Genomic DNA, 72,089 nt, shown 5'->3' on the forward strand with positions numbered 1-72,089 from the left:
CTTTTATCGATTCCTGGGAGACCAGTAGTAGTTTCCGAAACACATTTGGAGGCATTTTGTAATCTGTGGACGTTCCGAGTGTTGATGAAACACAGAAATTGCATCGGTATTGAATACAACACGCACCACGAGCACTTTTCTCCATGGGAGTAATGTCTCAAACTGTCTACGCTTTTATTGATTCCTGGGAGACCAGTAGTAGTTTCCGAAACACATTTGGAGGCATTTTGTAATCTGTGGACGTTCAGAGTGTTGATGAAACACAGAAATTGCATCAGGATTGAATATAACACGCACCATGCCCACTTTTCTCCATGGGAGTAATGTCTCTAACTGTCTACGCTTTTATCGATTCCTGGGAGACCAGTAGTAGTTTCCGAAACACATTTGGAGGCATTTTGTAATCTGTGGACGTTCCGAGTGTTGATGAAACACAGAAATTGCATCGGTATTGAATACAACACGCACCACGAGCACTTTTCTCCATGGGAGTAATGTCTCAAACTGTCTACGCTTTTATCGATTCCTAGGAGACCAGTAGTAGTTTCCGAAACACATTTGGAGGCATTTTGTAATCTGTGGACGTTCAGAGTGTTGATGAAACACAGAAATTGCATCGGTATTGAATACAACACGCACCACGAGCACTTTTCTCCATGGGAGTAATGTCTCAAACTGTCTACGCTTTTATCGATTCCTGGGAGACCAGTAGTAGTTTCCGAAACACATTTGGAGGCATTTTGTAATCTGTGGACGTTCAGAGTGTTGATGAAACACAGAAATTGCATCAGGATTGAATAAAACACGCACCATGCGCACTTTTCTCCATGGGAGTAATGTCTCAAACTGTCTACGCTTTTATCGATTCCTGGGAGACCAGTAGTAGTTTCCGAAACATATTTGGAGGCATTTTGTAATCTGTGGTCGTTCCGAGTGTTGATGAAACACAGAAATTGCATCGGTATTGAATACAACACGCACCACGAGCACTTTTCTCCATGGGAGTAATGTCTCAAACTGTCTACGCTTTTATCGATTCCTGGGAGACCAGTAGTAGTTTCCGAAACACATTTGGAGGCATTTTGTAATCTGTGAACGTTCAGAGTGTTGATGAAACACAGAAATTGCATCAGGATTGAATATAACACGCACCATGCGCACTTTTCTCCATGGGAGTAATGTCTCAAACTGTCTACGCTTTTATCGATTCCTGGGAGACCAGTAGTAGTTTCCGAAACACAATTGGAGGCATTTTGTAATCTGTGGACGTTCAGAGTGTTGATGAAACACAGAAATTGCATCGGTATTGAATACAACACGCACCACGAGCACTTTTCTCCATGGGAGTAATGTCTCAAACTGTCTACGCTTTTATCGATTCCTGGGAGACCAGTAGTAGTTTCCGAAACACATTTGGCGGCATTTTGTAATCTGTGGACGTTCAGAGTGTTGATGAAACACAGAAATTGCATCAGGATTGAATATAACACGCACCATGCGCACTTTTCTCCATGGGAGTAATGTCTCAAACTGTCTACGCTTTTATCGATTCCTGGGAGACCAGTAGTAGTTTCCGAAACACATTTGGAGGCATTTTGTAATCTGTGGACGTTCAGAGTGTTGATGAAACACAGAAATTGCATCGGTATTGAATACAACACGCACCACGAGCACTTTTCTCCATGGGAGTAATGTCTCAAACTGTCTACGCTTTTATCGATTCCTGGGAGACCAGTAGTAGTTTCCGAAACACATTTGGAGGCATTTTGTAATCTGTGGACGTTCCGAGTGTTGATGAAACACAGAAATTGCATCGGTATTGAATACAACACGCACCACGAGCACTTTTCTCCATAGGAGTAATGTCTCAAACTGTCTACGCTTTTATCGATTCCTGGGAGACCAGTAGTAGTTTCCGAAACACATTTGGAGGCATTTTGTAATCTGTGGACGTTCCGAGTGTTGATGAAACACAGAAATTGCATCGGTATTGAATACAACACGCACCACGAGCACTTTTCTCCATGGGAGTAATGTCTCAAACTGTCTACGCTTTTATCGATTCCTGGGAGACCAGTAGTAGTTTCCGAAACACATTTGGAGGCATTTTGTAATCTGTGGACGTTCCGAGTGTTGATGAAACACAGAAATTGCATCGGTATTGAATACAACACGCACCACGAGCACTTTTCTCCATGGGAGTAATGTCTCAAACTGTCTACGCTTTTATCGATTCCTGGGAGACCAGTAGTAGTTTCCGAAACACATTTGGAGGCATTTTGTAATCTGTGGACGTTCCGAGTGTTGATGAAACACAGAAATTGCATCGGTATTGAATACAACACGCACCACGAGCACTTTTCTCCATGGGAGTAATGTCTCAAACTGTCTACGCTTTTATCGATTCCTGGGAGACCAGTAGTAGTTTCCGAAACACATTTGGAGGCATTTTGTAATCTGTGGACGTTCCGAGTGTTGATGAAACACAGAAATTGCATCGGTATTGAATACAACACGCACCACGAGCACTTTTCTCCATGGGAGTAATGTCTCAAACTGTCTACGCTTTTATCGATTCCTGGGAGACCAGTAGTAGTTTCCGAAACACATTTGGAGGCATTTTGTTATCTGTGGACGTTCCGAGTGTTGATGAAACACAGAAATTGCATCGGTATTGAATACAACACGCACCACGAGCACTTTTCTCCATGGGAGTAATGTCTCAAACTGTCTACGCTTTTATCGATTCCTGGGAGACCAGTAGTAGTTTCCGAAACACATTTGGAGGCATTTTGTAATCTGTGAACGTTCAGAGTGTTGATGAAACACAGAAATTGCATCAGGATTGAATATAACACGCACCATGCGCACTTTTCTCCATGGGAGTAATGTCTCAAACTGTCTACGCTTTTATCGATTCCTGGGAGACCAGTAGTAGTTTCCGAAACACAATTGGAGGCATTTTGTAATCTGTGGACGTTCCGAGTATTGATGAAACACAGAAATTGCATCGGTATTGAATACAACACGCACCACGAGCACTTTTCTCCATGGGAGTAATGTCTCAAACTGTCTACGCTTTTATCGATTCCTGGGAGACCAGTAGTAGTTTCCGAAACACATTTGGAGGCATTTTGTAATCTGTGGACGTTCAGAGTGTTGATGAAACACAGAAATTGCATCAGGATTGAATATAACACGCACCATGCGCACTTTTCTCCATGGGAGTAATGTCTCAAACTGTCTACGCTTTTATCGATTCCTGGGAGACCAGTAGTAGTTTCCGAAACACATTTGGAGGCATTTTGTAATCTGTGGACGTTCCGAGTGTTGATGAAACACAGAAATTGCATCGGTATTGAATACAACACGCACCACGAGCACTTTTCTCCATGGGAGTAATGTCTCAAACTGTCTACGCTTTTATCGATTCCTGGGAGACCAGTAGTAGTTTCCGAAACACATTTGGAGGCATTGTGTAATCTGTGGACGTTCAGAGTGTTGATGAAACACTGAAATTGCATCAGGATTGAATATAACACGCACCATGCGCACTTTTCTCCATGGGAGTAATGTCTCAAACTGTCTACGCTTTTATCGATTCCTGGGAGACCAGTAGTAGTTTCCGAAACACATTTGGAGGCATTTTGTAATCTGTGGACGTTCAGAGTGTTGATGAAACACAGAAATTGCATCAGGATTGAATATAACACGCACCATGCGCACTTTTCTCCATGGGAGTAATGTCTCAAACTGTCTACGCTTTTATCGATTCCTGGGAGACCAGTAGTAGTTTCCGAAACACATTTGGAGGCATTTTGTAATCTGTGGACGTTCCGAGTGTTGATGAAACACAGAAATTGCATCGGTATTGAATACAACACGCACCACGAGCACTTTTCTCCATGGGAGTAATGTCTCAAACTGTCTACGCTTTTATCGATTCCTGGGAGACCAGTAGTAGTTTCCGAAACACATTTGGAGTCATTTTGTAATCTGTGGACGTTCCGAGTGTTGATGAAACACAGAAATTGCATCGGTATTGAATACAACACGCACCACGAGCACTTTTCTCCATGGGAGTAATGTCTCAAACTTTCTACGCTTTTATTGATTCCTGGGAGACCAGTAGTAGTTTCCGAAACACATTTGGAGGCATTTTGTAATCTGTGGACGTTCAGAGTGTTGATGAAACACAGAAATTGCATCGGTATTGAATACAACACGTACCACGAGCACTTTTCTCCATGGGAGTAATGTCTCAAACTGTCTACGCTTTTATCGATTCCTGGGAGACCAGTAGTAGTTTCCGAAACACATTTGGAGGCATTTTGTAATCTGTGGACGTTCAGAGTGTTGATGAAACACAGAAATTGCATCAGGATTGAATATAACACGCACCATGCGCACTTTTCTCTATGGGAGTAATGTCTCAAACTGTCTACGATTTTATCGATTCCTGGGAGACCAGTAGTAGTTTCCGAAACACATTTGGAGGCATTTTGTAATCTGTGGACGTTCAGAGTGTTGTTGAAACACAGAAATTGCATCGGTATTGAATACAACACGCACCACGAGCACTTTTCTCCATGGGAGTAATGTCTCAAACTGTCTACGCTTTTATCGATTCCTGGGAGACCAGTAGTAGTTTTCTAAACACATTTTGAGGCATTCTGTAATCTGTGGACGTTCAGAGTGTTGATGAAACACAGAAATTGCATCGGTATTGAATACAACACGCACCACGAGCACTTTTCTCCATGGGAGTGATGTCTCAAACTGTCTACGCTTTTATCGATTCCTGGGAGACCAGTAGTAGTTTCCGAAACACATTTGGAGGCATTTTGTAATCTGTGGACGTTCAGAGTGTTGATGAAACACAGACATTGCATCGGTATTGAATACAACACGCACCACGAGCACTTTTCTCCATGGGAGTAATGTCTCAAACTGTCTACGCTTTTATCGATTCCTGGGAGACCAGTAGTAGTTTCCGAAACACATTTGGAGGCATTTTGTAATCTGTGGACGTTCAGAGTGTTGATGAAACACAGAAATTGCATCAGGATTGAATATAACACGCACCATGCGCACTTTTCTCCATGGGAGTAATGTCTCAAACTGTCTACGCTTTTATCGATTCCTGGGAGACCAGTAGTAGTTTTCTAAACACATTTTGAGGCATTCTGTAATCTGTGGACGTTCAGAGTGTTGATGAAACACAGAAATTGCATCGGTATTGAATACAACACGCACCACGAGCACTTTTCTCCATGGGAGTAATGTCTCAAACTGTCTACGCTTTTATCGATTCCTGGGAGACCAGTAGTAGTTTCCGAAACACATTTGGAGGCATTTTGTAATCTGTGGACGTTCAGAGTGTTGATGAAACACAGAAATTGCATCAGGATTGAATATAACACGCACCATGCGCACTTTTCTCCATGGGAGTAATGTCTCAAACTGTCTACGATTTTATCGATTCCTGGGAGACCAGTAGTAGTTTTCTAAACACATTTTGAGGCATTCTGTAATCTGTGGACGTTCAGAGTGTTGATGAAACACAGAAATTGCATCGGTATTGAATACAACACGCACCACGAGCACTTTTCTCCATGGGAGTAATGTCTCAAACTGTCTACGCTTTTATCGATTCCTGGGAGACCAGTAGTAGTTTCCGAAACACATTTGGAGGCATTTTGTAATCTGTGGACGTTCAGAGTGTTGATGAAACACAGAAATTGCATCAGGATTGAATATAACACGCACCACGAGCACTTTTCTCCATGGGAGTAATGTCTCAAACTGTCTACGCTTTTATCGATTCCTGGGAGACCAGTAGTAGTTTTCTAAACACATTTTGAGGCATTCTGTAATCTGTGGACGTTCAGAGTGTTGATGAAACACAGAAATTGCATCGGTATTGAATACAACACGCACCACGAGCACTTTTCTCCATGGGAGTAATGTCTCAAACTGTGAACGCTTTTATCGATTCCTGGGAGACCAGTAGTAGTTTTCTAAACACATTTTGAGGCATTCTGTAATCTGTGGACGTTCAGAGTGTTGAAGAAACACAGAAATTGCATTGGGATTGAATACAACACGCACCACGAGCACTTTTCTCCATGGGAGTAATGTCTCAAACTGTCTACGCTTTTATCGATTCCTGGGAGACCAGTAGTAGTTTCCGAAACACATTTGGAGGCATTGTGTAATCTGTGGACGTTCAGAGTGTTGATGAAACACTGAAATTGCATCAGGATTGAATATAACACGCACCATGCGCACTTTTCTCCATGGGAGTAATGTCTCAAACTGTCTACGCTTTTATCGATTCCTGGGAGACCAGTAGTAGTTTCCGAAACACATTTGGAGGCATTTTGTAATCTGTGGACGTTCAGAGTGTTGATGAAACACAGAAATTGCATCAGGATTGAATATAACACGCACCATGCGCACTTTTCTCCATGGGAGTAATGTCTCAAACTGTCTACGCTTTTAACGATTCCTGGGAGACCAGTAGTAGTTTCCGAAACACATTTGGAGGCATTTTGTAATCTGTGGACGTTCCGAGTGTTGATGAAACACAGAAATTGCATCGGTATTGAATACAACACGCACCACGAGCACTTTTCTCCATGGGAGTAATGTCTCAAACTGTCTACGCTTTTATCGATTCCTGGGAGACCAGTAGTAGTTTCCGAAACACATTTGGAGTCATTTTGTAATCTGTGGACGTTCCGAGTGTTGATGAAACACAGAAATTGCATCGGTATTGAATACAACACGCACCACGAGCACTTTTCTCCATGGGAGTAATGTCTCAAACTGTCTACGCTTTTATCGATTCCTGGGAGACCAGTAGTAGTTTCCGAAACACATTTGGAGGCATTTTGTCATCTGTGGACGTTCAGAGTGTTGTTGAAACACAGAAATTGCATCGGTATTGAATACAACTCGCACCACGAGCACTTTTCTCCATGGGAGTAATGTCTCAAACTGTCTACGCTTTTATCGATTCCTGGGAGACCAGTAGTAGTTTTCTAAACACATTTTGAGGCATTCTGTAATCTGTGGACGTTCAGAGTGTTGATGAAACACAGAAATTGCATCGGTATTGAATACAACACGCACCACGAGCACTTTTCTCCATGGGAGTGATGTCTCAAACTGTCTACGCTTTTATCGATTCCTGGGAGACCAGTAGTAGTTTCCGAAACACATTTGTAGGCATTTTGTAATCTGTGGACGTTCAGAGTGTTGATGAAACACAGACATTGCATCGGTATTGAATACAACACGCACCACGAGCACTTTTCTCCATGGGAGTAATGTCTCAAACTGTCTACGCTTTTATCGATTCCTGGGAGACCAGTAGTAGTTTCCGAAACACATTTGGAGGCATTTTGTAATCTGTGGACGTTCAGAGTGTTGATGAAACACAGAAATTGCATCAGGATTGAATATAACACGCACCATGCGCACTTTTCTCCATGGGAGTAATGTCTCAAACTGTCTACGCTTTTATCGATTCCTGGGACACCAGTAGTAGTTTTCTAAACACATTTTGAGGCATTCTGTAATCTGTGGACGTTCAGAGTGTTGATGAAACACAGAAATTGCATCGGTATTGAATACAACACGCACCACGAGCACTTTTCTCCATGGGAGTAATGTCTCAAACTGTCTACGCTTTTATCGATTCCTGGGAGACCAGTAGTAGTTTCCGAAACACATTTGGAGGCATTTTGTAATCTGTGGACGTTCAGAGTGTTGATGAAACACAGAAATTGCATCAGGATTGAATATAACACGCACCATGCGCACTTTTCTCCATGGGAGTAATGTCTCAAACTGTGAACGCTTTTATCGATTCCTGGGAGACCAGTAGTAGTTTTCTAAACACATTTTGAGGCATTCTGTAATCTGTGGACGTTCAGAGTGTTGAAGAAACACAGAAATTGCATTGGGATTGAATACAACACGCACCACGAGCACTTTTCTCCATGGGAGTAATGTCTCAAACTGTCTACGCTTTTATCGATTCCTGGGAGACCAGTAGTAGTTTCCGAAACACATTTGGAGGCATTTTGTAATCTGTGGACGTTCAGAGTGTTGATGAAAGACAGAAATTGCATCGGTATTGAATACAACACGCACCACGAGCACTTTTCTCCATGGGAGTAATGTCTCAAACTGTCTACGCTATTATCGATTCCTGGGAGACCAGTAGTAGTTTCCGAAACACATTTGGAGGCATTTTGTAATCTGTGGACGTTCAGAGTGTTGATGAAACACAGAAATTGCATCGGTATGGAATACAACACGCACCACGAGCACTTTTCTCCATGGGAGTAATGTCTCAAACTGTCTACGCTTTTATCGATTCCTGGGAGACCAGTAGTAGTTTTCTAAACACATTTTGAGGCATTCTGTAATCTGTGGACGTTCAGAGTGTTGATGAAACACAGAAATGGCATCGGTATTGTATACAACACGCACCACGAGCACTTTTCACAATGGGAGTAATGTCTCAAACTGTCTACGATTTTTATCGATTCCTGGGAGACCAGTAGTAGTTTTCTAAACACATTTTGAGGCATTCTGTAATCTGTGGACGTTCAGAGTGTTGATGAAACACAGAAATTGCATTGGGATTGAATACAACACGCACCATGCGCACTTTTCTCCATGGGAGTAATGTCTCAAACTGTCTACGATTTTATCGATTCCTGGGAGACCAGTAGTAGATTCCGAAACACATTTGGAGGCATTTTGTAATCTGTGGACGTTCAGAGTGTTGATGAAACACAGAAATTGCATCGGTATTGAATACAACACGCACCACGAGCACTTTTCTCCATGGGAGTAATGTCTCAAACTGTCTACGCTTTTATCGATTCCTGGGAGACCAGTAGTAGTTTTCTAAACACATTTTGAGGCATTCTGTAATCTGTGGACGTTCAGAGTGTTGATGAAACACAGAAATTGCATCGGTATTGAATACAACACGCACCACGAGCACTTTTCTCCATGGGAGTAATGTCTCAAACTGTCTACGCTTTTATCGATTCCTGGGAGACCAGTAGTAGTTTCCGAAACACATTTGTAGGCATTTTGTAAACTGTGGACGTTCAGAGTGTTGATGAAACACAGAAATTGCATCGGTATTGAATACAACACGCACCACGAGCACTTTTCTCCATGGGAGTAATGTCTCAAACTGTCTACGCTTTTATCGATTCCTGGGAGACCAGTAGTAGTTTCCGAAACACATTTGTAGGCATTTTGTAATCTGTGGACGTTCAGAGTGTTGATGAAACACAGAAATTGCATCGGTATTGAATACAACACGCACCACGATCACTTTTCTCCATGGGAGTAATGTCTCAAACTGTCTACGCTTTTATCGATTCCTAGGAGACCAGTAGTAGTTTCCGAAACACATTTGGATGCATTTTGTAATCTGTGGACGTTCAGAGTGTTGATGAAACACAGAAATTGCATCAGGATTGAATATAACACGCACCATGCGCACTTTTCTCCATGGGAGTAATGTCTCAAACTGTCTACGCTTTTATCGATCCCTGGGAGACCAGTAGTAGTTTCCGAAACACATTTGGAGGCATTTTGTAATCTGTGGACGTTCCGAGTGTTGATGAAACACAGAAATTGCATCGGTATTGAATACAACATGCACCACGAGCACTTTTCTCCATGGGAGTAATGTCTCAAACTGTCTACGCTTTTATCGATTCCTGGGAGACCAGTAGTAGTTTCCGAAACACATTTGGAGGCATTTTGTAATCTGTGGACGTTCCGAGTGTTGATGAAACACAGAAATTGCATCGGTATTGAATACAACACGCACCACGAGCACTTTTCTCCATGGGAGTAATGTCTCAAACTGTCTACGCTTTTATCGATTCCTGGGAGACCAGTAGTAGTTTCCGAAACACATTTGGAGGCATTCTGTAATCTGTGGACGTTCAGAGTGTTGATGAAACACAGAAATTGCATCAGGATTGAATATAACACGCACCATGCGCACTTTTCTCCATGGGAGTAATGTCTCAAACTGTCTACGCTTTTATCGATTCCTGGGAGACCAGTAGTAGTTTCCGAAACACAATTGGGTGCATTTTGTAATCTGTGGACGTTCCGAGTGTTGATGAAACACAGAAATTGCATCGGTATTGAATACAACACGCACCACGAGCACTTTTCTCCATGGGAGTAATGTCTCAAACTGTCTACGCTTTTATCGATTCCTGGGAGACCAGTAGTAGTTTCCGAAACACATTTGGAGGCATTTTGTAATCTGTGGACGTTCGGAGTGTTGATGAAACACAGAAATTGCATCAGGATTGAATATAACACGCACCATGCGCACTTTTCTCCATGGGAGTAATGTCTCAAACTGTCTACGCTTTTATCGATTCCTGGGAGACCAGTCGTAGTTTCCGAAACACATTTGTAGGCATTTTGTAATCTGTGGACGTTCCGAGTGTTGATGAAACACAGAAATTGCATCGGTATTGAATACAACACGCACCACGAGCACTTTTCTCCATGGGAGTAATGTCTCAAACTGTCTACGCATTTATCGATTCCTGGGAGACCAGTAGTAGTTTCCGAAACACATTTGGAGGCATTGTGTAATCTGTGGACGTTCAGAGTGTTGATGAAACACTGAAATTGCATCAGGATTGAATATAACACGCACCATGCGCACTTTTCTCCATGGGAGTAATGTCTCAAACTGTCTACGCTTTTATCGATTCCTGGGAGACCAGTAGTAGTTTCCGAAACACATTTGGAGGCATTTTGTAATCTGTGGACGTTCCGAGTGTTGATGAAACACAGAAATTGCATCGGTATTGAATACAACACGCACCACGAGCACTTTTCTCCATGGGAGTAATGTCTCAAACTGTCTACGCTTTTATCGATTCCTGGGAGACCAGTAGTAGTTTCCGAAACACATTTGGAGGCATTTTGTAATCTGTGGACGTTCAGAGTGTTGATGAAACACAGAAATTGCATCGGTATTGAATACAACAGGAACCACGAGCACTTTTCTCCATGGGAGTAATGTCTCAAACTGTCTACGCTTTTATCGATTCCTGGGAGACCAGTAGTAGTTTCCGAAACACATTTGGAGTCATTTTGTAATCTGTGGACGTTCCGAGTGTTGATGAAACACAGAAATTGCATCGGTATTGAATACAACACGCACCACGAGCACTTTTCTCCATGGGAGTAATGTCTCAAACTGTCTACGCTTTTATTGATTCCTGGGAGACCAGTAGTAGTTTCCGAAACACATTTGGAGGCATTTTGTAATCTGTGGACGTTCAGAGTGTTGATGAAACACAGAAATTGCATCGGTATTGAATACAACACGCACCACGAGCACTTTTCTCCATGGGAGTAATGTCTCAAACTGTCTACGCTTTTATCGATTCCTGGGAGACCAGTAGTAGTTTCCGAAACACATTTGGAGGCATTTTGTAATCTGTGGACGTTCAGAGTGTTGATGAAACACAGAAATTGCATCAGGATTGAATATAACACGCACCATGCGCACTTTTCTCCATGGGAGTAATGTCTCAAACTGTCTACGCTTTTATCGATTCCTGGGAGACCAGTAGTAGTTTCCGAAACACATTTGGAGGCATTTTGTAATCTGTGGACGTTCCGAGTGTTGATGAAACACAGAAATTGCATCGGTATTGAATACAACACGCACCACGAGCACTTTTCTCCATGGGAGTAATGTCTCAAACTGTCTACGCTTTTATCGATTCCTGGGAGACCAGTAGTAGTTTCCGAAACACATTTGGAGGCATTTTGTAATCTGTGGACGTTCAGAGTGTTGATGAAACACAGAAATTGCATCGGTATTGAATACAACACGCACCACGAGCACTTTTCTCCATGGGAGTAATGTCTCAAACTGTCTACGCTTTTATCGATTCCTGGGAGACCAGTAGTAGTTTCCGAAACACATTTGGAGGCATTTTGTAATCTGTGGACGTTCAGAGTGTTGTTGAAACACAGAAATTGCATCGGTATTGAATACAACACGCACCACGAGCACTTTTCTCCATGGGAGTAACGTCTCAAACTGTCTACGCTTTTATCGATTCCTGGGAGACCAGTAGTAGTTTTCTAAACACATTTTGAGGCATTCTGTAATCTGTGGACGTTCAGAGTGTTGATGAAACACAGAAATTGCATCGGTATTGAATACAACACGCACCACGAGCACTTTTCTCCATGGGAGTGATGTCTCAAACTGTCTACGCTTTTATCGATTCCTGGGAGACCAGTAGTAGTTTCCGAAACACATTTGGAGGCATTTTGTAATCTGTGGACGTTCAGAGTGTTGATGAAACACAGACATTGCATCGGTATTGAATACAACACGCACCACGAGCACTTTTCTCCATGGGAGTAATGTCTCAAACTGTCTACGCTTTTATCGATTCCTGGGAGACCAGTAGTAGTTTCCGAAACACATTTGGAGGCATTTTGTAATCTGTGGACGTTCAGAGTGTTGATGAAACACAGAAATTGCATCAGGATTGAATATAACACGCACCATGCGCACTTTTCTCCATGGGAGTAATGTCTCAAACTGTCTACGCTTTTATCGATTCCTGGGAGACCAGTAGTAGTTTTCTAAACACATTTTGAGGCATTCTGTAATCTGTGGACGTTCAGAGTGTTGATGAAACACAGAAATTGCATCGGTATTGAATACAACACGCACCACGAGCACTTTTCTCCATGCGAGTAATGTCTCAAACTGTCTACGCTTTTATCGATTCCTGGGAGACCAGTAGTAGTTTCCGAAACACATTTGGAGGCATTTTGTAATCTGTGGACGTTCAGAGTGTTGATGAAACACAGAAATTGCATCAGGATTGAATATAACACGCACCATGCGCACTTTTCTCCATGGGAGTAATGTCTCAAACTGTGAACGCTTTTATCGATTCCTGGGAGACCAGTAGTAGTTTTCTAAACACATTTTGAGGCATTCTGTAATCTGTGGACGTTCAGAGTGTTGATGAAACACAGAAATTGCATTGGGATTGAATACAACACGCACCACGAGCACTTTTCTCCATGGGAGTAATGTCTCAAACTGTCTACGCTTTTATCGATTCCTGGGAGACCAGTAGTAGTTTCCGAAACACATTTGGAGGCATTTTGTAATCTGTGGACGTTCAGAGTGTTGATGAAACACAGAAATTGCATCGGTATTGAATACAACACGCACCACGAGCACTTTTCTCCATGGGAGTAATGTCTCAAACTGTCTACGCTATTATCGATTCCTGGGAGACCAGTAGTAGTTTCCGAAACACATTTGGAGGCATTTTGTAATCTGTGGACGTTCAGAGTGTTGATGAAACACAGAAATTGCATCGGTATGGAATACAACACGCACCACGAGCACTTTTCTCCATGGGAGTAATGTCTCAAACTGTCTACGCTTTTATCGATTCCTGGGAGACCAGTAGTAGTTTTCTAAACACATTTTGAGGCATTCTGTAATCTGTGGACGTTCAGAGTGTTGATGAAACACAGAAATTGCATCGGTATTGTATACAACACGCACCACGAGCACTTTTCACAATGGGAGTAATGTCTCAAACTGTCTACGCTTTTATCGATTCCTGGGAGACCAGTAGTAGTTTTCTAAACACATTTTGAGGCATTCTGTAATCTGTGGACATTCAGAGTGTTGATGAAACACAGAAATTGCATTGGGATTGAATACAACACGCACCATGCGCACTTTTCTCCATGGGAGTAATGTCTCAAACTGTCTACGCTTTTATCGATTCCTGGGAGACCAGTAGTAGATTCCGAAACACATTTGGAGGCATTTTGTAATCTGTGGACGTTCAGAGTGTTGATGAAACACAGAAATTGCATCGGTATTGAATACAACACGCACCACGAGCACTTTTCTCCATGGGAGTAATGTCTCAAACTGTCTACGCTTTTATCGATTCCTGGGAGACCAGTAGTAGTTTTCTAAACACATTTTGAGGCATTCTGTAATCTGTGGACGTTCAGAGTGTTGATGAAACACAGAAATTGCATCGGTATTGAATACAACACGCACCACGAGCACTTTTCTCCATGGGAGTAATGTCTCAAACTGTCTACGCTTTTATCGATTCCTGGGAGACCAGTAGTAGTTTCCGAAACACATTTGTAGGCATTTTGTAATCTGTGGACGTTCAGAGTGTTGATGAAACACAGAAATTGCATCGGTATTGAATACAACACGCACCACGAGCACTTTTCTCCATGGGAGTAATGTCTCAAACTGTCTACGCTTTTATCGATTCCTGGGAGACCAGTAGTAGTTTTCTAAACACATTTTGAGGCATTCTGTAATCTGTGGACGTTCAGAGTGTTGATGAAACACAGAAATTGCATCGGTATTGAATACAACACGCACCACGAGCACTTTTCTCCATGGGAGTAATGTCTCAAACTGTCTACGCTTTTATCGATTCCTGGGAGACCAGTAGTAGTTTCCGAAACACATTTGTAGGCATTTTGTAATCTGTGGACGTTCAGAGTGTTGATGAAACACAGAAATTGCATCGGTATTGAATACAACACGCACCACGAGCACTTTTCTCCATGGGAGTAATGTCTCAAACTGTCTACGCTTTTATCGATTCCTGGGAGACCAGTAGTAGTTTTCTAAACACATTTGTAGGCATTTTGTAATCTGTGGACGTTCAGAGTGTTGATGAAACACAGAAATTGCATCGGTATTGAATACAACACGCACCACGAGCACTTTTCTCCATGGGAGTAATGTCTCAAACTGTGTACGCTTTTATCGATTCCTGGGAGACCAGTAGTAGTTTCCGAAACACATTTGTAGGCATTTTGTAATCTGTGGACGTTCAGAGTGTTGATGAAACACAGAAATTGCATCGGTATTGAATACAACACGCACCACGAGCACTTTTCTCCATGGGAGTAATGTCTCAAACTGTCTACGCTTTTATCGATTCCTGGGAGACCAGTAGTAGTTTCCGAAACACATTTGTAGGCATTTTGTAATCTGTGGACGTTCCGAGTGTTGATGAAACACAGAAATTGCATCGGTATTGAATACAACACGCACCACGAGCACTTTTCTCCATGGGAGTAATGTCTCAAACTGTCTACGCTTTTATCGATTCCTGGGAGACCAGTAGTAGTTTCCGAAACACATTTGGAGGCATTTTGTAATCTGTGGACGTTCAGAGTGTTGATGAAACACAGAAATTGCATCAGGATTGAATATAACACGCACCATGCGCACTTTTCTCCATGGGAGTAATGTCTCAAACTGTCTACGCTTTTATCGATTCCTGGGAGACCAGTAGTAGTTTCCGAAACACATTTGGAGGCATTTTGTAATCTGTAGACGTTCCGAGTGTTGATGAAACACAGAAATTTCATCGGTATTGAATACAACACGCACCACGAGCACTTTTCTCCATGGGAGTAATGTCTCAAACTGTCTACGCTTTTATCGATTCCTTGGAGACCAGTAGTAGTTTCCGAAACACATTTGGAGGCATTTTGTAATCTGTGGACGTTCAGAGTGTTGATGAAACACAGAAATTGCATCAGTATTGAATACAACACGCACCACGAGCACTTTTCTCCATGGGAGTAATGTCTCAAACTGTCTACGCTTTTATCGATTCCTGGGAGACCAGTAGTAGTTTCCGAAACACATTTGGAGGCATTTTGTAATCTGTGGACGTTCAGAGTGTTGATGAAACACAGAAATTGCATCAGGATTGAATATAACACGCACCATGCGCACTTTTCTCCATGGGAGTAATGTCTCAAACTGTCTACGCTTTTATCGATTCCTGGGAGACCAGTAGTAGTTTTCTAAACACATTTTGAGGCATTCTGTAATCTGTGGACGTTCAGAGTGTTGATGAAACACAGAAATTGCATCGGTATTGAATACAACACGCACCACGAGCACTTTTCTCCTTGGGAGTAATGTCTCAAACTGTCTACGCTTTCATCGATTCCTGGGAGACCAGTAGTAGTTTCCGAAACACATTTGGAGGCATTTTGTAATCTGTGGACGTTCAGAGTGTTGATGAAACACAGAAATTGCATCAGGATTGAATATAACACGCACCATGCGCACTTTTCTCCATGGGAGTAATGTCTCAAACTGTCTACGCTTTTATCGATTCCTGGGAGACCAGTAGTAGTTTTCTAAACACATTTTGAGGCATTCTGTAATCTGTGGACGTTCAGAGTGTTGATGAAACACAGAAATTGCATCAGGATTGAATATAACACGCACCATGCGCACTTTTCTCCATGGGAGTAATGTCTCAAACTGTCTACGCTTTTATCGATTCCTGGGAGACCAGTAGTAGTTTCCGAAACACATTTGGAGGCATTTTGTAATCTGTGGACGTTCCGAGTGTTGATGAAACACAGAAATTGCATCGGTATTGAATACAACACGCACCACGAGCACTTTTCTCCATGGGAGTAATGTCTCAAACTGTCTACGCTTTTATCGATTCCTGGGAGACCAGTAGTAGTTTCCGAAACACATTTGGAGGCATTTTGTAATCTGTGGACGTTCCGAGTGTTGATGAAACACAGAAATTGCATCGGTATTGAATACAACACGCACCACGAGCACTTTTCTCCATGGGAGTAATGTCTCAAACTGTCTACGCTTTTATCGATTCCTGGGAGACCAGTAGTAGTTTCCGAAACACATTTGGAGGCATTTTGTAATCTGTGGACGTTCAGAGTGTTGATGAAACACAGAAATTGCATCGGTATTGAATACAACACGCACCACGAGCACTTTTCTCCATGGGAGTAATGTCTCAAACTGTCTACGCTATTATCGATTCCTGGGAGACCAGTAGTAGTTTCCGAAACACATTTGGAGGCATTTTGTAATCTGTGGACGTTCAGAGTGTTGATGAAACACAGAAATTGCATCGGTATGGAATACAACACGCACCACGAGCACTTTTCTCCATGGGAGTAATGTCTCAAACTGTCTACGCTTTTATCGATTCCTGGGAGACCAGTAGTAGTTTTCTAAACACATTTTGAGGCATTCTGTAATCTGTGGACGTTCAGAGTGTTGATGAAACACAGAAATTGCATCGGTATTGTATACAACACGCACCACGAGCACTTTTCACAATGGGAGTAATGTCTCAAACTGTCTACGCTTTTATCGATTCCTGGGAGACCAGTAGTAGTTTTCTAAACACATTTTGAGGCATTCTGTAATCTGTGGACGTTCAGAGTGTTGATGAAACACAGAAATTGCATCGGTATTGAATACAACACGCACCACGAGCACTTTTCTCCATGGGAGTAATGTCTCAAACTGTCTACGCTTTTATCGATTCCTGGGAGACCAGTAGTAGTTTTCTAAACACATTTTGAGGCATTCTGTAATCTGTGGACGTTCAGAGTGTTGATGAAACACAGAAATTGCATCGGTATTGTATACAACACGCACCACGAGCACTTTTCACAATGGGAGTAATGTCTCAAACTGTCTACGCTTTTATCGATTCCTGGGAGACCAGTAGTAGTTTTCTAAACACATTTTGAGGCATTCTGTAATCTGTGGACGTTCAGAGTGTTGATGAAACACAGAAATTGCATCGGTATTGAATACAACACGCACCACGAGCACTTTTCTCCATGGGAGTAATGTCTCAAACTGTCTACGCTTTTATCGATTCCTGGGAGACCAGTAGTGGTTTCCGAAACACATTTGTAGGCATTTTGTAATCTGTGGACGTTCAGAGTGTTGATGAAACACAGAAATTGCATCGGTATTGAATACAACACGCACCACGAGCACTTTTCTCCATGGGAGTAATGTCTCAAACTGTCTACGCTTTTATCGATTCCTAGGAGACCAGTAGTAGTTTCCGAAACACATTTGGATGCATTTTGTAATCTGTGGACGTTCAGAGTGTTGATGAAACACAGAAATTGCATCAGGATTGAATATAACACGCACCATGCGCACTTTTCTCCATGGGAGTAATGTCTCAAACTGTCTACGCTTTTATCGATCCCTGGGAGACCAGTAGTAGTTTCCGAAACACATTTGGAGGCATTTTGTAATCTGTGGACGTTCCGAGTGTTGATGAAACACAGAAATTGCATCGGTATTGAATACAACATGCACCACGAGCACTTTTCTCCATGGGAGTAATGTCTCAAACTGTCTACGCTTTTATCGATTCCTGGGAGACCAGTAGTAGTTTCCGAAACACATTTGGAGGCATTTTGTAATCTGTGGACGTTCCGAGTGTTGATGAAACACAGAAATTGCATCGGTATTGAATACAACACGCACCACGAGCACTTTTCTCCATGGGAGTAATGTCTCAAACTGTCTACGCTTTTATCGATTCCTGGGAGACCAGTAGTAGTTTCCGAAACACATTTGGAGGCATTCTGTAATCTGTGGACGTTCAGAGTGTTGATGAAACACAGAAATTGCATCAGGATTGAATATAACACGCACCATGCGCACTTTTCTCCATGGGAGTAATGTCTCAAACTGTCTACGCTTTTATCGATTCCTGGGAGACCAGTAGTAGTTTCCGAAACACAATTGGGTGCATTTTGTAATCTGTGGACGTTCCGAGTGTTGATGAAACACAGAAATTGCATCGGTATTGAATACAACACGCACCACGAGCACTTTTCTCCATGGGAGTAATGTCTCAAACTGTCTACGCTTTTATCGATTCCTGGGAGACCAGTAGTAGTTTCCGAAACACATTTGGAGGCATTTTGTAATCTGTGGACGTTCGGAGTGTTGATGAAACACAGAAATTGCATCAGGATTGAATATAACACGCACCATGCGCACTTTTCTCCATGGGAGTAATGTCTCAAACTGTCTACGCTTTTATCGATTCCTGGGAGACCAGTCGTAGTTTCCGAAACACATTTGTAGGCATTTTGTAATCTGTGGACGTTCCGAGTGTTGATGAAACACAGAAATTGCATCGGTATTGAATACAACACGCACCACGAGCACTTTTCTCCATGGGAGTAATGTCTCAAACTGTCTACGCATTTATCGATTCCTGGGAGACCAGTAGTAGTTTCCGAAACACATTTGGAGGCATTGTGTAATCTGTGGACGTTCAGAGTGTTGATGAAACACTGAAATTGCATCAGGATTGAATATAACACGCACCATGCGCACTTTTCTCCATGGGAGTAATGTCTCAAACTGTCTACGCTTTTATCGATTCCTGGGAGACCAGTAGTAGTTTCCGAAACACATTTGGAGGCATTTTGTAATCTGTGGACGTTCAGAGTGTTGATGAAGCACAGAAATTGCATCAGGATTGAATATAACACGCACCATGCGCACTTTTCTCCATGGGAGTAATGTCTCAAACTGTCTACGCTTTTATCGATTCCTGGGAGACCAGTAGTAGTTTCCGAAACACATTTGGAGGCATTTTGTAATCTGTGGACGTTCCGAGTGTTGATGAAACACAGAAATTGCATCGGTATTGAATACAACACGCACCACGAGCACTTTTCTCCATGGAAGTAATGTCTCAAACTGTCTACGCTTTTATCGATTCCTGGGAGACCAGTAGTAGTTTCCGAAACACATTTGGAGGCATTTTGTAATCTGTGGACGTTCAGAGTGTTGATGAAACACAGAAATTGCATCGGTATTGAATACAACAGGCACCACGAGCACTTTTCTCCATGGGAGTAATGTCTCAAACTGTCTACGCTTTTATCGATTCCTGGGAGACCAGTAGTAGTTTCCGAAACACATTTGGAGTCATTTTGTAATCTGTGGACGTTCCGAGTGTTGATGAAACACAGAAATTGCATCGGTATTGAATACAACACGCACCACGAGCACTTTTCTCCATGGGAGTAATGTCTCAAACTGTCTACGCTTTTATTGATTCCTGGGAGACCAGTAGTAGTTTCCGAAACACATTTGGAGGCATTTTGTAATCTGTGGACGTTCAGAGTGTTGATGAAACACAGAAATTGCATCGGTATTGAATACAACACGCACCACGAGCACTTTTCTCCATGGGAGTAATGTCTCAAACTGTCTACGCTTTTATCGATTCCTGGGAGACCAGTAGTAGTTTCCGAAACACATTTGGAGGCATTTTGTAATCTGTGGACGTTCAGAGTGTTGATGAAACACAGAAATTGCATCAGGATTGAATATAACACGCACCATGCGCACTTTTCTCCATGGGAGTAATGTCTCAAACTGTCTACGCTTTTATCGATTCCTGGGAGACCAGTAGTAGCTTCCGAAACACATTTGGAGGCATTTTGTAATCTGTGGACGTTCCGAGTGTTGATGAAACACAGAAATTGCATCGGTATTGAATACAACACGCACCACGAGCACTTTTCTCCATGGGAGTAATGTCTCAAACTGTCTACGCTTTTATCGATTCCTGGGAGACCAGTAGTAGTTTCCGAAACACATTTGGAGGCATTTTGTAATCTGTGGACGTTCAGAGTGTTGATGAAACACAGAAATTGCATCGGTATTGAATACAACACGCACCACGAGCACTTTTCTCCATGGGAGTAATGTCTCAAACTGTCTACGCTTTTATCGATTCCTGGGAGACCAGTAGTAGTTTCCGAAACACATTTGGAGTCATTTTGTAATCTGTGGACGTTCCGAGTGTTGATGAAACACAGAAATTGCATCGGTATTGAATACAACACGCACCACGAGCACTTTTCTCCATGGGAGTAATGTCTCAAACTGTCTACGCTTTTATTGATTCCTGGGAGACCAGTAGTAGTTTCCGAAACACATTTGGAGGCATTTTGTAATCTGTGGACGTTCAGAGTGTTGATGAAACACAGAAATTGCATCGGTATTGAATACAACACGCACCACGAGCACTTTTCTCCATGGGAGTAATGTCTCAAACTGTCTACGCTTTTATCGATTCCTGGGAGACCAGTAGTAGTTTCCGAAACACATTTGGAGGCATTTTGTAATCTGTGGACGTTCAGAGTGTTGATGAAACACAGAAATTGCATCAGGATTGAATATAACACGCACCATGCGCACTTTTCTCCATGGGAGTAATGTCTCAAACTGTCTACGATTTTCTCGATTCCTGGGAGACCAGTAGTAGTTTCCGAAACACATTTGGAGGCATTTTGTAATCTGTGGACGTTCAGAGTGTTGTTGAAACACAGAAATTGCATCGGTATTGAATACAACACGCACCACGAGCACTTTTCTCCATGGGAGTAACGTCTCAAACTGTCTACGCTTTTATCGATTCCTGGGAGACCAGTAGTAGTTTTCTAAACACATTTTGAGGCATTCTGTAATCTGTGGACGTTCAGAGTGTTGATGAAACACAGAAATTGCATCGGTATTGAATACAACACGCACCACGAGCACTTTTCTCCATGGGAGTGATGTCTCAAACTGTCTACGCTTTTATCGATTCCTGGGAGACCAGTAGTAGTTTCCGAAACACATTTGGAGGCATTTTGTAATCTGTGGACGTTCAGAGTGTTGATGAAACACAGACATTGCATCGGTATTGAATACAACACGCACCACGAGCACTTTTCTCCATGGGAGTAATGTCTCAAACTGTCTACGCTTTTATCGATTCCTGGGAGACCAGTAGTAGTTTCCGAAACACATTTGGAGGCATTTTGTAATCTGTGGACGTTCAGAGTGTTGATGAAACACAGAAATTGCATCAGGATTGAATATAACACGCACCATGCGCACTTTTCTCCATGGGAGTAATGTCTCAAACTGTCTACGCTTTTATCGATTCCTGGGAGACCAGTAGTAGTTTTCTAAACACATTTTGAGGCATTCTGTAATCTGTGGACGTTCAGAGTGTTGATGAAACACAGAAATTGCATCGGTATTGAATACAACACGCACCACGAGCACTTTTCTCCATGGGAGTAATGTCTCAAACTGTCTACGCTTTTATCGATTCCTGGGAGACCAGTAGTAGTTTCCGAAACACATTTGGAGGCATTTTGTAATCTGTGGACGTTCAGAGTGTTGATGAAACACAGAAATTGCATCAGGATTGAATATAACACGCACCATGCGCACTTTTCTCCATGGGAGTAATGTCTCAAACTGTGAACGCTTTTATCGATTCCTGGGAGACCAGTAGTAGTTTTCTAAACACATTTTGAGGCATTCTGTAATCTGTGGACGTTCAGAGTGTTGATGAAACACAGAAATTGCATTGGGATTGAATACAACACGCACCACGAGCACTTTTCTCCATGGGAGTAATGTCTCAAACTGTCTACGCTTTTATCGATTCCTGGGAGACCAGTAGTAGTTTCCGAAACACATTTGGAGGCATTTTGTAATCTGTGGACGTTCAGAGTGTTGATGAAACACAGAAATTGCATCGTTATTGAATACAACACGCACCACGAGCACTTTTCTCCATGGGAGTAATGTCTCAAACTGTCTACGCTATTATCGATTCCTGGGAGACCAGTAGTAGTTTCCGAAACACATTTGGAGGCATTTTGTAATCTGTGGACGTTCAGAGTGTTGATGAAACACAGAAATTGCATCGGTATGGAATACAACACGCACCACGAGCACTTTTCTCCATGGGAGTAATGTCTCAAACTGTCTACGCTTTTATCGATTCCTGGGAGACCAGTAGTAGTTTTCTAAACACATTTTGAGGCATTCTGTAATCTGTGGACGTTCAGAGTGTTGATGAAACACAGAAATTGCATCGGTATTGTATACAACACGCACCACGAGCACTTTTCACAATGGGAGTAATGTCTCAAACTGTCTACGCTTTTATCGATTCCTGGGAGACCAGTAGTAGTTTTCTAAACACATTTTGAGGCATTCTGTAATCTGTGGACATTCAGAGTGTTGATGAAACACAGAAATTGCATTGGGATTGAATACAACACGCACCATGCGCACTTTTCTCCATGGGAGTAATGTCTCAAACTGTCTACGCTTTTATCGATTCCTGGGAGACCAGTAGTAGATTCCGAAACACATTTGGAGGCATTTTGTAATCTGTGGACGTTCAGAGTGTTGATGAAACACAGAAATTGCATCGGTATTGAATACAACACGCACCACGAGCACTTTTCTCCATGGGAGTAATGTCTCAAACTGTCTACGCTTTTATCGATTCCTGGGAGACCAGTAGTAGTTTTCTAAACACATTTTGAGGCATTCTGTAATCTGTGGACGTTCAGAGTGTTGATGAAACACAGAAATTGCATCGGTATTGAATACAACACGCACCACGAGCACTTTTCTCCATGGGAGTAATGTCTCAAACTGTCTACGCTTTTATCGATTCCTGGGAGACCAGTAGTAGTTTCCGAAACACATTTGTAGGCATTTTGTAATCTGTGGACGTTCAGAGTGTTGATGAAACACAGAAATTGCATCGGTATTGAATACAACACGCACCACGAGCACTTTTCTCCATGGGAGTAATGTCTCAAACTGTCTACGCTTTTATCGATTCCTGGGAGACCAGTAGTAGTTTTCTAAACACATTTTGAGGCATTCTGTAATCTGTGGACGTTCAGAGTGTTGATGAAACACAGAAATTGCATCGGTATTGAATACAACACGCACCACGAGCACTTTTCTCCATGGGAGTAATGTCTCAAACTGTCTACGCTTTTATCGATTCCTGGGAGACCAGTAGTAGTTTCCGAAACACATTTGTAGGCATTTTGTAATCTGTGGACGTTCAGAGTGTTGATGAAACACAGAAATTGCATCGGTATTGAATACAACACGCACCACGAGCACTTTTCTCCATGGGAGTAATGTCTCAAACTGTCTACGCTTTTATCGATTCCTGGGAGACCAGTAGTAGTTTTCTAAACACATTTGTAGGCATTTTGTAATCTGTGGACGTTCAGAGTGTTGATGAAACACAGAAATTGCATCGGTATTGAATACAACACGCACCACGAGCACTTTTCTCCATGGGAGTAATGTCTCAAACTGTCTACGCTTTTATCGATTCCTGGGAGACCAGTAGTAGTTTCCGAAACACATTTGTAGGCATTTTGTAATCTGTGGACGTTCAGAGTGTTGATGAAACACAGAAATTGCATCGGTATTGAATACAACACGCACCACGAGCACTTTTCTCCATGGGAGTAATGTCTCAAACTGTCTACGCTTTTATCGATTCCTGGGAGACCAGTAGTAGTTTCCGAAACACATTTGTAGGCATTTTGTAATCTGTGGACGTTCCGAGTGTTGATGAAACACAGAAATTGCATCGGTATTGAATACAACACGCACCACGAGCACTTTTCTCCATGGGAGTAATGTCTCAAACTGTCTACGCTTTTATCGATTCCTGGGAGACCAGTAGTAGTTTCCGAAACACATTTGGAGGCATTTTGTAATCTGTGGACGTTCAGAGTGTTGATGAAACACAGAAATTGCATCAGGATTGAATATAACACGCACCATGCGCACTTTTCTCCATGGGAGTAATGTCTCAAACTGTCTACGCTTTTATCGATTCCTGGGAGACCAGTAGTAGTTTCCGAAACACATTTGGAGGCATTTTGTAATCTGTAGACGTTCCGAGTGTTGATGAAACACAGAAATTTCATCGGTATTGAATACAACACGCACCACGAGCACTTTTCTCCATGGGAGTAATGTCTCAAACTGTCTACGCTTTTATCGATTCCTGGGAGACCAGTAGTAGTTTCCGAAACACATTTGGAGGCATTTTGTAATCTGTGGACGTTCAGAGTGTTGATGAAACACAGAAATTGCATCAGTATTGAATACAACACGCACCACGAGCACTTTTCTCCATGGGAGTAATGTCTCAAACTGTCTACGCTTTTATCGATTCCTGGGAGACCAGTAGTAGTTTCCGAAACACATTTGGAGGCATTTTGTAATCTGTGGACGTTCAGAGTGTTGATGAAACACAGAAATTGCATCAGGATTGAATATAACACGCACCATGCGCACTTTTCTCCATGGGAGTAATGTCTCAAACTGTCTACGCTTTTATCGATTCCTGGGAGACCAGTAGTAGTTTTCTAAACACATTTTGAGGCATTCTGTAATCTGTGGACGTTCAGAGTGTTGATGAAACACAGAAATTGCATCGGTATTGAATACAACACGCACCACGAGCACTTTTCTCCTTGGGAGTAATGTCTCAAACTGTCTACGCTTTCATCGATTCCTGGGAGACCAGTAGTAGTTTCCGAAACACATTTGGAGGCATTTTGTAATCTGTGGACGTTCAGAGTGTTGATGAAACACAGAAATTGCATCAGGATTGAATATAACACGCACCATGCGCACTTTTCTCCATGGGAGTAATGTCTCAAACTGTCTACGCTTTTATCGATTCCTGGGAGACCAGTAGTAGTTTTCTAAACACATTTTGAGGCATTCTGTAAACTGTGGACGTTCAGAGTGTTGATGAAACACAGAAATTGCATCAGGATTGAATATAACACGCACCATGCGCACTTTTCTCCATGGGAGTAATGTCTCAAACTGTCTACGCTTTTATCGATTCCTGGGAGACCAGTAGTAGTTTCCGAAACACATTTGGAGGCATTTTGTAATCTGTGGACGTTCCGAGTGTTGATGAAACACAGAAATTGCATCGGTATTGAATACAACACGCACCACGATCACTTTTCTCCATGGGAGTAATGTCTTAAACTGTCTACGCTTTTATCGATTCCTGGGAGACCAGTAGTAGTTTCCGAAACACATTTGGAGGCATTTTGTAATCTGTGGACGTTCCGAGTGTTGATGAAACACAGAAATTGCATCGGTATTGAATACAACACGCACCACGAGCACTTTTCTCCATGGGAGTAATGTCTCAAACTGTCTACGCTTTTATCGATTCCTGGGAGACCAGTAGTAGTTTCCGAAACACATTTGGAGGCATTTTGTAATCTGTGGACGTTCAGAGTGTTGATGAAACACAGAAATTGCATCGGTATTGAATACAACACGCACCACGAGCACTTTTCTCCATGGGAGTAATGTCTCAAACTGTCTACGCTATTATCGATTCCTGGGAGACCAGTAGTAGTTTCCGAAACACATTTGGAGGCATTTTGTAATCTGTGGACGTTCAGAGTGTTGATGAAACACAGAAATTGCATCGGTATGGAATACAACACGCACCACGAGCACTTTTCTCCATGGGAGTAATGTCTCAAACTGTCTACGCTTTTATCGATTCCTGGGAGACCAGTAGTAGTTTTCTAAACACATTTTGAGGCATTCTGTAATCTGTGGACGTTCAGAGTGTTGATGAAACACAGAAATTGCATCGGTATTGTATACAACACGCACCACGAGCACTTTTCACAATGGGAGTAATGTCTCAAACTGTCTACGCTTTTATCGATTCCTGGGAGACCAGTAGTAGTTTTCTAAACACATTTTGAGGCATTCTGTAATCTGTGGACGTTCAGAGTGTTGATGAATCACAGAAATTGCATTGGGATTGAATACAACACGCACCACGAGCACTTTTCTCCATGGGAGTAATGTCTCAAACTGTCTACGCTTTTATCGATTCCTGGGGGACCAGTAGTAGATTCCGAAACACATTTGGAGGCATTTTGTAATCTGTGGACGTTCAGAGTGTTGATGAAACACAGAAATTGCATCAGGATTGAATATAACACGCACCATGCGCACTTTTCTCCATGGGAGTAATGTCTCAAACTGTCTACGCTTTTATCGATTCCTGGGAGACCAGTAGTAGTTTTCTAAACACATTTTGAGGCATTCTGTAATCTGTGGACGTTCAGAGTGTTGATGAAACACAGACATTGCATCGGTATTGAATACAACACGCACCACGAGCACTTTTCTCCATGGGAGTAATGTCTCAAACTGTCTACGCTTTTATCGATTCCTGGGAGACCAGTAGTAGTTTCCGAAACACATTTGGAGGCATTTTGTAATCTGTGGACGTTCAGAGTGTTGATGAAACACAGAAATTGCATCGGTATGGAATACAACACGCACCACGAGCACTTTTCTCCATGGGAGTAATGTCTCAAACTGTCTACGCTTTTATCGATTCCCGGGAGACCAGTAGTAGTTTTCTAAACACATTTTGAGGCATTCTGTAATCTGTGGACGTTCAGAGTGTTGATGAAACACAGAAATTGCATCGGTATTGTATACAACACGCACCACGAGCACTTTTCTCCATGGGAGTAATGTCTCAAACTGTCTACGCTTTTATCGATTCCTGGGAGACCAGTAGTAGTTTCCGAAACACATTTGTAGGCATTTTGTAATCTGTGGACGTTCAGAGTGTTGATGAAACACAGAAATTGCATCGGTATTGAATACAACACGCACCACGAGCACTTTTCTCCATGGGAGTAATGTCTCAAACTGTCTACGCTTTTATCGATTCCTGGGAGACCAGTAGTAGTTTTCTAAACACATTTTGAGGCATTCTGTAATCTGTGGACGTTCAGAGTGTTGATGAAACACAGAAATTGCATTGGGATTGAATACAACACGCACCATGCGCACTTTTCTCCATGGGAGTAATGTCTCAAACTGTCTACGCTTTTATCGATTCCTGGGAGACCAGTAGTAGATTCCGAAACACATTTGGAGGCATTTTGTAATCTGTGGACGTTCCGAGTGTTGATGAAACACAGAAATTGCATCGGTATTGAATACAACACGCACCACGAGCACTTTTCTCCATGGGAGTAATGTCTCAAACTGTCTACGCTTTTATCGATTCCTGGGAGACCAGTAGTAGTTTTCTAAACACATTTTGAGGCATTCTGTAATCTGTGGACGTTCAGAGTGTTGATGAAACACAGAAATTGCATCGGTATTGAATACAACACGCACCACGAGCACTTTTCTCCATGGGAGTAATGTCTCAAACTGTCTACGCTTTTATCGATTCCTGGGAGACCAGTAGTAGTTTTCTAAACACATTTTGAGGCATTCTGTAATCTGTGGACGTTCAGAGTGTTGATGAAACACAGAAATTGCATCGGTATTGAATACAACACGCACCACGAGCACTTTTCTCCATGGGAGTAATGTCTCAAACTGTCTACGCTTTTATCGATTCCTGGGAGACCAGTAGTAGTTTCCGAAACACATTTGTAGGCATTTTGTAATCTGTGGACGTTCAGAGTGTTGATGAAACACAGAAATTGCATCGGTATTGAATACAACAGGCACCACGAGCACTTTTCTCCATGGGAGTAATGTCTCAAACTGTCTACGCTTTTATCGATTCCTGGGAGACCAGTAGTAGTTTTCTAAACACATTTGGAGGCATTTTGTAATCTGTGGACGTTCAGAGTGTTGATGAAACACAGAAATTGCATCGGTATTGAATACAACACGCACCACGAGCACTTTTCTCCATGGGAGTAATGTCTCAAACTGTCTACGCTTTTATCGATTCCTGGGAGACCAGTAGTAGTTTCCGAAACACATTTGTAGGCATTTTGTAATCTGTGGACGTTCAGAGTGTTGATGAAACACAGAAATTGCATCGGTATTGAATACAACACGCACCACGAGCACTTTTCTCCATGGGAGTAATGTCTCAAACTGTCTACGCTTTTATCGATTCCTGGGAGACCAGTAGTAGTTTCCGAAACACATTTGTAGGCATTTTGTAATCTGTGGACGTTCCGAGTGTTGATGAAACACAGAAATTGCATCGGTATTGAATACAACACGCACCACGAGCACTTTTCTCCATGGGAGTAATGTCTCAAACTGTCTACGCTTTTATCGATTCCTGGGAGACCAGTAGTAGTTTCCGAAACACATTTGGAGGCATTTTGTAATCTGTGGACGTTCAGAGTGTTGATGAAACACAGAAATTGCATCAGGATTGAATATAACACGCACCATGCGCACTTTTCTCCATGGGAGTAATGTCTCAAACTGTCTACGCTTTTATCGATTCCTGGGAGACCAGTAGTAGTTTCCGAAACACATTTGGAGGCATTTTGTAATCTGTGGACGTTCCGAGTGTTGATGAAACACAGAAATTGCATCAGTATTGAATACAACACGCACCACGAGCACTTTTCTCCATGGGAGTAATGTCTCAAACTGTCTACGCTTTTATCGATTCCTGGGAGACCAGTAGTAGTTTCCGAAACACATTTGGAGGCATTTTGTAATCTGTGGACGTTCAGAGTGTTGATGAAACACAGAAATTGCATCAGGATTGAATATATCACGCACCATGCGCACTTTTCTCCATGGGAGTAATGTCTCAAACTGTCTACGCTTTTATCGATTCCTGGGAGACCAGTAGTAGTTTTCTAAACACATTTTGAGGCATTCTGTAATCTGTGGACGTTCAGAGTGTTGATGAAACACAGAAATTGCATCGGTATTGAATACAACACGCACCACGAGCACTTTTCTCCTTGGGAGTAATGTCTCAAACTGTCTACGCTTTCATCGATTCCTGGGAGACCAGTAGTAGTTTCCGAAACACATTTGGAGGCATTTTGTAATCTGTTTACGTTCAGAGTGTTGATGAAACACAGAAATTGCATCAGGATTGAATATAACACGCACCATGCGCACTTTTCTCCATGGGAGTAATGTCTCAAACTGTCTACGCTTTTATCGATTCCTGGGAGACCAGTAGTAGTTTTCTAAACACATTTTGAGGCATTCTGTAATCTGTGGACGTTCAGAGTGTTGATGAAACACAGAAATTGCATCAGGATTGAATATAACACGCACCATGCGCACTTTTCTCCATGGGAGTAATGTCTCAAACTGTCTACGCTTTTATCGATTCCTGGGAGACCAGTAGTAGTTTCCGAAACAAATTTGGAGGCATTTTGTAATCTGTGGACGTTCCGAGTGTTGATGAAACACAGAAATTGCATCGGTATTGAATACAACACGCACCACGAGCACTTTTCTCCATGGGAGTAATGTCTCAAACTGTCTACGCTTTCATCGATTCCTGGGAGACCAGTAGTAGTTTCCGAAACACATTTGGAGGCATTTTGTAATCTGTGGACGTTCCGAGTGTTGATGAAACACAGAAATTGCATCGGTATTGAATACAACACGCACCACGAGCACTTTTCTCCATGGGAGTAATGTCTCAAACTGTCTACGCTTTTATAGATTCCTGGGAGACCAGTAGTAGTTTCCGAAACACATTTGGAGGCATTTTGTAATCTGTGGACGTTCAGAGTGTTGATGAAACACAGAAATTGCATCGGTATTGAATACAACACGCACCACGAGCACTTTTCTCCATGGGAGTAATGTCTCAAACTGTCTACGCTTTTATCGATTCCTGGGAGACCAGTAGTAGTTTCCGAAACACATTTGGAGGCATTTTGTAATCTGTGGACGTTCAGAGTGTTGATGAAACACAGAAATTGCATCAGGATTGAATATAACACGCACCATGCGCACTTTTCTCCATGGGAGTAATGTCTCAAACTGTCTACGCTTTTATCGATTAATGGGAGACCAGTAGTAGTTTCCGAAACACATATGGAGGCATTTTGTAATCTGTGGACGTTCAGAGTATTGTTGAAACACAGAAATTGCATCGGTATTGAATACAACACGCACCACGAGCACTTTTCTCCATGGGAGTAATGTCTCAAACTGTCTACGCTTTTATCGATTCCTGGGAGACCAGTAGTAGTTTTCTACACACATTTTGAGGCATTCTGTAATCTGTGGACGTTCAGAGTGTTGATGAAACACAGAAATTGCATCGGTATTGAATACAACACGCACCACGAGCACTTTTCTCCATGGGAGTAATGTCTCAAACTGTCTACGCTTTTATCGATTCCTGAGAAACCAGTAGTAGTTTCCGAAACACATTTGGAGGCATTTTGTAATCTGTGGACGTTCAGAGTGTTGATGAAACACAGACATTGCATCGGTATTGAATACAACACGCACCACGAGCACTTTTCTCCATGGGAGTAATGTCTCAAACTGTCTACGCTTGTATCGATTCCTGGGAGACCAGTAGTAGTTTTCTAAACACATTTTGAGGCATTCTGTAATCTGTGGACGTTCAGAGTGCTGATGAAACTCAGAAATTGCATCGGTATTGAATACAACACGCACCACGAGCACTTTTCTCCATGGGAGTAATGTCTCAAACTGTCTACGCTTTTATCGATTCCTGGGAGACCAGTAGTAGATTCCGAAACACATTTGGAGGCATTTTGTAATCTGTGGACGTTCAGAGTGTTGATGAAACACAGAAATTGCATCAGGATTGAATATAACACGCACCATGCCCACTTTTCTCCATGGGAGTAATGTCTCAAACTGTCTACGCTTTTATCGATTCCTGGGAGACCAGTAGTAATTTCCGAAACACATATGGAGGCATTTTGTAATCTGTGGACGTTCAGAGTGTTGTTGAAACACAGAAATTGCATCGGTATTGAATACAACACGCACCACGAGCACTTTTCTCCATGGGAGTAATGTCTCAAACTGTCTACGCTTTTATCGATTCCTGGGAGACCAGTAGTAGTTTTCTAAACACATTTTGAGGCATTCTGTAATCTGTGGACGTTCAGAGTGTTGATGAAACACAGAAATTGCATCGGTATTGAATACAACACGCACCACGAGCACTTTTCTCCATGGGAGTAATGTCTCAAACTGTCTACGCTTTTATCGATTCCTGGGAGACCAGTAGTAGTTTCCGAAACACATTTGGAGGCATTTTGTAATCTGTGGACGTTCAGAGTGTTGATGAAACACAGACATTGCATCGGTATTGAATACAACACGCACCACAAGCACTTTTCTCCATGGGAGTAATGTCTCAAACTGTCTACGCTTGTATCGATTCCTGGGAGACCAGTAGTAGTTTTCTAAACACATTTTGAGGCATTCTGTAATCTGTGGACGTTCAGAGTGCTGATGAAACTCAGAAATTGCATCGGTATTGAATACAACACGCACCACGAGCACTTTTCTCCATGGGAGTAATGTCTCAAAATGTCTACGCTTTTATCGATTCCTGGGAGACCAGTAGTAGTTTCCGAAACACATTTGGAGGCATTTTGTAATCTGTGGACGTTCAGAGTGTTGATGAAACACAGAAATTGCATCAGGATTGAATATAACACGCACCATGCGCACTTTTCTCCATGGGAGTAATGTCTCAAACTGTCTACGCTTTTATCGATTCCTGGGAGACCAGTAGTAGTTTTCTAAACACATTTTGAGGCATTTTGTAATCTGTGGACGTTCAGAGTGTTGATGAAACACAGACATTGCATCGGTATTGAATACAACACGCACCACGAGCACTTTTCTCCATGGGAGTAATGTCTCAAACTGTCTACGCTTGTATCGATTCCTGGGAGACCAGTAGTAGTTTCCGAAACACATTTGGAGGCATTTTGTAATCTGTGGACGTTCAGAGTGTTGATGAAACACAGAAATTGCATCAGGATTGAATATAACACGCACCATGCGCACTTTTCTCCATGGGAGTAATGTCTCAAACTGTCTACGCTTTTATCGATTCCTGGGAGACCAGTAGTAGTTTTCTAAACACATTTTGAGGCATTCTGTAATCTGTGGACGTTCAGAGTGTTGATGAAACACAGAAATTGCATCGGTATTGAATACAACATGCACCACGAGCACTTTTCTCCATGGGAGTAATGTCTCAAACTGTCTACGCTTTTATCGATTCCTGGGAGACCAGTAGTAGTTTCCGAAACACATTTGGAGGCAGTTTGTAATCTGTGGACGTTCAGAGTGTTGATGAAACACAGAAATTGCATCGGTATTGAATACAACACGCACCACGAGCACTTTTCTCCATGGGAGTAATGTCTCAAACTGTCTACGCTTTTATCGATTCCTGGGAGACCAGTAGTAGTTTTCTAAACACATTTTGAGGCATTCTGTAATCTGTGGACGTTCAGAGTGTTGATGAAACACAGAAATTGCATCGGTATTGAATACAACACGCACCACGAGCACTTTTCTCCATGGGAGTAATGTCTCAAACTGTCTACGCTTTTATCGATTCCTGGGAGACCAGTAGTAGTTTCCGAAACACATTTGTAGGCATTTTGTAATCTGTGGACGTTCAGAGTGTTGATGAAACACAGAAATTGCATCGGTATTGAATACAACACGCACCACGAGCACTTTTCTCCATGGGAGTAATGTCTCAAACTGTCTACGCTTTTATCGATTCCTGGGAGACCAGTAGTAGTTTCGGAAACACATTTGGAGGCATTTTGTAATCTGTGGACGTTCAGAGTGTTGATGAAACACAGACATTGCATCGGTATTGAATACAACACGCACCACGAGCACTTTTCTCCATGGGAGTAATGTCTCAAACTGTCTACGCTTGTATCGATTCCTGGGAGACCAGTAGTAGTTTTCTAAACACATTTTGAGGCATTCTGTAATCTGTGGACGTTCAGAGTGTTGATGAAACACAGAAATTGCATCGGTATTGTATACAACACGCACCACGAGCACTTTTCACAATGGGAGTAATGTCTCAAACTGTCTACGCTTTTATCGATTCCTGGGAGACCAGTAGTAGTTTTCTAAACACATTTTGAGGCATTCTGTAATCTGTGGACGTTCAGAGTGTTGATGAAACACAGAAATTGCATTGGGATTGAATACAACACGCACCATGCGCACTTTTCTCCATGGGAGTAATGTCTCAAACTGTCTACGCTTTTATCGATTACTGGGAGACCAGTAGTAGTTTCCGAAACACATTTGGAGGCATTTTGTAATCTGTGGACGTTCAGAGTGTTGATGAAACACAGACATTGCATCGGTATTGAATACAACACGCACCACGAGCACTTTTCTCCATGGGAGTAATGTCTCAAACTGTCTACGCTTGTATCGATTCCTGGGAGACCAGTAGTAGTTTTCTAAACACATTTGGAGGCATTTTGTAATCTGTGGACGTTCAGAGTGTTGATGAAACACAGACATTGCATCGGTATTGAATACAACACGCACCACGAGCACTTTTCTCCTTGGGAGTAATGTCTCAAACTGTCTACGCTTTTATCGATTCCTGGGAGACCAGTAGTAGTTTCCGAAACACATTTGGAGGCATTTTGTAATCTGTGGACGTTCAGAGTGTTGATGAAACTCAGAAATTGCATCAGGATTGAATATAACACGCACCATGCGCACTTTTCTCCATGGGAGTAATGTCTCAAACTGTCTACGCTTTTATCGATTCCTGGGAGACCAGTAGAAGTTTTCTAAACACATTTTGAGGCATTCTGTAATCTGTGGACGTTCAGAGTGTTGATGAAACACAGAAATTGCATCAGGATTGAATATAACACGCACCATGCGCACTTTTCTCCATGGGAGTAATGTCTCAAACTGTCTACGCTTTTATCGATTCCTGGGAGACCAGTAGTAGTTTCCGAAACACATTTGGAGGCATTTTGTAATCTGTGGACGTTCCGAGTGTTGATGAAACACAGAAATTGCATCGGTATTGAATACAACACGCACCACGAGCACTTTTCTCCATGGGAGTAATGTCTCAAACTGTCTACGCTTTTATCGATTCCTGGGAGACCAGTAGTAGTTTCCGAAACACATTTGGAGGCATTTTGCAATCTGTGGACGTTCAGAGTGTTGATGAAACACAGAAATTGCATCAGGATTGAATATAACACGCACCATGCGCACTTTTCTCCATGGGAGTAATGTCTCAAACTGTCTACGCTTTTATCGATTCCTGGGAGACCAGTAGTAGTTTCCGAAACACATTTGGAGGCATTTTGTAATCTGTGGACGTTCCGAGTGTTGATGAAACACAGAAATTGCATCGGTATTGAATACAACACGCACCACGACCACTTTTCTCCATGGGAGTAATGTCTCAAACTGTCTACGCTTTTATCGATTCCTGGGAGACCAGTAGTAGTTTCCGAAACACATTTGGAGGCATTTTGTAATCTGTGGACGTTCAGAGTGTTGATGAAACACAGAAATTGCATCGGTATTGAAACAACACGCACCACGAGCACTTTTCTCCATGGGAGTAATGTCTCAAACTGTCAACGCTTTTATCGATTCCTGGGAGACCAGTAGTAGTTTCCGAAACACATTTGGAGGCATTTTGTAATCTGTGGACGTTCAGAGTGTTGATGAAACACAGAAATTGCATCAGGATTGAATATAACACGCACCATGCGCACTTTTCTCCATGGGAGTAATGTCTCAAACTGTCTACGCTTTTATCGATTCCTGGGGGACCAGTAGTAGTTTCTGAAACACATTTGGAGGCATTTTGTAATCTGTGGACGTTCAGAGTGTTGTTGAAACATAGAAATTGCATCGGTATTAAATACAACACGCACCACGAGCACTTTTCTCCATGGGAGTAATGTCTCAAACTGTCTACGCTTTTATCGATTCCTGGGAGACCAGTAGTAGTTTTCTAAACACATTTTGAGGCATTCTGTTGTCTGTGGACGTTCAGAGTGTTGATGAAACACAGAAATTGCATTGGGATTGAATACAACACGCACCATGCGCACTTTTCTCCATGGGAGTAATGTCTCAAACTGTCTACGCTTTTATCGATTACTGGGAGACCAGTAGTAGTTTCCGAAACACATTTGGAGGCATTTTGTAATCTGTGGACGTTCAGAGTGTTGATGAAACACAGACATTGCATCGGTATTGAATACAACACGCACCACGAGCACTTTTCTCCATGGGAGTAATGTCTCAAACTGTCTACGCTTGTATCGATTCCTGGGAGACCAGTAGTAGTTTTCTAAACACATTTGGAGGCATTTTGTAATCTGTGGACGTTCCGAGTGTTGATGAAACACAGACATTGCATCGGTATTGAATACAACACGCACCACGAGCACTTTTCTCCTTGGGAGTAATGTCTCAAACTGTCTACGCTTTTATCGATTCCTGGGAGACCAGTAGTAGTTTCCGAAACACATTTGGAAGCATTTTGCAATCTGTGGACGTTCAGAGTGTTGATGAAACATAGAAATTGCATCAGGATTGAATATAACACGCACCATGCGCACTTTTCTCCATGGGAGTAATGTCTCAAACTGTCTACGCTTTTATCGATTCCTGGGAGACCAGTAGTAGTTTCCGAAACACATTTGGAGGCATTTTGTAATCTGTGGACGTTCCGAGTGTTGATGAAACACAGAAATTGCATCGGTATTGAATACAACACGCACCACGAGCACTTTTCTCCATGGGAGTAATGTCTCAAACTGTCTACGCTTTTATCGATTCCTGGGAGACCAGTAGTAGTTTCCGAAACACATTTGGAGGCATTTTGTAATCTGTGGACGTTCAGAGTGTTGATGAAACACAGAAATTGCATCGGTATTGAATACAACACGCACCACGAGCACTTTTCTCCATGGGAGTAATGTCTCAAACTGTCAACGCTTTTATCGATTCCTGGGAGACCAGTAGTAGTTTCCGAAACACATTTGGAGGCATTTTGTAATCTGTGGACGTTCAGAGTGTTGATGAAACACAGAAATTGCATCAGGATTGAATATAACACGCACCATGCGCACTTTTCTCCATGGGAGTAATGTCTCAAACTGTCTACGCTTTTATCGATTCCTGGGAGACCAGTAGTAGTTTCCGAAACACATTTGGAGGCATTTTGTAATCTGTGGACGTTCAGAGTTTTGTTGAAACATAGAAATTGCATCGGTATTAAATACAACACGCACCACGAGCACTTTTCTCCATGGGAGTAATGTCTCAAACTGTCTACGCTTTTATCGATTCCTGGGAGACCAGTAGTAGTTTTCTAAACACATTTTGAGGCATTCTGTAATCTGTGGACGTTCAGAGTGTTGATGAAACACAGAAATTGCATCGGTATTGAATACAACACGCACCACGAGCACTTTTCTCCATGGGAGTAATGTCTCAAACTGTCTACGCTTTTATCGATTCCTGGGAGACCAGTAGTAGTTTCCGAAACACATTTGGAGGCATTTTGTAATCTGTGGACGTTCAGAGTGTTGATGAAACACAGACATTGCATCGGTATTGAATACAACACGCACCACGAGCACTTTTCTCCATGGGAGTAATGTCTCAAACTGTCTACGCTTGTATCGATTCCTGGAAGACCAGTAGTAGTTTTCTAAACACATTTTGAGGCATTCTGTAATCTGTGGACGTTCAGAGTGCTGATGAAACTCAGAAATTGCATCGGTATTGAATACAACACGCACCACGAGCACTTTTCTCCATGGGAGTAATGTCTCAAACTGTCTACGCTTTTATCGATTCCTGGGAGACCAGTAGTAGTTTCCGAAACACATTTGGAGGCATTTTGTAATCTGTGGACGTTCAGAGTGTTGATGAAACACAGAAATTGCATCAGGATTGAATATAACACGCACCATGCGCACTTTTCTCCATGGGAGTAATGTCTCAAACTGTCTACGCTTTTATCGATTCCTGGGAGACCAGTAGTAGTTTTCTAAACACATTTTGAGGCATTTTGTAATCTGTGGACGTTCAGAGTGTTGATGAAACACAGACATTGCATCGGTATTGAATACAACACGCACCACGAGCACTTTTCTCCATGGGAGTAATGTCTCAAACTGTCTACGCTTGTATCGATTCCTGGGAGACCAGTAGTAGTTTCCGAAACACATTTGGAGGCATTTTGTAATCTGTGGACGTTCAGAGTGTTGATGAAACACAGAAATTGCATCAGGATTGAATATAACACGCACCATGCGCACTTTTCTCCATGGGAGTAATGTCTCAAACTGTCTACGCTTTTATCGATTCCTGGGAGACCAGTAGTAGTTTTCTAAACACATTTTGAGGCATTCTGTAATCTGTGGACGTTCAGAGTGTTGATGAAACACAGAAATTGCATCGGTATTGAATACAACACGCACCACGAGCACTTTCCTCCATGGGAGTAATGTCTCAAACTGTCTACGCTTTTATCGATTCCTGGGAGACCAGTAGTAGTTTCCGAAACACATTTGGAGGCAGTTTGTAATCTGTGGACGTTCAGAGTGTTGATGAAACACAGAAATTGCATCGGTATTGAATACAACACGCACCACGAGCACTTTTCTCCATGGGAGTAATGTCTCAAACTGTCTACGCTTTTATCGATTCCTGGGAGACCAGTAGTAGTTTTCTAAACACATTTTGAGGCATTCTGTAATCTGTGGACGTTCAGAGTGTTGATGAAACACAGAAATTGCATCGGTATTGAATACAACACGCACCACGAGCACTTTTCTCCATGGGAGTAATGTCTCAAACTGTCTACGCTTTTATCGATTCCTGGGAGACCAGTAGTAGTTTCCGAAACACATTTGTAGGCATTTTGTAATCTGTGGACGTTCAGAGTGTTGATGAAACACAGAAATTGCATCGGTATTGAATACAACACGCACCACGAGCACTTTTCACAATGGGAGTAATGTCTCAAACTGTCTACGCTTTTATCGATTCCTGGGAGACCAGTAGTAGTTTTCTAAACACATTTTGAGGCATTCTGTAATCTGTGGACGTTCAGAGTGTTGATGAAACACAGAAATTGCATCGGTATTGTATACAACACGCACCACGAGCACTTTTCACAATGGGAGTAATGTCTCAAACTGTCTACGCTTTTATCGATTCCTGGGAGACCTGTAGTAGTTTTCTAAACACATTTTGAGGCATTCTGTAATCTGTGGACGTTCAGAGTGTTGATGAAACACAGAAATTGCATTGGGATTGAATACAACACGCACCATGCGCACTTTTCTCCATGGGAGTAATGTCTCAAACTGTCTACGCTTTTATCGATTCCTGGGAGACCAGTAGTAGTTTTCTAAACACATTTTGAGGCATTCTGTAATCTGTGGACGTTCAGAGTGTTGATGAAACACAGAAATTGCATCGGTATTGAATACAACACGCACCACGAGCACTTTTCTCCATGGGAGTAATGTCTCAAACTGTCTACGCTTTTATCGATTCCTGGGAGACCAGTAGTAGTTTCCGAAACACATTTGTAGGCATTTTGTAATCTGTGGACGTTCAGAGTGTTGATGAAACACAGAAATTGCATCGGTATTGAATACAACACGCACCACGAGCACTTTTCTCCATGGGAGTAATGTCTCAAACTGTCTACGCTTGTATCGATTCCTGGGAGACCAGTAGTAGTTTTCTAAACACATTTTGAGGCATTCTGTAATCTGTGGACATTCAGAGTGTTGATGAAACACAGAAATTGCATCGGTATTGAATACAACACGCACCACGAGCACTTTTCTCCATGGGAGTAATGTCTCAAACTGTCTACGCTTTTATCGATTCCTGGGAGACCAGTAGTAGTTTCCGAAACACATTTGGAGGCATTTTGTAATCTGTGGACGTTCAGAGTGTTGATGAAACACAGAAATTGCATCGGTATTGAATACAACACGCACCACGAGCACTTTTCTCCATGGGAGTAATGTCTCAAACTGTCTACGCTTTTATCGATTCCTAGGAGACCAGTAGTAGTTTCCGAAACACATTTGGAGGCATTTTGTAATCTGTGGACGTTCAGAGTGTTGATGAAACACAGAAATTGCATCGGTATTGAATACAACACGCACCACGAGCACTTTTCTCCATGGGAGTAATGTCTCAAACTGTCTACGCTTTTATCGATTCCTGGGAGACCAGTAGTAGTTTCCGAAACACATTTGGAGGCATTTTGTAATCTGTGGACGTTCCGAGTGTTGATGAAACACAGAAATTGCATCGGTATTGAATACAACACGCACCACGAGCACTTTTCTCCATGGGAGTAATGTCTCAAACTGTCTACGCTTTTATCGATTCCTGGGAGACCAGTAGTAGTTTCCGAAACACATTTGGAGGCATTTTGTAATCTGTGGACGTTCAGAGTGTTGATGAAACACAGAAATTGCATCGGTATTGAATACAACACGCACCACGAGCACTTTTCTCCATGGGAGTAATGTCTCAAACTGTCTACGCTTTTATCGATTCCTGGGAGACCAGTAGTAGTTTCCGAAACACATTTGGAGGCATTTTGTAATCTGTGGACGTTCAGAGTGTTGATGAAACACAGAAATTGCATCAGGATTGAATATAACACGCACCATGCGCACTTTTCTACATGGGAGTAATGTCTCAAACTGTCTACGCTTTTATCGATTCCTGGGAGACCAGTAGTAGTTTCCGAAACACATTTGGAGGCATTTTGTAATCTGTGGACGTTCAGAGTGTTGTTGAAACACAGTAATTGCATCGGTATTGAATACAACACGCACCACGAGCACTTTTCTCCATGGGAGTAATGTCTCAAACTGTCTACGCGTTTATCGATTCCTGGGAGACCAGTAGTAGTTTTCTAATCACATTTTGAGGCATTCTGTATTCTGTGGACGTTCAGAGTGTTGATGAAACACAGAAATTGCATCGGTATTGAATACAACACGCACCACGAGCACTTTTCTCCATGGGAGTAATGTCTCAAACTGTCTACGCTTTTATCGATTCCTGGGAGACCAGTAGTAGTTTCCGAAACACATTTGGAGGCATTTTGTAATCTGTGGACGTTCAGAGTGTTGATGAAACACAGACATTGCATCGGTATTGAATACAACACGCACCACGAGCACTTTTCTCCATGGGAGTAATGTCTCAAACTGTCTACGCTTGTATCGATTCCTGGGAGACCAGTAGTAGTTTTCTAAACACATTTTGAGGCATTCTGTAATCTGTGGACGTTCAGAGTGCTGATGAAACTCAGAAATTGCATCGGTATTGAATACAACACGCACCACGAGCACTTTTCTCCATGGGAGTAATGTCTCAAACTGTCTACGCTTTTATCGATTCCTGGGAGACCAGTAGTAGTTTTCGAAACACATTTGGAGGCATTTTGTAATCTGTGGACGTTCAGAGTGTTGATGAAACACAGAAATTGCATCAGGATTGAATATAACACGCACCATGCGCACTTTTCTCCATGGGAGTAATGTCTCAAACTGTCTACGCTTTTATCGATTCCTGGGAGACCAGTAGTAGTTTTCTAAACACATTTTGAGGCATTCTGTAATCTGTGGACGTTCAGAGTGCTGATGAAACTCAGAAATTGCATCGGTATTGAATACAACACGCACCACGAGCACTTTTCTCCATGGCAGTAATGTCTCAAACTGTCTACGCTTTTATCGATTCCTGGGAGACCAGTAGTAGTTTCCGAAACACATTTGGAGGCATTTTGAAATCTGTGGACGTTCAGAGTGTTGATGAAACACAGAAATTGCATCGGTATTGAATACAACACGCACCACGAGCACTTTTCTCCATGGGAGTAATGTCTCAAACTGTCTACGCTTTTATCGATTCCTGGGAGACCAGTAGTAGTTTCCGAAACACATTTGGAGGCATTTTGTAATCTGTGGACGTTCAGAGTGTTGATGAAACACAGAAATTGCATCGGTATTGAATACAACACGCACCACGAGCACTTTTCTCCATGGGAGTAATGTCTCAAACTGTCCACGCTTTTATCGATTCCTGGGAGACCAGTAGTAGTTTTCTAAACACATTTTGAGGCATTCTGTAATCTGTGGACGTTCAGAGTGTTGATGAAACACAAAAATTGCATCGGTATTGAATACAACACGCACCACGAGCACTTTTCTCCATGGGAGTAATGTCTCAAACTGTCTACGCTATTATCGATTCCTGGGAGACCAGTAGTAGTTTTCGAAACACATTTGGAGGCATTTTGTAATTTGTGGACGTTCAGAGTGTTGATGAAACACAGAAATTGCATCAGGATTGAATATAACACGCACCATGCGCACTTTTCTCCATGGGAGTAATGTCTCAAACTGTCTACGCTTTTATCGATTCCTGGGAGACCAGTAGTAGTTTTCTAAACACATTTTGAGGCATTCTGTAATCTGTGGACGTTCAGAGTGTTGATGAAACACAGAAATTGCATCGGTATTGAATACAACACGCACCACGAGCACTTTTCTCCATGGGAGTAATGTCTCAAACTGTCTACGCTTTTATCGATTCCTGGGAGACCAGTAGTAGTTTTCGAAACACATTTGGAGGCATTTTGTAATCTGTGGACGTTCAGAGTGTTGATGAAACACAGAAATTGCATCAGGATTGAATATAACACGCACCATGCGCACTTTTCTCCATGGGAGTAATGTCTCAAACTGTCTACGCTTTTATCGATTCCTGGGAGACCAGTAGTAGTTTCCGAAACACATTTTGAGGCATTCTGTAATCTGTGGACGTTCAGAGTGTTGATGAAACACAGAAATTGCATCGGTATTGAATACAACACGCACCACGAGCACTTTTCTCCATGGGAGTAATGTCTCAAACTGTCTACGCTTTTATCGATTCCTGGGAGACCAGTAGTAGTTTCCGAAACACATTTGGAGGCATTTTGTAATCTGTGGACGTTCAGAGTGTTGATGAAACACAGAAATTGCATCAGGATTGAATATAACACGCACCATGCGCACTTTTCTCCATGGGAGTAATGTCTCAAACTGTCTACGCTTTTATCGATTCCTGGGAGACCAGTAGTAGTTTTCTAAACACATTTTGAGGCATTCTGTAATCTGTGGACGTTCAGAGTGTTGATGAAACACAGAAATTGCATCGGTATTGAATACAACACGCACCACGAGCACTTTTCTCCATGGGAGTAATGTCTCAAACTGTCTACGCTTTTATCGATTCCTGGGAGACCAGTAGTAGTTTCGGAAACACATTTGGAGGCAGTTTGTAATCTGTGGACGTTCAGAGTGTTGATGAAACACAGAAATTTCATCGGTATTGAATACAACACGCACCACGAGCACTTTTCTCCATGGGAGTAATGTCTCAAACTGTCTACGCTTTTATCGATTCCTGGGAGACCAGTAGTAGTTTTCGAAACACATTTGGAGGCATTTTGTAATCTGTGGACGTTCAGAGTGTTGATGAAACACAGAAATTGCATCAGGATTGAATATAACACGCACCATGCGCACTTTTCTCCATGGGAGTAATGTCTCAAACTGTCTACGCTTTTATCGATTCCTGGGAGACCAGTAGTAGTTTTCTAAACACATTTTGAGGCATTCTGTAATCTGTGGACGTTCAGAGTGTTGATGAAACACAGAAATTGCATCGGTATTGAATACAACACGCACCACGAGCACTTTTCTCCATGGGAGTAATGTCTCAAACTGTCTACGCTTTTATCGATTCCTGGGAGACCAGTAGTAGTTTCCGAAACACATTTGGAGGCATTTTGTAATCTGTGGACGTTCAGAGTGTTGATGAAACACAGAAATTGCATCAGGATTGAAAATAACACGCACCATGCGCACTTTTCTCCATGGGAGTAATGTCTCAAACTGTCTACGCTTTTATCGATTCCTGGGAGACCAGTAGTAGTTTTCTAAACACATTTTGAGGCATTCTGTAATCTGTGGACGTTCAGAGTGTTGATGAAACACAGAAATTGCATCGGTATTGAATACAACACGCACCACGAGCACTTTTCTCCATGGGAGTAATGTCTCAAACTGTCTACGCTTTTATCGATTCCTGGGAGACCAGTAGTAGTTTTCGAAACACATTTGGAGGCATTTTGTAATCTGTGGACGTTCAGAGTGTTGATGAAACACAGAAATTGCATCAGGATTGAATATAACACGCACCACGAGCACTTTTCTCCATGGGAGTAATGTCTCAAACTGTCTACGCTTTTATCGATTCCTGGGAGACCAGTAGTAGTTTTCTAAACACATTTTGAGGCATTCTGTAATCTGTGGACGTTCAGAGTGTTGATGAAACACAGAAATTGCATCGGTATTGAATACAACACGCACCACGAGCACTTTTCTCCATGGGAGTAATGTCTCAAACTGTCTACGCTTTTATCGATTCCTGGGAGACCAGTAGTAGTTTTCGAAACACATTTGGAGGCATTTTGTAATCTGTGGACGTTCAGAGTGTTGATGAAACACAGAAATTGCATCAGGATTGAATATAACACGCACCATGCGCACTTTTCTCCATGGGAGTAATGTCTCAAACTGTCTACGCTTTTATCGATTCCTGGGAGACCAGTAGTAGTTTTCTAAACACATTTTGAGGCATTCTGTAATCTGTGGACGTTCAGAGTGTTGATGAAACACAGAAATTGCATCGGTATTGAATACAACACGCACCACGAGCACTTTTCTCCATGGGAGTAATGTCTCAAACTGTCTACGCTTTTATCGATTCCTGGGAGACCAGTAGTAGTTTCCGAAACACATTTGGAGGCATTTTGTAATCTGTGGACGTTCAGAGTGTTGATGAAACACAGAAATTGCATCAGGATTGAATATAACACGCACCATGCGCACTTTTCTCCATGGGAGTAATGTCTCAAACTGTCTACGCTTTTATCGATTCCTGGGAGACCAGTAGTAGTTTTCTAAACACATTTTGAGGCATTCTGTAATCTGTGGACGTTCAGAGTGTTGATGAAACACAGAAATTGCATCGGTATTGAATACAACACGCACCACGAGCACTTTTCTCCATGGGAGTAATGTCTCAAACTGTCTACGCTTTTATCGATTCCTGGGAGACCAGTAGTAGTTTCGGAAACACATTTGGAGGCAGTTTGTAATCTGTGGACGTTCAGAGTGTTGATGAAACACAGAAATTGCATCGGTATTGAATACAACACGCACCACGAGCACTTTTCTCCATGGGAGTAATGTCTCAAACTGTCTACGCTTTTATCGATTCCTGGGAGACCAGTAGTAGTTTTCTAAACACACTTTGAGGCATTCTGTAATCTGTGGACGTTCAGAGTGTTGATGAAACACAGAAATTGCATCGGTATTGAATACAACACGCACCACGAGCACTTTTCTCCATGGGAGTAATGTCTCAAACTGTCTACGCTTTTATCGATTCCTGGGAGACCAGTAGTAGTTTCCGAAACTTATTTGTAGGCATTTTGTAATCTGTGGACGTTCAGAGTGTTGATGAAACACAGAAATTGCATCGGTATTGAATACAACACGCACCACGAGCACTTTTCTCCATGGGAGTAATGTCTCAAACTGTCTACGCTTTTATCGATTCCTGGGAGACCAGTAGTAGTTTCCGAAACACATTTGGAGGCATTTTGTAATCTGTGGACGTTCAGAGTGTTGATGAAACACAGAAATTGCATCGGTATTGAATACAACACGCACCACGAGCACTTTTCTCCATGGGAGTAATGTCTCAAACTGTCTACGCTTTTATCGATTCCTAGGAGACCAGTAGTAGTTTCCGAAACACATTTGGAGGCATTTTGTAATCTGTGGACGTTCAGAGTGTTGATGAAACACAGAAATTGCATCAGGATTGAATATAACATGCACCATGCGCACTTTTCTCCATGGGAGTAATGTCTCAAACTTTCTACGCTTTTATCGATTCCTGGGTGACCAGTAGTAGTTTCCGAAACACATTTGGAGGCATTTTGTAATCTGTGGACGTTCCGAGTGTTGATGAAACACAGAAATTGCATCGGTATTGAATACAACACGCACCACGAGCACTTTTCTCCATGGGAGTAATGTCTCAAACTGTCTACGCTTTTATCGATTCCTGGGAGACCAGTAGTAGTTTCCGAAACACATTTGGATGCATTTTGTAATCTGTGGACGTTCCGAGTGTTGATGAAACACAGAAATTGCATCAGGATTGAATATAACACGCACCATGCGCACTTTTCTCCATGGGAGTAATGTCTCAAACTGTCTACGCTTTTATCGATTCCTGGGAGACCAGTAGTAGTTTCCGAAACACATTTGGAGGCATTTTGTAATCTGTGGACGTTCCGAGTGTTGATGAAACACAGAAATTGCATCGGTATTGAATACAACACGCACCACGAGCACTTTTCTCCATGGGAGTAATGTCTCAAACTGTCTACGCTTTTATCGATTCCTGGGAGACCAGTAGTAGTTTTCTAGACACATTTTGAGGCATTCTGTAATCTGTGGACGTTCAGAGTGTTGATGAAACACAGAAATTGCATTGGGATTGAATACAACACGCACCATGCGCACTTTTCTCCATGGGAGTAATGTCTCAAACTGTCTACGCTTTTATCGATTCCTGGGAGACCAGTAGTAGATTCCGAAACACATTTGGAGCATTTTGTAATCTGTGGACGTTCAGAGTGTTGATGAAACACAGAAATTGCATCGGTATTGAATACAACACGCACCACGAGCACTTTTCTCCATGGGAGTAATGTCTCAAACTGTCTACGCTTTTATCGATTCCTGGGAGACCAGTAGTAGTTTCCGAAACACATTTGGAGGCATTTTGTAATCTGTGGACGTTCAGAGTGTTGATGAAACACAGAAATAGCACGGTATTGAATACAACACGCACCACGAGCACTTTTCTCCATGGGAGTAATGTCTCAAACTGTCTACGCTTTTATCGATTCCTGGGAGACCAGTAGTAGTTTCCGAAACACATTTGTAGGTATTTTGTAATCTGTGGACGTTCAGAGTGTTGATGAAACACAGAAATTGCATCGGTATTGAATACAACACGCACCACGAGCACTTTTCTCCATGGGAGTAATGTCTCAAACTGTCTACGCTTTTATCGATTCCTAGGAGACCAGTAGTAGTTTCCGAAACACATTTGGAGGCATTTTGTAATCTGTGGACGTTCAGAGTGTTGATGAAACACAGAAATTGCATCAGGATTGAATATAACACGCACCATGCGCACTTTTCTCCATGGGAGTAATGTCTCAAACTGTCTACGCTTTTATCGATTCCTGGGAGACCAGTAGTAGTTTCCGAAACACATTTGTAGGCATTTTGTAATCTGTGGACGTTCCGAGTGTTGATGAAACACAGAAATTGCATCGGTATTGAATACAACACGCACCACGAGCACTTTTCTCCATGGGAGTAATGTCTCAAACTGTCTACGCTTTTATCGATTCCTGGGAGACCAGTAGTAGTTTCCGAAACACATTTGGAGGCATTTTGTAATCTGTGGACGTTCAGAGTGTTGATGAAACACAGAAATTGCATCGGTATTGAATACAACACGCACCACGAGCACTTTTCTCCATGGGAGTAATGTCTCAAACTGTCTACGCTTTTATCGATTCCTGGGAGACCAGTAGTAGTTTCCGAAACACATTTGGAGGCATTTTGTAATCTGTGGACGTTCAGAGTGTTGATGAAACACAGAAATTGCATCAGGATTGAATATAACACGCACCATGCGCACTTTTCTCCATGGGAGTAATGTCTCAAACTGTCTACGCTTTTATCGATTCCTGGGAGACCAGTAGTAGTTTCCGAAACACATTTGGAGGCATTTTGTAATCTGTGGACGTTCAGAGTGTTGTTGAAACACAGAAATTGCATCGGTATTGAATACAACACGCACCACGAGCACTTTTCTCCATGGGAGTAATGTCTCAAACTGTCTACGCTTTTATCGATTCCTGGGAGACCAGTAGTAGTTTTCTAAACACTTTTGAGGCATTCTGTAATCTGTGGACGTTCAGAGTGTTGATGAAACACAGAAATTGCATCGGTATTGAATACAACACGCACCACGAGCACTTTTCTCCATGGGAGTAATGTCTCAAACTGTCTACGCTTTTATCGATTCCTGGGAGACCAGTAGTAGTTTCCGAAACACATTTGGAGGCATTTTGTAATCTGTGGACGTTCAGAGTGTTGATGAAACACAGACATTGCATCGGTATTGAATACAACACGCACCACGAGCACTTTTCTCCATGGGAGTAATGTCTCAAACTGTCTACGCTTTTATCGATTCCTGGGAGACCAGTAGTAGTTTCCGAAACACATTTGTAGGCATTTTGTAATCTGTGGACGTTCAGAGTGTTGATGAAACACAGAAATTGCATCGGTATTGAATACAACACGCACCACGAGCACTTTTCTCCATGGGAGTAATGTCTCAAACTGTCTACGCTTTTATCGATTCCTAGGAGACCAGTAGTAGTTTCCGAAACACATTTGGAGGCATTTTGTAATCTGTGGACGTTCAGAGTGTTGATGAAACACAGAAATTGCATCAGGATTGAATATAACACGCACCATGCGCACTTTTCTCCATGGGAGTAATGTCTCAAACTGTCTACGCTTTTATCGATTCCTGGGAGACCAGTAGTAGTTTTCTAAACACATTTTGAGGCATTCTGTAATCTGTGGACGTTCAGAGTGTTGATGAAACACAGAAATTGCATCGGTATTGAATACAACACGCACCACGAGCACGTTTCTCCATGGGAGTAATGTCTCAAACTGTCTACGCTTTTATCGATTCCTGGGAGACCAGTAGTAGTTTCGGAAACACATTTGGAGGCAGTTTGTAATCTGTGGACGTTCAGAGTGTTGATGAAACACAGAAATTGCATCGGTATTGAATACAACACGCACCACGAGCACTTTTCTCCATGGGAGTAATGTCTCAAACTGTCTACGCTTTTATCGATTCCTGGGAGACCAGTAGTAGTTTTCTAAACACACTTTGAGGCATTCTGTAATCTGTGGACGTTCAGAGTGTTGATGAAACACAGAAATTGCATCGGTATTGAATACAACACGCACCACGAGCACTTTTCTCCATGGGAGTAATGTCTCAAACTGTCTACGCTTTTATCGATTCCTGGGAGACCAGTAGTAGTTTCCGAAACACATTTGGATGCATTTTGTAATCTGTGGACGTTCCGAGTGTTGATGAAACACAGAAATTGCATCAGGATTGAATATAACACGCACCATGCGCACTTTTCTCCATGGGAGTAATGTCTCAAACTGTCTACGCTTTTATCGATTCCTGGGAGACCAGTAGTAGTTTCCGAAACACATTTGGAGGCATTTTGTAATCTGTGGACGTTCCGAGTGTTGATGAAACACAGAAATTGCATCGGTATTGAATACAACACGCACCACGAGCACTTTTCTCCATGGGAGTAATGTCTCAAACTGTCTACGCTTTTATCGATTCCTGGGAGACCAGTAGTAGTTTCCGAAACACATTTGGATGCATTTTGTAATCTGTGGACGTTCAGAGTGTTGATGAAACACAGAAATTGCATCAGGATTGAATATAACACGCACCATGCGCACTTTTCTCCATGGGAGTAATGTCTCAAACTGTCTACGCTTTTATCGATTCCTGGGAGACCAGTAGTAGTTTCCGAAACACATTTGGAGGCATTTTGTAATCTGTGGACGTTCCGAGTGTTGATGAAACACAGAAATTGCATCGGTATTGAATACAACACGCACCACGAGCACTTTTCTCCATGGGAGTAATGTCTCAAACTGTCTACGCTTTTATCGATTCCTGGGAGACCAGTAGTAGTTTTCTAGACACATTTTGAGGCATTCTGTAATCTGTGGACGTTCAGAGTGTTGATGAAACACAGAAATTGCATTGGGATTGAATACAACACGCACCATGCGCACTTTTCTCCATGGGAGTAATGTCTCAAACTGTCTACGCTTTTATCGATTCCTGGGAGACCAGTAGTAGATTCCGAAACACATTTGGAGGCATTTTGTAATCTGTGGACGTTCAGAGTGTTGATGAAACACAGAAATTGCATCGGTATTGAATACAACACGCACCACGAGCACTTTTCTCCATGGGAGTAATGTCTCAAACTGTCTACGCTTTTATCGATTCCTGGGAGACCAGTAGTAGTTTTCTAAACACATTTTGAGGCATTCTGTAATCTGTGGACGTTCAGAGTGTTGATGAAACACAGAAATTGCATCGGTATTGAATACAACACGCACCACGAGCACTTTTCTCCATGGGAGTAATGTCTCAAACTGTCTACGCTTTTATCGATTCCTGGGAGACCAGTAGTAGTTTCCGAAACACATTTGGAGGCATTTTGTAATCTGTGGACGTTCAGAGTGTTGATGAAACACAGAAATAGCACGGTATTGAATACAACACGCACCACGAGCACTTTTCTCCATGGGAGTAATGTCTCAAACTGTCTACGCTTTTATCGATTCCTGGGAGACCAGTAGTAGTTTCCGAAACACATTTGTAGGTATTTTGTAATCTGTCGACGTTCAGAGTGTTGATGAAACACAGAAATTGCATCGGTATTGAATACAACACGCACCACGAGCACTTTTCTCCATGGGAGTAATGTCTCAAACTGTCTACGCTTTTATCGATTCCTAGGAGACCAGTAGTAGTTTCCGAAACACATTTGGAGGCATTTTGTAATCTGTGGACGTTCAGAGTGTTGATGAAACACAGAAATTGCATCAGGATTGAATATAACACGCACCATGCGCACTTTTCTCCATGGGAGTAATGTCTCAAACTGTCTACGCTTTTATCGATTCCTGGGAGACCAGTAGTAGTTTCCGAAACACATTTGGAGGCATTTTGTAATCTGTGGACGTTCCGAGTGTTGATGAAACACAGAAATTGCATCGGTATTGAATACAACACGCACCACGAGCACTTTTCTCCATGGGAGTAATGTCTCAAACTGTCTACGCTTTTATCGATTCCTGGGAGACCAGTAGTAGTTTTCTAGACACATTTTGAGGCATTCTGTAATCTGTGGACGTTCAGAGTGTTGATGAAACACAGAAATTGCATTGGGATTGAATACAACACGCACCATGCGCACTTTTCTCCATGGGAGTAATGTCTCAAACTGTCTACGCTTTTATCGATTCCTGGGAGACCAGTAGTAGATTCCGAAACACATTTGGAGGCATTTTGTAATCTGTGGACGTTCAGAGTGTTGATGAAACACAGAAATTGCATCGGTATTGAATACAACACGCACCACGAGCACTTTTCTCCATGGGAGTAATGTCTCAAACTGTCTACGCTTTTATCGATTCCTGGGAGACCAGTAGTAGTTTTCTAAACACATTTTGAGGCATTCTGTAATCTGTGGACGTTCAGAGTGTTGATGAAACACAGAAATTGCATCGGTATTGAATACAACACGCACCACGAGCACTTTTCTCCATGGGAGTAATGTCTCAAACTGTCTACGCTTTTATCGATTCCTGGGAGACCAGTAGTAGTTTCCGAAACACATTTGGAGGCATTTTGTAATCTGTGGACGTTCAGAGTGTTGATGAAACACAGAAATAGCACGGTATTGAATACAACACGCACCACGAGCACTTTTCTCCATGGGAGTAATGTCTCAAACTGTCTACGCTTTTATCGATTCCTGGGAGACCAGTAGTAGTTTCCGAAACACATTTGTAGGTATTTTGTAATCTGTGGACGTTCAGAGTGTTGATGAAACACAGAAATTGCATCGGTATTGAATACAACACGCACCACGAGCACTTTTCTCCATGGGAGTAATGTCTCAAACTGTCTACGCTTTTATCGATTCCTAGGAGACCAGTAGTAGTTTCCGAAACACATTTGGAGGCATTTTGTAATCTGTGGACGTTCAGAGTGTTGATGAAACACAGAAATTGCATCAGGATTGAATATAACACGCACCATGCGCACTTTTCTCCATGGGAGTAATGTCTCAAACTGTCTACGCTTTTATCGATTCCTGGGAGACCAGTAGTAGTTTCCGAAACACATTTGTAGGCATTTTGTAATCTGTGGACGTTCCGAGTGTTGATGAAACACAGAAATTGCATCGGTATTGAATACAACACGCACCACGAGCACTTTTCTCCATGGGAGTAATGTCTCAAACTGTCTACGCTTTTATCGATTCCTGGGAGACCAGTAGTAGTTTCCGAAACACATTTGGAGGCATTTTGTAATCTGTGGACGTTCAGAGTGTTGATGAAACACAGAAATTGCATCGGTATTGAATACAACACGCACCACGAGCACTTTTCTCCATGGGAGTAATGTCTCAAACTGTCTACGCTTTTATCGATTCCTGGGAGACCAGTAGTAGTTTCCGAAACACATTTGGGGGCATTTTGTAATCTGTGGACGTTCAGAGTGTTGATGAAACACAGAAATTGCATCAGGATTGAATATAACACGCACCATGCGCACTTTTCTCCATGGGAGTAATGTCTCAAACTGTCTACGCTTTTATCGATTCCTGGGAGACCAGTAGTAGTTTCCGAAACACATTTGGAGGCATTTTGTAATCTGTGGACGTTCAGAGTGTTGTTGAAACACAGAAATTGCATCGGTATTGAATACAACACGCACCACGAGCACTTTTCTCCATGGGAGTAATGTCTCAAAGTGTCTACGCTTTTATCGATTCCTGGGAGACCAGTAGTAGTTTTCTAAACACTTTTGAGGCATTCTGTAATCTGTGGACGTTCAGAGTGTTGATGAAACACAGAAATTGCATCGGTATTGAATACAACACGCACCACGAGCACTTTTCTCCATGGGAGTAATGTCTCAAACTGTCTACGCTTTTATCGATTCCTGGGAGACCAGTAGTAGTTTCCGAAACACATTTGGAGGCATTTTGTAATCTGTGGACGTTCAGAGTGTTGATGAAACACAGACATTGCATCGGTATTGAATACAACACGCACCACGAGCACTTTTCTCCATGGGAGTAATGTCTCAAACTGTCTACGCTTTTATCGATTCCTGGGAGACCAGTAGTAGTTTCCGAAACACATTTGTAGGCATTTTGTAATCTGTGGACGTTCAGAGTGTTGATGAAACACAGAAATTGCATCGGTATTGAATACAACACGCACCACGAGCACTTTTCTCCATGGGAGTAATGTCTCAAACTGTCTACGCTTTTATCGATTCCTAGGAGACCAGTAGTAGTTTCCGAAACACATTTGGAGGCATTTTGTAATCTGTGGACGTTCAGAGTGTTGATGAAACACAGAAATTGCATCAGGATTGAATATAACACGCACCATGCGCACTTTTCTCCATGGGAGTAATGTCTCAAACTGTCTACGCTTTTATCGATTCCTGGGAGACCAGTAGTAGTTTCCGAAACACATTTGTAGGCATTTTGTAATCTGTGGACGTTCCGAGTGTTGATGAAACACAGAAATTGCATCGGTATTGAATACAACACGCACCACGAGCACTTTTCTCCATGGGAGTAATGTCTCAAACTGTCTACGCTTTTATCGATTCCTGGGAGACCAGTAGTAGTTTCCGAAACACATTTGGAGGCATTTTGTAATCTGTGGACGTTCAGAGTGTTGATGAAACACAGAAATTGCATCGGTATTGAATACAACACGCACCACGAGCACTTTTCTCCATGGGAGTAATGTCTCAAACTGTCTACGCTTTTATCGATTCCTGGGAGACCAGTAGTAGTTTCCGAAACACATTTGGAGGCATTTTGTAATCTGTGGACGTTCAGAGTGTTGATGAAACACAGAAATTGCATCAGGATTGAATATAACACGCACCATGCGCACTTTTCTCCATGGGAGTAATGTCTCAAACTGTCTACGCTTTTATCGATTCCTGGGAGACCAGTAGTAGTTTTCTAAACACATTTGGAGGCATTTTGTAATCTGTGGACGTTCAGAGTGTTGTTGAAACACAGAAATTGCATCGGTATTGAATACAACACGCACCACGAGCACTTTTCTCCATGGGAGTAATGTCTCAAACTGTCTACGCTTTTATCGATTCCTGGGAGACCAGTAGTAGTTTTCTAAACACATTTTGAGGCATTCTGTAATCTGTGGACGTTCAGAGTGTTGATGAAACACAGAAATTGCATCGGTATTGAATACAACACGCACCACGAGCACTTTTCTCCATGGGAGTAATGTCTCAAACTGTCTACGCTTTTATCGATTCCTGGGAGACCAGTAGTAGTTTCCGAAACACATTTGGAGGCATTTTGTAATCTTTGGACGTTCAGAGTGTTGATGAAACACAGACATTGCATCGGTATTAAATACAACACGCACCACGAGCACTTTTCTCCATGGGAGTAATGTCTCAAACTGTCTACGCTTGTATCGATTCCTGGGAGACCAGTAGTAGTTTTCTAAACACATTTTGAGGCATTCTGTAATCTGTGGACGTTCAGAGTGCTGATGAAACTCAGAAATTGCATCGGTATTGAATACAACACGCACCACGAGCACTTTTCTCCATGGGAGTAATGTCTCAAACTGTCTACGCTTTTATCGATTCCTGGGAGACCAGTAGTAGTTTCCGAAAAACATTTAGAGGCATTTTGTAATCTGTGGACGTTCAGAGTGTTGATGAAACACAGAAATTGCATCAGGATTGAATATAACACGCACCATGCGCACTTTTCTCCATGGGAGTAATGTCTCAAACTGTCTACGCTTTTATCGATTCCTGGGAGACCAGTAGTAGTTTTCTAAACACATTTTGAGGCATTCTGTAATCTGTGGACGTTCAGAGTGTTGATGAAACACAGAAATTGCATCGGTATTGAATACAACACGCACCACGAGCACTTTTCTCCATGGGAGTAATGTCTCAAACTGTCTACGCTTTTATCGACTCCTGGGAGACCAGTAGTAGTTTCCGAAACACATTTGGAGGCATTTTGTAATCTGTGGACGTTCAGAGTGTTGATGAAACACAGAAATTGCATCAGGATTGAATATAACACGCACCATGCGCACTTTTCTCCATGGGAGTAATGTCTCAAACTGTCTACGCTTTTATCGATTCCTGGGAGACCAGTAGTAGTTTTCTAAACACATTTTGAGGCATTCTGTAATCTGTGGACGTTCAGAGTGTTGATGAAACACAGAAATTGCATCGGTATTGAATACAACACGCACCACGAGCACTTTTCTCCATGGGAGTAATGTCTCAAACTGTCTACGCTTTTATCGATTCCTGGGAGACCAGTAGTAGTTTCCGAAACACATTTGGAGGCAGTTTGTAATCTGTGGACGTTCAGAGTGTTGATGAAACACAGAAATTGCATCGGTATTGAATACAACACGCACCACGAGCACTTTTCTCCATGGGAGTAATGTCTCAAACTGTCTACGCTTTTATCGATTCCTGGGAGACCAGTAGTAGTTTTCTAAACACATTTTGAGGCATTCTGTAATCTGTGGACGTTCAGAGTGTTGATGAAACACAGAAATTGCATCGGTATTGTATACAACACGCACCACGAGCACTTTTCACAATGGGAGTAATGTCTCAAACTGTCTACGCTTTTATCGATTCCTGGGAGACCAGTAGTAGTTTTCTAAACACATTTTGAGGCATTCTGTAATCTGTGGACGTTCAGAGTGTTGATGAAACACAGAAATTGCATTGGGATTGAATACAACACGCACCATGCGCACTTTTCTCCATGGGAGTAATGTCTCAAACTGTCTACGCTTTTATCGATTCCTGGGAGACCAGTAGTAGTTTCCGAAACACATTTGTAGGCATTTTGTAATCTGTGGACGTTCCGAGTGTTGATGAAACACAGAAATTGCATCGGTATTGAATACAACACGCACCACGAGCACTTTTCTCCATGGGAGTAATGTCTCAAACTGTCTACGCTTTTATCGATTCCTGGGAGACCAGTAGTAGTTTCCGAAACACATTTGGAGGCATTTTGTAATCTGTGGACGTTCAGAGTGTTGATGAAACACAGACATTGCATCGGTATTGAATACAACACGCACCACGAGCACTTTTCTCCATGGGAGTAATGTCTCAAACTGTCTACGCTTTTATCGATTCCTGGGAGACCAGTAGTAGTTTCCGAAACACATTTGTAGGCATTTTGTAATCTGTGGACGTTCAGAGTGTTGATGAAACACAGAAATTGCATCGGTATTGAATACAACACGCACCACGAGCACTTTTCTCCATGGGAGTAATGTCTCAAACTGTCTACGCTTTTATCGATTCCTAGGAGACCAGTAGTAGTTTCCGAAACACATTTGGAGGCATTTTGTAATCTGTGGACGTTCAGAGTGTTGATGAAACACAGAAATTGCATTAGGATTGAATATAACACGCACCATGCGCACTTTTCTCCATGGGAGTAATGTCTCAAACTGTCTACGCTTTTATCGATTCCTGGGAGACCAGTAGTAGTTTCCGAAACACATTTGTAGGCATTTTGTAATCTGTGGACGTTCCGAGTGTTGATGAAACACAGAAATTGCATCGGTATTGAATACAACACGCACCACGAGCACTTTTCTCCATGGGAGTAATGTCTCAAACTGTCTACGCTTTTATCGATTCCTGGGAGACCAGTAGTAGTTTCCGAAACACATTTGGAGGCATTTTGTAATCTGTGGACGTTCAGAGTGTTGATGAAACACAGAAATTGCATCGGTATTGAATACAACACGCACCACGAGCACTTTTCTCCATGGGAGTAATGTCTCAAACTGTCTACGCTTTTATCGATTCCTGGGAGACCAGTAGTAGTTTCCGAAACACATTTGGAGGCATTTTGTAATCTGTGGACGTTCAGAGTGTTGATGAAACACAGAAATTGCATCAGGATTGAATATAACACGCACCATGCGCACTTTTCTCCATGGGAGTAATGTCTCAAACTGTCTACGCTTTTATCGATTCCTGGGAGACCAGTAGTAGTTTTCTAAACACATTTGGAGGCATTTTGTAATCTGTGGACGTTCAGAGTGTTGTTGAAACACAGAAATTGCATCGGTATTGAATACAACACGCACCACGAGCACTTTTCTCCATGGGAGTAATGTCTCAAACTGTCTACGCTTTTATCGATTCCTGGGAGACCAGTAGTAGTTTTCTAAACACATTTTGAGGCATTCTGTAATCTGTGGACGTTCAGAGTGTTGATGAAACAAAGAAATTGCATCGGTATTGAATACAACACGCACCACGAGCACTTTTCTCCATGGGAGTAATGTCTCAAACTGTCTACGCTTTTATCGATTCCTGGGAGACCAGTAGTAGTTTCCGAAACACATTTGGAGGCATTTTGTAATCTGTGGACGTTCAGAGTGTTGATGAAACACAGACATTGCATCGGTATTAAATACAACACGCACCACGAGCACTTTTCTCCATGGGAGTAATGTCTCAAACTGTCTACGCTTGTATCGATTCCTGGGAGACCAGTAGTAGTTTTCTAAACACATTTTGAGGCATTCTGTAATCTGTGGACGTTCAGAGTGCTGATGAAACTCAGAAATTGCATCGGTATTGAATACAACACGCACCACGAGCACTTTTCTCCATGGGAGTAATGTCTCAAACTGTCTACGCTTTTATCGATTCCTGGGAGACCAGTAGTAGTTTCCGAAAAACATTTAGAGGCATTTTGTAATCTGTGGACGTTCAGAGTGTTGATGAAACACAGAAATTGCATCAGGATTGAATATAACACGCACCATGCGCACTTTTCTCCATGGGAGTAATGTCTCAAACTGTCTACGCTTTTATCGATTCCTGGGAGACCAGTAGTAGTTTTCTAAACACATTTTGAGGCATTCTGTAATCTGTGGACGTTCAGAGTGTTGATGAAACACAGAAATTGCATCGGTATTGAATACAACACGCACCACGAGCACTTTTCTCCATGGGAGTAATGTCTCAAACTGTCTACGCTTTTATCGATTCCTGGGAGACCAGTAGTAGTTTCCGAAACACATTTGGAGGCATTTTGTAATCTGTGGACGTTCAGAGTGTTGATGAAACACAGAAATTGCATCAGGATTGAATATAACACGCACCATGCGCACTTTTCTCCATGGGAGTAATGTCTCAAACTGTCTACGCTTTTATCGATTCCTGGGAGACCAGTAGTAGTTTTCTAAACACATTTTGAGGCATTCTGTAATCTGTGGACGTTCAGAGTGTTGATGAAACACAGAAATTGCATCGGTATTGAATACAACACGCACCACGAGCACTTTTCTCCATGGGAGTAATGTCTCAAACTGTCTACGCTTTTATCGATTCCTGGGAGACCAGTAGTAGTTTCCGAAACACATTTGGAGGCAGTTTGTAATCTGTGGACGTTCAGAGTGTTGATGAAACACAGAAATTGCATCGGTATTGAATACAACACGCACCACGAGCACTTTTCTCCATGGGAGTAATGTCTCAAACTGTCTACGCTTTTATCGATTCCTGGGAGACCAGTAGTAGTTTTCTAAACACATTTTGAGGCATTCTGTAATCTGTGGACGTTCAGAGTGTTGATGAAACACAGAAATTGCATCGGTATTGTATACAACACGCACCACGAGCACTTTTCACAATGGGAGTAATGTCTCAAACTGTCTACGCTTTTATCGATTCCTGGGAGACCAGTAGTAGTTTTCTAAACACATTTTGAGGCATTCTGTAATCTGTGGACGTTCAGAGTGTTGATGAAACACAGAAATTGCATTGGGATTGAATACAACACGCACCATGCGCACTTTTCTCCATGGGAGTAATGTCTCAAACTGTCTACGCTTTTATCGATTCCTGGGAGACCAGTAGTAGATTCCGAAACACATTTGGAGGCACTTTGTAATCTGTGGACGTTCAGAGTGTTGATGAAACACAGAAATTGCATCGGTATTGAATACAACACGCACCACGAGCACTTTTCTCCATGGGAGTAATGTCTCAAACTGTCTACGCTTTTATCGATTCCTGGGAGACCAGTAGTAGTTTTCTAAACACATTTTGAGGCATTCTGTAATCTGTGGACGTTCAGAGTGTTGATGAAACACAGAAATTGCATCGGTATTGAATACAACACGCACCACGAGCACTTTTCTCCATGGGAGTAATGTCTCAAACTGTCTACGCTTTTATCGATTCCTGGGAGACCAGTAGTAGTTTCCGAAACACATTTGTAGGCATTTTGTAATCTGTGGACGTTCAGAGTGTTGATGAAACACAGAAATTGCATCGGTATTGAATACAACACGCACCACGAGCACTTTTCTCCATGGGAGTAATGTCTCAAACTGTCTACGCTTTTATCGATTCCTAGGAGACCAGTAGTAGTTTCCGAAACACATTTGGAGGCATTTTGTAATCTGTGGACGTTCAGACTGTTGATGAAACACAGAAATTGCATCAGGATTGAATATAACACGCACCATGCGCACTTTTCTCCATGGGAGTAATGTCTCAAACTGTCTACGCTTTTATCGATTCCTGGGAGACCAGTAGTAGTTTCCGAAACACATTTGGAGGCATTTTGTAATCTGTGGACGTTCAGAGTGTTGATGAAACACAGAAATTGCATCGGTATTGAATACAACACGCACCACGAGCACTTTTCTCCATGGGAGTAATGTCTCAAACTGTCTACGCTTTTATCGATTCCTGGGAGACCAGTAGTAGTTTCCGAAACACATTTGGAGGCATTTTGTAATCTGTGGACGTTCAGAGTGTTGATGAAACACAGAAATTGCATCGGTATTGAATACAACACGCACCACGAGCACTTTTCTCCATGGGAGTAATGTCTCAAACTGTCTACGCTTTTATCGATTCCTGGGAGACCAGTAGTAGTTTCCGAAACACATTTGGAGGCATTTTGTAATCTGTGGACGTTCCGAGTGTTGATGAAACAAAGAAATTGCATCGGTATTGAATACAACACGCACCACGAGCACTTTTCTCCATGGGAGTAATGTCTCAAACTGTCTACGCTTTTATCGATTCCTGGGAGACCAGTAGTAGTTTCCGAAACACATTTGGAGGCATTTTGTAATCTGTGGACGTTCAGAGTGTTGATGAAACACAGAAATTGCATCGGTATTGAATACAACACGCACCACGAGCACTTTTCTCCATGGGAGTAATGTCTCAAACTGTCTACGCTTTTATCGATTCCTGGGAGACCAGTAGTAGTTTCCGAAACACATTTGGAGGCATTTTGTAATCTGTGGACGTTCAGAGTGTTGATGAAACACAGAAATTGCATCGGTATTGAATACAACACGCACCACGAGCACTTTTCTCCATGGGAGTAATGTCTCAAACTGTCTACGCTTTTATCGATTCCTGGGAGACCAGTAGTAGTTTCCGAAACACATTTGGAGGCATTTTGTAATCTGTGGACGTTCAGAGTGTTGATGAAACACAGAAATTGCATCGGTATTGAATACAACACGCACCACGAGCACTTTTCTCCATGGGAGTAATGTCTCAAACTGTCTACGCTTTTATCGATTCCTGGGAGACCAGTAGTAGTTTCCGAAACACATTTGGAGGCATTTTGTAATCTGTGGACGTTCAGAGTGTTGATGAAACACAGAAATTGCATCGGTATTGAATACAACACGCACCACGAGCACTTTTCTCCATGGGAGTAATGTCTCAAACTGTCTACGCTTTTATCGATTCCTGGGAGACCAGTAGTAGTTTCCGAAACACATTTGGAGGCATTTTGTAATCTGTGGACGTTCAGAGTGTTGATGAAACACAGAAATTGCATCGGTATTGAATACAACACGCACCACGAGCACTTTTCTCCATGGGAGTAATGTCTCAAACTGTCTACGCTTTTATCGATTCCTGGGAGACCAGTAGTAGTTTTCTAAACACATTTTGAGGCATTCTGTAATCTGTGGACGTTCAGAGTGTTGATGAAACACAGAAATTGCATTGGGATTGAATACAACACGCACCATGCGCACTTTTCTCCATGGGAGTAATGTCTCAAACTGTCTACGCTTTTATCGATTCCTGGGAGACCAGTAGTAGATTCCGAAACACATTTGGAGGCACTTTGTAATCTGTGGACGTTCAGAGTGTTGATGAAACACAGAAATTGCATCGGTATTGAATACAACACGCACCACGAGCACTTTTCTCCATGGGAGTAATGTCTCAAACTGTCTACGCTTTTATCGATTCCTGGGAGACCAGTAGTAGTTTTCTAAACACATTTTGAGGCATTCTGTAATCTGTGGACGTTCAGAGTGTTGATGAAACACAGAAATTGCATCGGTATTGAATACAACACGCACCACGAGCACTTTTCTCCATGGGAGTAATGTCTCAAACTGTCTACGCTTTTATCGATTCCTGGGAGACCAGTAGTAGTTTCCGAAACACATTTGTAGGCATTTTGTAATCTGTGGACGTTCAGAGTGTTGATGAAACACAGAAATTGCATCGGTATTGAATACAACACGCACCACGAGCACTTTTCTCCATGGGAGTAATGTCTCAAACTGTCTACGCTTTTATCGATTCCTAGGAGACCAGTAGTAGTTTCCGAAACACATTTGGAGGCATTTTGTAATCTGTGGACGTTCAGACTGTTGATGAAACACAGAAATTGCATCAGGATTGAATATAACACGCACCATGCGCACTTTTCTCCATGGGAGTAATGTCTCAAACTGTCTACGCTTTTATCGATTCCTGGGAGACCAGTAGTAGTTTCCGAAACACATTTGGAGGCATTTTGTAATCTGTGGACGTTCAGAGTGTTGATGAAACACAGAAATTGCATCGGTATTGAATACAACACGCACCACGAGCACTTTTCTCCATGGGAGTAATGTCTCAAACTGTCTACGCTTTTATCGATTCCTGGGAGACCAGTAGTAGTTTCCGAAACACATTTGGAGGCATTTTGTAATCTGTGGACGTTCAGAGTGTTGATGAAACACAGAAATTGCATCGGTATTGAATACAACACGCACCACGAGCACTTTTCTCCATGGGAGTAATGTCTCAAACTGTCTACGCTTTTATCGATTCCTGGGAGACCAGTAGTAGTTTCCGAAACACATTTGGAGGCATTTTGTAATCTGTGGACGTTCCGAGTGTTGATGAAACAAAGAAATTGCATCGGTATTGAATACAACACGCACCACGAGCACTTTTCTCCATGGGAGTAATGTCTCAAACTGTCTACGCTTTTATCGATTCCTGGGAGACCAGTAGTAGTTTCCGAAACACATTTGGAGGCATTTTGTAATCTGTGGACGTTCAGAGTGTTGATGAAACACAGAAATTGCATCGGTATTGAATACAACACGCACCACGAGCACTTTTCTCCATGGGAGTAATGTCTCAAACTGTCTACGCTTTTATCGATTCCTGGGAGACCAGTAGTAGTTTCCGAAACACATTTGGAGGCATTTTGTAATCTGTGGACGTTCAGAGTGTTGATGAAACACAGAAATTGCATCGGTATTGAATACAACACGCACCACGAGCACTTTTCTCCATGGGAGTAATGTCTCAAACTGTCTACGCTTTTATCGATTCCTGGGAGACCAGTAGTAGTTTCCGAAACACATTTGGAGGCATTTTGTAATCTGTGGACGTTCAGAGTGTTGATGAAACACAGAAATTGCATCGGTATTGAATACAACACGCACCACGAGCACTTTTCTCCATGGGAGTAATGTCTCAAACTGTCTACGCTTTTATCGATTCCTGGGAGACCAGTAGTAGTTTCCGAAACACATTTGGAGGCATTTTGTAATCTGTGGACGTTCAGAGTGTTGATGAAACACAGAAATTGCATCGGTATTGAATACAACACGCACCACGAGCACTTTTCTCCATGGGAGTAATGTCTCAAACTTTCTACGCTTTTATCGATTCCTGGGAGACCAGTAGTAGTTTCCGAAACACATTTGGAGGCATTTTGTAATCTGTGGACGTTCCGAGTGTTGATGAAACAAAGAAATTGCATCGGTATTGAATACAACACGCACCACGAGCACTTTTCTCCATGGGAGTAATGTCTCAAACTGTCTACGCTTTTATCGATTCCTGGGAGACCAGTAGTAGTTTCCGAAACACATTTGGAGGCATTTTGTAATCTGTGGACGTTCAGAGTGTTGATGAAACACAGAAATTGCATCGGTATTGAATACAACACGCACCACGAGCACTTTTCTCCATGGGAGTAATGTCTCAAACTGTCTACGCTTTTATCGATTCCTGGGAGACCAGTAGTAGTTTCCGAAACACATTTGGAGGCATTTTGTAATCTGTGGACGTTCAGAGTGTTGATGAAACACAGAAATTGCATCGGTATTGAATACAACACGCACCACGAGCACTTTTCTCCATGGGAGTAATGTCTCAAACTGTCTACGCTTTTATCGATTCCTGGGAGACCAGTAGTAGTTTCCGAAACACATTTGGAGGCATTTTGTAATCTGTGGACGTTCAGAGTGTTGATGAAACACAGAAATTGCATCGGTATTGAATACAACACGCACCACGAGCACTTTTCTCCATGGGAGTAATGTCTCAAACTGTCTACGCTTTTATCGATTCCTGGGAGACCAGTAGTAGTTTCCGAAACACATTTGGAGGCATTTTGTAATCTGTGGACGTTCAGAGTGTTGATGAAACACAGAAATTGCATCGGTATTGAATACAACACGCACCATGAGCACTTTTCTCCATGGGAGTAATGTCTCAAACTGTCTACGCTTTTATCGATTCCTGGGAGACCAGTAGTAGTTTTCTAAACACATTTTGAGGCATTCTGTAATCTGTGGACGTTCAGAGTGTTGATGAAACACAGAAATTGCATCGGTATTGAATACAACACGCACCACGAGCACTTTTCTCCATGGGAGTAATGTCTCAAACTGTCTACGCTTTTATCGATTCCTGGGAGACCAGTAGTAGTTTCCGAAACACATTTGTAGGCATTTTGTAATCTGTGGACGTTCAGAGTGTTGATGAAACACAGAAATTGCATCGGTATTGAATACAACACGCACCACGAGCACTTTTCTCCATGGGAGTAATGTCTCAAACTGTCTACGCTTTTATCGATTCCTAGGAGACCAGTAGTAGTTTCCGAAACACATTTGGAGGCATTTTGTAATCTGTGGACGTTCAGACTGTTGATGAAACACAGAAATTGCATCAGGATTGAATATAACACGCACCATGCGCACTTTTCTCCATGGGAGTAATGTCTCAAACTGTCTACGCTTTTATCGATTCCTGGGAGACCAGTAGTAGTTTCCGAAACACATTTGGAGGCATTTTGTAATCTGTGGACGTTCAGAGTGTTGATGAAACACAGAAATTGCATCGGTATTGAATACAACACGCACCACGAGCACTTTTCTCCATGGGAGTAATGTCTCAAACTGTCTACGCTTTTATCGATTCCTGGGAGACCAGTAGTAGTTTCCGAAACACATTTGGAGGCATTTTGTAATCTGTGGACGTTCAGAGTGTTGATGAAACACAGAAATTGCATCGGTATTGAATACAACACGCACCACGAGCACTTTTCTCCATGGGAGTAATGTCTCAAACTGTCTACGCTTTTATCGATTCCTGGGAGACCAGTAGTAGTTTCCGAAACACATTTGGAGGCATTTTGTAATCTGTGGACGTTCCGAGTGTTGATGAAACAAAGAAATTGCATCGGTATTGAATACAACACGCACCACGAGCACTTTTCTCCATGGGAGTAATGTCTCAAACTGTCTACGCTTTTATCGATTCCTGGGAGACCAGTAGTAGTTTCCGAAACACATTTGGAGGCATTTTGTAATCTGTGGACGTTCAGAGTGTTGATGAAACACAGAAATTGCATCGGTATTGAATACAACACGCACCACGAGCACTTTTCTCCATGGGAGTAATGTCTCAAACTGTCTACGCTTTTATCGATTCCTGGGAGACCAGTAGTAGTTTCCGAAACACATTTGGAGGCATTTTGTAATCTGTGGACGTTCAGAGTGTTGATGAAACACAGAAATTGCATCGGTATTGAATACAACACGCACCACGAGCACTTTTCTCCATGGGAGTAATGTCTCAAACTGTCTACGCTTTTATCGATTCCTGGGAGACCGGTAGTAGTTTTCTAAACACATTTTGAGGCATTCTGTAATCTGTGGACGTTCAGAGTGTTGATGAAACACAGAAATTGCATCGGTATTGTATACAACACGCACCACGAGCACTTTTCACAATGGGAGTAATGTCTCAAACTGTCTACGCTTTTATCGATTCCTGGGAGACCAGTAGTAGTTCTCTAAACACATTTTGAGGCATTCTGTAATCTGTGGACGTTCAGAGTGTTGATGAAAAACAGAAATTGCATTGGGATTGAATACAACACGCACCATGCGCACTTTTCTCCATGGGAGTAATGTCTCAAACTGTCTACGCTTTTATCGATTCCTGGGAGACCAGTAGTAGATTCCGAAACACATTTGGAGGCATTTTGTAATCTGTGGACGTTCAGAGTGTTGATGAAACACAGAAATTGCATCAGGATTGAATATAACACGCACCATGCGCACTTTTCTCCATGGGAGTAATGTCTCAAAGTGTCTACGCTTTTATCGATTCCTGGGAGACCAGTAGTAGTTTTCTAAACACATTTTGAAGCATTCTGTAATCTTTGGACGTTCAGAGTGTTGATGAAACACAGAAATTGCATCGGTATTGAATACAACACGCACCACGAGCACTTTTCTCCATGGGAGTAATGTCTCAAACTGTCTACGCTTTTATCGATTCCTGGGAGACCAGTAGTAGTTTCCGAAACACATTTGGAGGCATTTTGTAATCTGTGGACGTTCAGACTGTTGATGAAACACAGAAATTGCATCGGTATTGAATACAACACGCACCACGAGCACTTTTCTCCATGGGAGTAATGTCTCAAACTGTCTACGCTTGTATCGATTCCTGGGAGACCAGTAGTAGTTTCCGAAACACATTTGGAGGCATTTTGTAATCTGTGGACGTTCAGAGTGTTGATGAAACACGGAAATTGCATCGGTATTGAATACAACACGCACCACGAGCACTTTTCTCCATGGGAGTAATGTCTCAAACTGTCTACGCTTTTATCGATTCCTGGGAGACCAGTAGTAGTTTTCTAAACACATTTTGAGGCATTCTGTAATCTGTGGACGTTCAGAGTGTTGATGAAACACAGAAATTGCATCGGTATTGAATACAACACGCACCACGAGCACTTTTCTCCATGGGAGTAATGTCTCAAACTGTCTACGCTTTTATCGATTCCTGGGAGACCAGTAGTAGTTTCCGAAACACATTTGGAGGCATTTTGTAATCTGTGGACGTTCAGAGTGTTGATGAAACACAGAAATTGCATCGGTATTGAATACAACACGCACCACGAGCACTTTTCTCCATGGGAGTAATGTCTCAAACTGTCTACGCTTTTATCGATTCCTGGGAGACCAGTAGTAGTTTCCGAAACACATTTGGAGGCATTTTGTAATCTGTGGACGTTCAGAGTGTTGATGAAACACAGAAATTGCATCGGTATTGAATACAACACGCACCACGAGCACTTTTCTCCATGGGAGTAATGTCTCAAACTGTCTACGCTTTTATCGATTCCTGGTAGACCAGTAGTAGTTTTCTAAACACATTTTGAGGCATTCTGTAATCTGTGGACGTTCAGAGTGTTGATGAAACACAGAAATTGCATCGGTATTGAATACAACACGCACCACGAGCACTTTTCTCCATGGGAGTAATGTCTCAAACTGTCTACGCTTTTATCGATTCCTGGGAGACCAGTAGTAGTTTCCGAAACACATTTGGAGGCATTTTGTAATCTGTGGACGTTCAGAGTGTTGATGAAACACAGAAATTGCATCAGGATTGAATATAACACGCACCATGCGCACTTTTCTCCATGGGAGTAATGTCTCAAACTGTCTACGCTTTTATCGATTCCTGGGAGACCAGTAGTAGTTTTCTAAACACATTTTGAGGCATTCTGTAATCTTTGGACGTTCAGAGTGTTGATGAAACACAGAAATTGCATCGGTATTGAATACAACACGCACCACGAGCACTTTTCTCCATGGGAGTAATGTCTCAAACTGTCTACGCTTTTATCGATTCCTGGGAGACCAGTAGTAGTTTCCGAAACACATTTGGAGGCATTTTGTAACCTGTGGACGTTCAGACTGTTGATGAAACACAGAAATTGCATCGGTATTGAATACAACACGCACCACGAGCACTTTTCTCCATGGGAGTAATGTCTCAAACTGTCTACGCTTTTATCGATTCCTGGGAGACCAGTAGTAGTTTTCTAAACACATTTTGAGGCATTCTGTAATCTGTGGACGTTCAGAGTGTTGATGAAACACAGAAATTGCATTGGGATTGAATACAACACGCACCACGAGCACTTTTCTCCATGGGAGTAATGTCTCAAACTGTCTACGCTTTTATCGATTCCTGGGAGACCAGTAGTAGTTTCCGAAACACATTTGGAGGCATTTTGTAATCTGTGGACGTTCAGAGTGTTGATGAAACACAGAAATTGCATTGGGATTGAATACAACACGCACCACGAGCACTTTTCTCCATGGGAGTAATGTCTCAAACTGTCTACGCTTTTATCGATTCCTGGGAGACCAGTAGTAGTTTCCGAAACACATTTGGAGGCATTTTGTAATCTGTGGACGTTCAGAGTGTTGATGAAACACAGAAATTGCATCGGTATTGAATACAACACGCACCACGAGCACTTTTCTCCATGGGAGTAATGTCTCAAACTGTCTACGCTTTTATCGATTCCTGGGAGACCAGTAGTAGTTTCCGAAACACATTTGGAGGCATTTTGTAATCTGTGGACGTTCAGAGTGTTGATGAAACACAGAAATTGCATCAGGATTGAATATAACACGCACCATGCGCACTTTTCTCCATGGGAGTAATGTCTCAAATTGTCTACGCTTTTATCGATTCCTGGGAGACCAGTAGTAGTTTTCTAAACACATTTTGAGGCATTCTGTAATCTGTGGACGTTCAGAGTGCTGATGAAACACAGAAATTGCATCGGTATTGAATACAACACGCACCACGAGCACTTTTCTCCATGGGAGTAATGTCTCAAACTGTCTACGCTTTTATCGATTTATGGGAGACCAGTAGTAGTTTCCGAAACACATTTGGAGGCATTTTGTAATCTGTGGACGTTCAGAGTGTTGATGAAACACAGAAATTGCATCGGTATTGAATACAACACGCACCACGAGCACTTTTCTCCATGGGAGTAATGTCTCAAACTGTCTACGCTTTTATCGACTCCTGGGAGACCAGTAGTAGTTTCCGAAACACATTTGGAGGCATTTTGTAATCTGTGGACGTTCAGAGTGTTGATGAAACACAGAAATTGCATCGGTATTGAATACAACACGCACCACGAGCACATTTCTCCATGGGAGTAATGTCTCAAACTGTCTACGCTTTTATCGATTCCTGGGAGACCAGTAGTAGTTTTCTAAACACATTTTGAGGCATTCTGTAATCTGTGGACGTTCAGAGTGCTGATGAAACACAGAAATTGCATCGGTATTGAATACAACACGCACCACGAGCACTTTTCTCCATGGGAGTAATGTCTCAAACTGTCTACGCTTTTATCGATTTATGGGAGACCAGTAGTAGTTTCCGAAACACATTTGGAGGCATTTTGTAGTCTGTGGACGTTCAGAGTGTTGATGAAACACAGAAATTGCATCGGTATTGAATACAACACGCACCACGAGCACTTTTCTCCATGGGAGTAATGTCTCAAACTGTCTACGCTTTTATCGACTCCTGGGAGACCAGTAGTAGTTTCCGAAACACATTTGGAGGCATTTTGTAATCTGTGGACGTTCAGAGTGTTGATGAAACAAAGAAATTGCATCGGTATTGAATACAACACGCACCACGAGCACTTTTCTCCATGGGAGTAATGTCTCAAACTGTCTACGCTTTTATCGATTCCTGGGAGACCAGTAGTAGTTTCCGAAACACATTTGGAGGCATTTTGTAATCTGTGGACGTTCAGAGTGTTGATGAAACACAGAAATTGCATTGGGATTGAATACAACACGCACCATGCGCACTTTTCTCCATGGGAGTAATGTCTCAAACTGTCTACGCTTTTATCGATTCCTGGGAGACCAGTAGTAGATTCCGAAACACATTTGGAGGCATTTTGTAATCTGTGGACGTTCAGAGTGTTGATGAAACACAGAAATTGCATCGGTATTGAATACAACACGCACCACGAGCACTTTTCTCCATGGGAGTAATGTCTCAAACTGTCTACGCTTTTATCGATTCCTGGGAGACCAGTAGTAGTTTTCTAAACACATTTTGAGGCATTCTGTAATCTGTGGACGTTCAGAGTGTTGATGAAACACAGAAATTGCATCGGTATTGAATACAACACGCACCACGAGCTCTTTTCTCCATGGGAGTAATGTCTCAAACTGTCTACGCTTTTATCGATTCCTGGGAGACCAGTAGTAGTTTACGAAACACATTTGGAGGCATTTTGTAATCTGTGGACGTTCAGAGTGTTGATGAAACACAGAAATTGCATCAGGATTGAATATAACACGCACCATGCGCACTTTTCTCCATGGGAGTAATGTCTCAAAGTGTCTACGCTTTTATCGATTCCTGGGAGACCAGTAGTAGTTTTCTAAACACATTTTGAGGCATTCTGTAATCTGTGGACGTTCAGAGTGTTGATGAAACACAGAAATTGCATCGGTATTGAATACAACACGCACCACGAGCACTTTTCTCCATGGGAGTAATGTCTCAAACTGTCTACGCTTTTATCGATTCCTGGGAGACCAGTAGTAGTTTTCTAAACACATTTTGAGGCATTCTGTAATCTGTGGACGTTCAGAGTGTTGATGAAACACAGAAATTGCATCGGTATTGAATACAACACGCACCACGAGCACTTTTCTCCATGGGAGTAATGTCTCAAAGTGTCTACGCTTTTATCGATTCCTGGGAGACCAGTAGTAGTTTTCTAAACACATTTTGAGGCATTTTGTAATCTGTGGACGTTCAGACTGTTGATGAAACACAGAATTTGCATCGGTATTGAATACAACACGCACCACGAGCACTTTTCGCCATGGGAGTAATGTCTCAAACTGTCTACGCTTTTATCGATTCCTGGGAGACCAGTAGTAGTTTCCGAAACACATTTGTAGGCATTTTGTAATCTGTGGACGTTCAGAGTGTTGATGAAACACAGAAATTGCATCGGTATTGAATACAACACGCACCACGAGCACTTTTCTCCATGGGAGTAATGTCTCAAACTGTCTACGCTTTTATCGATTCCTGGGAGACCAGTAGTAGTTTTCTAAACACATTTTTAGGCATTCTGTAATCTGTGGACGTTCAGAGTGTTGATGAAACACAGAAATTGCATCGGTATTGAATACAACACGCACCACGAGCACTTTTCTCCATGGGAGTAATGTCTCAAACTGTCTACGCTTTTATCGATTCCTGGGAGACCAGTAGTAGTTTCCGAAACACATTTGGAGGCATTTTGTAATCTGTGGACGTTCAGAGTGTTGATGAAACACAGAAATTGCATCAGGATTGAATATAACACGCACCATGCGCACTTTTCTCCATGGGAGTAATGTCTCAAACTGTCTACGCTTTTATCGATTCCTGGGAGACCAGTAGTAGTTTTCTAAACACATTTTGAGGCATTCTGTAATCTTTGGACGTTCAGAGTGTTGATGAAACACAGAAATTGCATCGGTATTGAATACAACACGCACCACGAGCACTTTTCTCCATGGGAGTAATGTCTCAAACTGTCTACGCTTTTATCGATTCCTGGGAGACCAGTAGTAGTTTCCGAAACACATTTGGAGGCATTTTGTAATCTGTGGACGTTCAGACTGTTGATGAAACACAGAAATTGCATCGGTATTGAATACAACACGCACCACGAGCACTTTTCTCCATGGGAGTAATGTCTCAAACTGTCTACGCTTTTATCGATTCCTGGGAGACCAGTAGTAGTTTTCTAAACTCATTTTGAGGCATTCTGTAATCTGTGGACGTTCAGAGTGTTGATGAAACACAGAAATTGCATTGGGATTGAATATAACACGCACCACGAGCACTTTTCTCCATGGGAGTAATGTCTCAAACTGTCTACGCTTTTATCGATTCCTGGGAGACCAGTAGTAGTTTCCGAAACACATTTGGAGGCATTTTGTAATCTGTGGACGTTCAGAGTGTTGATGAAACACAGAAATTGCATCGGTATTGAATACAACACGCACCACGAGCACTTTTCTCCATGGGAGTAATGTCTCAAACTGTCTACGCTTTTATCGACTCCTGGGAGACCAGTAGTAGTTTCCGAAACACATTTGGAGGCATTTTGTAATCTGTGGACGTTCAGAGTGTTGATGAAACACAGAAATTGCATCGGTATTGAATACAACACGCACCACGAGCACTTTTCTCCATGGGAGTAATGTCTCAAACTGTCTACGCTTTTATCGATTCCTGGGAGACCAGTAGTAGTTTTCTAAACACATTTTGAGGCATTCTGTAATCTGTGGACGTTCAGAGTGTTGATGAAACACAGAAATTGCATCGGTATTGAATACAACACGCACCACGAGCACTTTTCTCCATGGGAGTAATGTCTCAAACTGTCTACGCTTTTATCGATTCCTGGGAGACCAGTAGTAGTTTCCGAAACACATTTGGAGGCATTTTGTAATCTGTGGACGTTCAGAGTGTTGATGAAACACAGAAATTGCATCGGTATTGAATACAACACGCACCACGAGCACTTTTCTCCATGGGAGTAATGTCTCAAACTGTCTACGCTTTTATCGATTCCTGGGAGACCAGTAGTAGTTTTCTAAACACATTTTGAGGCATTCTGTAATCTTTGGACGTTGAGAGTGTTGATGAAACACAGAAATTGCATCGGTATTGAATACAACACGCACCACGAGCTCTTTTCTCCATGGGAGTAATGTCTCAAACTGTCTACGCTTTTATCGATTCCTGGGAGACCAGTAGTAGTTTACGAAACACATTTGGAGGCATTTTGTAATCTGTGGACGTTCAGAGTGTTGATGAAACACAGAAATTGCAT

This window comes from Schistocerca gregaria, chromosome 11, assembly GCF_023897955.1.
Source record: "Schistocerca gregaria isolate iqSchGreg1 chromosome 11, iqSchGreg1.2, whole genome shotgun sequence".
NCBI lineage: Eukaryota > Metazoa > Arthropoda > Insecta > Orthoptera > Acrididae > Schistocerca > Schistocerca gregaria.